Source organism: Oncorhynchus nerka, linkage group LG1 (assembly GCF_034236695.1).
Source record: "Oncorhynchus nerka isolate Pitt River linkage group LG1, Oner_Uvic_2.0, whole genome shotgun sequence".
Lineage (NCBI taxonomy): Eukaryota > Metazoa > Chordata > Actinopteri > Salmoniformes > Salmonidae > Oncorhynchus > Oncorhynchus nerka.
The window spans coordinates 47,721,298-47,793,386 of NC_088396.1; the positions used below are offsets into that span (position 1 = coordinate 47,721,298).

General features: G+C 42.7%; 1 protein-coding gene across 1 annotated transcript; it reads right to left on the reverse strand.

The window, feature by feature from the left end:
• Positions 1 to 25,167: 25,167 nt before the first annotated feature.
• Positions 25,168 to 26,711, reverse strand: LOC135573010 (trace amine-associated receptor 13c-like). Its single transcript, XM_065022093.1, has one exon. It carries the CDS (start codon positions 26,641 to 26,643, stop codon positions 25,681 to 25,683), a length of 963 nt encoding a protein of 320 aa, XP_064878165.1. The 5' UTR covers positions 26,644 to 26,711; the 3' UTR covers positions 25,168 to 25,680.
• Between the last annotated feature and the right edge of the window lie 45,378 nt (positions 26,712 to 72,089).

A 72,089-nucleotide genomic window follows, 5' to 3' on the forward strand; every position in this document is an offset into this window, starting at 1 on the left:
TGAACGCACCAATTTGTAAGTCGCTCTGGATAAGAGCGTCTGCTAAATGACTTAAATGTAATGTTAAATGTTTAACCTTCCCCAAGGTTTCCTCAGGTAATTGTTCATTCTATCACTCATTCTATCACTTAACATTATTTGTGGCTTTATACTTATTGAATACATTCAACTTAGCACTGTTAGCCAACATTTCAGTTTCAAGCACCAATTCCTCCGCTTGTCAATGCTTGTCATATTTTCAATGTCTCAGCTTTGAGCAGTATTGTTGCCTTTTCATCCTCCATCTTGAGCCTGGAAGAACATGTGGTGCATTGCCCTGAGTGACTCTGGAAGAACATGTGGTGCATTGCCCTGAGTGACTCTGGAAGAACATGTGGTGCATTGCCCTGAGTGACTCTGGAAGAACATGTGGTGCATTGCCCTGAGTGACTCTGGAAGAACATGTGGTGCATTGCCCTGAGTGACTCTGGAAGAACATGTGGTGCATTGCCCTGAGTGACTCTGGAAGAACATGTGGTGCATTGCCCTGAGTGACTCTGGAAGAACATGTGGTGCATTGCCCTGAGTGACTCTGGAAGAACATGTGGTGCATTGCCCTGAGTGACTCTGGAAGAACATGTGGTGCATTGCCCTGAGTGACTCTGAAAGAACATGTGGTTCATTGCCCTGAGTGACTCTGGAAGAACATGTGGTGCATTGCCCTGAGTGACTCTGGAAGAACATGTGGTTCATTACCCTGAGTGACTCTGGAAGAACATGTGGTTCATTACCCTGAGTGACTCTGGAAGAACATGTGGTTCATTGCCCTGAGTGACTCTGGAAGAACATGTGGTTCATTGCCCTGAGTGACTCTGGAAGAACATGTGGTTCATTGCCCTGAGTGACTCTGGAAGAACATGTGGTGCATTGCCCTGAGTGACTCTGGAAGAACATGTGGTTCATTACCCAGAGTGACTCTGGAAGAACATGTGGTTCATTACCCTGAGTGACTCTGGAAGAACATGTGGTTCATTGCCCTGAGTGACTTCTGTGTTGTGATGCGTTTCCATGTTTTGATGAGGCATTGGAGATTTGTTTTTCTTTTTAATATTTTTTATTTAAACTTGATTTAACTAGGCAAATCAATTCATAACAAATGACGGCCTACCAAATGACAAAAGGCCTCCTGCGGAGACGGATGCTGTGATGAAAAAATACAAAATAAAATTTAAAAAATAAACGTCCTCTCACTGTCAACTGTATTTATTGTCAGCAAACTTAACATGTGTAAATATTTGTATGGACATAAAGTGATCAAGATCCACAGACATGTGACCAACAGGAATGCAATAATGTGTCCCTGAACAAAAGGGGGGTGTCAAAATCAAAAGTCAGTCAGTATCTGGTGTGGCCAGTACTGTAGTGCTTCTCCTCCTCATGGACTCCACCAGATTTGCCAGTTCTTTGCTGTGAGATGTTACCCCACTCTTCCACCAAGGCACCTGCAAGTTCGCGGACATTTCTGGGGGGGAATGGCCCGAGCCCTCACCCTCTGATCCAACAGGTCCCAGACGTGCTCAATGGGATTGAGATCCGGGCTCTTCGCTGGCCATGGCAGAACACTGACATTCCTGTCTTGCAGGAAATCACGCAAAGAACGAGCAGTATGGCTGATGGCATTGTCATGCTGGAGGGTCATGTCAGGATGAGCCTGCAGGAAGGGTACCACATGAGGGAGGAGGATGTCTTCCCTGTAATACACAGCATTGAGATTGCCTTCAATGACAACAAGCTCAGTCCGATGAAGCTGTGACACACCGCCCCCAGACCATGACGGGCCCTCCACCTCCATATCGTTCCTGCTCCAGAGTACAGGCCTCAGTGTAAAGCTCATTTCTTTGACGATAAGCGCAAATCCTAACCATTTAACCATTAAAATATTTATAATTGATAATTGATCATTCATAAAACAGGTTTAAATAAACAAATGTTTCAAAGAAACACTACACACGCTCACACACACCAACAAACCAATTTCTCTTGTGTAGAGAGATAGAGTGGGACATAAACAGATCGGCAGACAGAGACAGAGATTTCATTAAAGGTAAATTACATTTTCTTTTCAAATCGTTTGCTTTTTCTTTTACATTTTTAGTACAGAAATGCATACATATTACTATTATTAACATTTACTATACCACAAATGTTTAATTTACCATTAAACAATACTACATTTGAATTCCCAATAAATATTTAAATGTTAAAACAAATTTGTAGGAAAGGCTGTTTATTATTCTTTTATTCTGCCCCTTGATCACAGTTCTCTCTCTCTGCTTGTAACACCCATAGCTTGTAACCTGACTCCAACCGTACAGATTGGCCTCAGACACACACGACACACACACCCCAAACAATGAATTCCTCTTGAGGAGGGAGAGAGAGAGAGAGAGAGAGATCATTCAATGAAGGTAAATACAATTTTCTTTCAAACCTTTTATTTTCTTCTAAATCTTTGGTACAGAAATGCATACATATTACAATTATTAAAGGTTTACTATGCAATATTAAAAAAACATGTTTACTTTTCTTATATATAAGTTATACATATTGTTATTAAACAAATTCTACACTTTAAAACCCAATAAATGCTTATATGTATAAGAAATGAAATGCATATATATTACAATCATTAAAAAGTTAACTACAATTTTAAACAATAACACTTATGTCTTTTTTTACTAAACCTTTATATAAATCATACACATTATTATTATACAATACTACACACTACTACACAATATATGTTTATATGTCAAATCATTTGTCCTCATTGTCCTCATTTTCAGTGGCCTATTGTAACCCGACACCACCAAATCCCCGTGTCAAGCTGTGAGGACCTCAGACATTGCCTCTTCCACGCTGGCTTTCCATGGCCTTCCAGGTTTCGTATGTTTTCTTTTTCATAGATCTAGCTTCTTGCCATTAAGCTCAAGATTAGTCTTTAGGACAGAAGTGACCATCTTAGTAAATGTTCATGATTGTGGAAAATCTGTTGGACTTGATAAATCATGAAGCTAAAGACAGGCACAAAATAGTTGACCTCTGTGCAAGTGTTTGAAAATACATACGAAATAACAGATATAGTGGCATTTGCGCTATTGAATTTAGAACAACCTAAAATTATCACATTGCAGTCTGGACTGTATGTTACTGCAGAGATTCGAATGGCTTTCAAATCATCTCACCCGCAGACATCCTTTGCCAATACATACCCAGGCTGGGCTGTTCCACCTGATACAGAACAAGTCTTATCTTAAGCCAATCTCTATTGCGAAACGTAGGAGAAAAACTCAAAGTTTTTCAATCAATCAATCAATAAAATGGTATTTGTCGTGTGCACCAAAAAAAAACAGGTGTGGTAGACCTTACAGTGAAATGCTTTCTTACAAGCCCATAACCAACAAGGCAGTTTTAAGAAAAAAAATTGTTAAGTAAAAAATAGAAATAACAAATAATTATTAAAGAGCAGCAGTAAAATAACAATAGCGAGGCTATATACAGGGGGTTCCGGTACAAATTCAATGTGCGGGGGCACAGGTTTGTTGAGGTAATTTGTACAGTGGGGCAAAAAAGTGTTTAGTCAGCCACCGATTGTGCAAGTTCTCCCACTTAACAAGACGAGAGAGGCCTGTAATTTTCATCATAGGTACACTTCAACTATGACAGACTGTAAGGGTTTTCCTGAGGTGAAGGAGAGGCAGACCAAAATGATTCATGTTTAATAAAGAAAGATAAACACGAACACTACAAAACAATAAACGTGGAAAACCAAAAACAGCCCTATCTGGTGCAAAATACAGAGACAGGAACAATCACCCACAAACACACAGTGAAACCCAGGCTACCTAAATATGTTTCCCAATCAGAGACAATGACTAACACCTGCCTCTGATTGAGAACCATATCAGAAAATAAGTATTTGGTCAATAACAAAAGTTTATCTCAATACTTTGTTATATACCCTTTGTTGGCAATGACAGAGGTCAAATGTTTTCTGTGAGTCTTCACAAGGTTTTCACACACTGTTACTGGTATTTTGGCCCATTCCTCCATGCAGATCTCCTCAAGAGCAACTATGCATAGATAATAAACAGAGAATAGCAGCAGCGTAAAAGAGGTGAGGGGACAATGCAAATAGTCTGGGTACCCATTTGAATAGCTATTCAAGAGTCTTATGGCTTGGGGTAGAAGCTGTTGAGAAGCCTTTTGGACCTAGACTTGGCGATCCGGTACACCGCTTGCCGTGCGCTTGCAAAGAGAACAGTCTATGACTAGGGTGGCTGGAGTCTTTGACAAGTTTAGGGCCTTTCTCTGACACCTTCCTAATATAGAAGTCTTGGATGGTAGGAAGATTGGCCCCAGTGATGTACTGGGCCGTATGCACTACCCTATGTAGTGTCTTCAGTCAGACGCAGAGCAGTTGCCATACCAGGCAATGGTGCAACCAGTCAGGATGCTCTCGATGGTGCAGCTGTAGAACCTTTTGATCATCTGTGGACCCATGCAATAAATGTTCAGTCTCCTGAGGGGGAAAAAGCTTTGTGGTGCCCTCTTCATGATTGTCTTGGAGTGTTTGGATCTTTATAGTTTGTTGGTGACGTGGACACTAAGGAACATCAAGCTCTTAACCTGCTCCACTACAGCCCCATCAATGAGAATGGGGCGTGCTCAGTCCTTCTATTCCTGTAGTCCACAATAATCTCCTTTGTCTTGATCATGTTGACGGAGAGGTTATTATCCAGGCAACACACGGCCAGGTCTCATCGTTGTCGGTTATCAGGCCTACCACTGTTGTGTCATCAGGCAAATGTAATGATGGTGTTGGAGTCGTGCCTGGCCATGCAGTCATGAGTGAACAGGAAGTACAAGAGGGGACTGAGCACTCACCCCTGAGGGCCCACCTGTGTTTATTTTATTTATTTATTTCACCTTTATTTAACCAGGTAGGCAAGTTGAGAACAAGTTCTCATTTACAACTGCGACCTGGCCAAGATAAAGCAAAGCAGTTCGACAGATACAACGACACAGAGTTACACATGGAGTAAAACAAACGTACAGTCAATAATACAGTAGAAAAATATGTTTACCGGTATATACAATGTGAGCAAATGAGGTGAGATATAAGAGGTAAAAGCAAAAAAGGCCATGGTGGCGACGTAAATACAATATAGCATGTAAAAAAAACAGTTTTTTAAATAAACACTGGAATGGTAGATTTGCAGTGGAAGAATGTGCAAAGTAGAAATAGAAATAATGGGGGTGCAAAGGAGCAAAATAATTAAATAAATACAGTAGTCGGGAGAGATAGTTGTTTGGGCTAAATTATAGATGGGCTATGTACAGGGGTGCAGTAATCTGTGAGCTGCTCTGACAGCTGGTGCTTAAAGCTAGTGGGGGGATAAGTGTTTCCAGTTTCAGAGATTTTTGCAGTTCGTTCCAGTCATTGGCAGCAGAGAGCTGGAAGGAGACCAAAGTAAAAATTCGTTTTGGGGGAGACCAGAGAGATATACCTGCTGGAGCGCGTGCTACGGGTGGGTGCTGCTATGGTGACCAGCGAGGTGAGATAAGGGGGACTTTACCTAGCAGGGTCTTGTAGATGACCTGGAGCCAGTGGGTTTGGCGGCGAGTATGAAGCGAGGGCCAGCCAACGGAGCGTACAGGTCGCAGTGGTGGGAAGTATATGGGGCTTTGGTGACAAAACGTATGGCACTGTGATAGACTGCATCAATTTACTGAGTAGGGTATTGGAGGCTATTTTGTAAATGACGTCGCCGAAGTCGAGGATCGAGAGGATGGTCAGTTTTACGAGGGTATGTTTGGCTGCATGAGTGAAGGAGGCTTGTTTTGCGAAATAGGAAGCCAATTCTAGATTTAACTTTGGATTGGAGATGTTTGATGTGAGTCTGGAAGGAGAGTTTACAGTCTAACCAGACACCTAGGTATTTGTAATTGTCCACATATTCTAAGTAAGAACCGTCCAGAGTAGTGATGCTGGACGGGCGGGCAGGTGCAGGCAACGATCGGTTGAAGAGCATGCATTTAGTTTTACTTGTATATAAGAGCAAAATGGAGGCCACGGAAGGAGAGTTGTATGGCTTGTCTGGAGGATTGTTAACATCTTGAAGCTAGGGGGCACTATTTTTACGTTTGGAAAAATAACGTTCCCAAAGTAAATGGCCTATTTCTCAGGACCAGATGCTAGAATATGCATATAATTGACATATTAGGATAGAAAACACTGCAAAGTTTCCAAAACTGTAAAAATGTTGTCTGTGAGTAAAACAGAACTGATATTGCAGGCGAAAGCCTGAGAAAAATCCAATCAGGAAGTGACTCTTATTTTGAAACCCCTGTGATCCTATGCATCCCTATTGCCCAGTTAAAGGGATATCAACCAGATTCCCTTTTCTATGGCTTCCCTAAGGTGTCAAAAGCATTTAGACATAGTTTCAGGCTTTTATTTTGAAGAATGAGCGTGAACGACCACATTGTGGGGACTCTCAGAGTGAGCTGTGTGCAATTGAGTGAAGCGGCCATTGTTCCTCCCGCTGTTATGGAAAAAGCTACAGACTCGGTTGATATATTATCAAATATATATTTAAAAAACTACCTGAGGAATGATTATAAAAAACGTTTGACATGTTTCTGTGGACATTATGAAGACTATTTGGAATTTCCGTCTGCGTTGTCGTGAACGCTTTTTCCGGTGGATTTCTGAGCATAACGCGACAAACAAACGGAGGTATTTTGGGTATAAAAATAATCTTTATGGAACAAAAGGAACATTTGCTGTTTAACTGGTAGTCTCGTGAGTGAAAACATCCGAAGATCATCAAAGGTAAGCGGTTAATTTGATTGCTTTTCTGATTTTCGTGACCAAGCTTCCTGATGCTAAGTGTACATAATGCTATGGATAAGGATAAGGCTATAGATAAACTTACACAAACGCTTGTATTGCTTTTGCTATAAAGCATAATTTCAAAATCTGAGATGACAGGGTGATTAACAAAGGCTAAGCTGTGTTTTGGTATATTGCACTTGTGATTTCATGAATATGAATATTTTCTAGTAATATTATTTGACTGTTGCGCTATGCTATTCAGCATTGCTGATGAGAAATATACCGGATCTGGGGTGGGTGGATCTAATTAACACAGTCCAAAGAAGGGCCAGAAGTATACAGAATGGTGTCGTCTGCGTAGAGGTGGATCAGAGACTCACCAGCAGCAAGAGCGACATCATTGATCTATACAGAGAAGAGAATAGGTCCAAGAATTGAACCCTGTGGCACCCCCATAGAGACTGCCAGAGCCTCGGACAACAGGCCCTCCGATTTAACACACTGAACACTATCAGAGAAATAGTCGGTGAACCAGGCGAGGCAATCATTTGAGAAACCAAGGCTATCGAGTCTGCCGATGAGGAAGTGGTGATTGACAGAGTCGAAGGCCTTGGCCAGGTCAATGAATACGGCTGCACAGTATTCTTTCTTATCGATGGCGGTTAAGATATTGTTTAGGACCTTGAGTGTGGCTGAGGTGCACCCATGAGCAGCTCTGAAACCAGACTGCAAAGCGAGGAAGGTATGGTGGGATTCGAAATGGTCGCTAATCTGTTTGTTGACTTGGCTTTCGAAGACCTTCGAAAGGCAGGGTAGGATAGATATAGGTTTGTAGCAGTTTGGGTCAAGAATGTTCACCCCTTTGAAGAGGGGGATGACCGCAGCTGCTTTCCAATCTTTGGAATCTCAGACGACACGAAAGAGAGGTTGAACAGACTAGTAATCGGGGTTGCAACAATTTCGGAAGATAATTTTAGAAAGAAGGGTCCAGATTGTCTAGCCCGGCTGATTTGTAGTGGTCCAGATTTTGCAGCTCTGTCAGAACATCAGCTGACTGGATTTGGGAGAAGGAGAAATGGGGAAGGCTTGGGCGAGTTGCTGTGGAGGGTGCAGTGCTGTTGACCGGGGTAGGGCTAGCCAGGTGGAAAGTATTGCCAGCCGTAGAAAAATGCTTATTGAAATTCTCAATTATAGTGGATTTATCGGTGGTGACAGTGTTTCCTATCCTCAGTGCAGTGGTTAGCTGGGAGGAGGTGTTCTTATTCTCCATGGACTTTACGGTGTCCCAGAACTTTTTGGAGTTTGTGTTGCAGGAAGCAAATTTCTGCTTGAAAAAGCTAGCCTTGGCTTTTCTAACTGCCTGTGTGTATTGGTTTCTAGCTTCCCTGAAAAGTTGCATGTCACGGGGGCTGTTCGGTGCTAATGTAGAATGCCATAGGATGTTTTGTGTTGGTTAAGGGCAGTCAGGTCTGGAGAGAACAAGGGGCTATATCTGTTCCTGGTTCTAAATTTCTTGAATGGGGCATGCTTATTTAAGATGGTGAGAAATGCATTTAAAATAATAACCAGGCATCCTCTACTGACGGGATGAGGTCAAGGTCCTTCCAGGATACCCCAGCCAGGTCGATTAGAAAGGCCTGCTCACTGAAGTGTTTCAGGGAGCGTTTGACAGTGATGAGTGGAGGTCGTTTGACCTCTGACCCATTACGGATGCAGGCAATGAGGCAGTGATTGCTGAGATCTTGGTTGAAAAGAGCAGAGGTGTATTTAGAGGGCAAATTGGTAAGGATGATATCTATGAGGGTGCCCGTGTTTACGGCTTTGGGGTGGTACCTGGTAGGTTCATTGATAATTTGTGTGAGATTGAGGGCATCAAGTTTAGATTGTAGGATGGATGGGGTGTTAAAACAAGTCAAACTATTTTTCAATTTAATCCTCAGGTACCCTAAAATGTAATTAAACATCTTGTAAATCTACCCATCGTGTCCGATTTTTAAAATGTTTTACAGCGAAAAGACAACACACAGCCATTTTTCCCAGCCAAAGTTAGAGACACAAAAGCAGAATTAGAGATAAAATTAATCACTTCCCTTTGATAAGCCTCATCAGATGACACTCATATGACATCATTTTACACAATACGTTAATGTTTTGTTCGATAACATTGGCATTTATGTTTTGTTCGTTTACATTGGCGCCATGTTCAGAAATACCTCCAAAATATCCGGAGTAATTACAGAGAGCCACGTCATATAACAGAAATACTCATCATAAACTTTGACGAAAGATACATGTTTTACATATAATTAAAGATACACTGGTTCTTAACCTGTTGCTTCTACTCGGGACGCTTGCGTCCCAACTAAACTCTGGAAATGCAAATGCGCTACGCTAAATGCTAATAGTATTAGTTAAAACTCAAAAGTTCATTAAAATACACATGCAGGGTATCGAATTAAAGCTATACTCGTTGTGAATCCAGGCAACAAGTCAGATTTTTAAAATGCTTTTCGGCGAAAGCATGAGAAGCTATTATCTGATAGCATGCAACACCCCAAAAGACCCACAGGGACGTAAACAAAATAATTAGCATTTAGGGGCGTTACACAAACCGCACAATAAAATAGAAAACATTCATTACCTTTCACCATCTTCTTTGTTGGCACTCCTAGATGTCCCATAAACACTATTTGGGTCTTTATTTCGATTAAATCGGTCCATATAAAGCCTAGATATCGTTATATGTAGACTGTGTGATAAACGAAAAAAACATTGTTTCAAAACGTAACGTCATTTTTTAAAATTCAAAAAGTCGACGATAAACTTTCACAAAACACTTTCGAAATACGTTTGTAATGCAACTTTAGGTATTAGTAAACGTTAATAAGCGATAAAATTCATCAGGAGGCGATGTAAAGATTATTAGCTGTCCGTCTGGAAAAATGTCCGGCTAGAAACTCAACGAAAATATCCGGTCCTAGACCGGATTAGATCTGTGTCCTGCATGTGTTTGACCAAGAAAAAAAACTTGAAGGGAAATGACAAGACTCTAGACACCGTGTGGAAGCTGTAGGTACTGCAACCTCAGTCAATTAATTGTGGTTCACCTTTATCAATGGGATCAAGTAGCGCATGGATATATTTTCCCATTTTCAGTGATCAGTTTTTCCTGTGCTTTTCGATGTAAATGCCGTTCTGGTAAAGCCACAGCAGTGATTTAACCAGTTTTTAAACGTCTGAGTGTTTTCTATCCACACAGACTAAGCAAATGCATATACTATATTCCTGGCATGAGTAGCAGGCGCTGAAATGTTGCGCGATTTTTAACAGAATGTTCAAAAAGTAGAGGGTCGACTGAAGAGGTTAATGCAACCGCTGTGTCAGATTTTTTTTTTAAACGTTACGAAAAAGCATACAATGCAATAATCTGAGACGGCGCTCAGAAGTAAATATACTTCTCCGCCATGTTGGAGTCAACAGAAATACGAAATTACATCATAAATATTCCCTTACCTTTGATGATCTTTCATCAGAATGCAGTGCAAGGAATCCTAGTTCCGCAATAAATCGTTGTTTTGTTCGATAATGTCCATTACTAGTGTCCAATTAGCTACTTTTGCTAGCACGTTTAGTTCACATGTCCAAAAGCTGGCGCTGGTCCAGGCGAACTCGGATTCCAGGTCGAATAAACTGGTCAACCTAAGTAGAGAATAAATCTTCAGGATGTTATTATCATATATATCCAATAACGTTCCAACCGGAGCATTCATTTTTGTCTACAGAGTAATGGAACGCAAGAGATATCATGAGTACTGCGAGTAACCAGGAACTGGCATTCTGCCAGACCAGTGACTCAAATAGCTGCCTTCCGGTCCCACATCACACTAGAGGTTTCATTCCACGTTCTACTGACTGTTGACATCTAGTGGAAGGCGTAGGAAGTGCGAACAGATCCATATCTTATTTGGATGTGAATAGGCGATGAGTTGAAAATCAACCAGCCCCAGAATTTCCACTTCTTGTTTGGAAGTTGCCTGCCCTATGAATTCTGTTATACTCACAGACATAATTCAAACAGTTTTAGAAACTTCACAGTGTTTTCTATCCAATAGTAATAATAATATGCATATATTAGCATCTGGGACAGAGTAGGAGGCAGTTCACTATGGGCACGCTATTCATCAAAAAGTGAAAATGCTGCCCCCTATCCCAAAAAGGTAATGCATGGCCAACACACAAGTTCGACATACAAGTTCCTTACTTTTTCCCCTTCTACTTGCCTGTTCCATTTTTGTGGTAAAACTTTCTGAGATCTAGCCATTATTTACTATTTTACACCTAGGGTTACTATGCATAACTTTAACCCATATTCTAGGCATTTATCAAATCAAATCAAATTGTATTTGTCACATACACATGGTTAGCAGATGTTAATGCGAGTGTAGCGAAATGCTTGTGCTTCTAGTTCCGACAATGCATTAATAACCAACGAGTAATCTAACCTAACAATTCCAAAACTACTACCTTATACACACAAGTGTAAAGGAATAAAGAATATGGCTGGCTGCCGAGATGGCATAGCAGTTCAGACGTCTTTTGTCCTCGTCTTGTCGTGTCGTGTATATATATATATTTACAACTTTTTTTTTTTCACATACATTTTATTTTTATTTTCCATCAACTCATCTTCAATACACTCTCCTGCAACCTGCCTCACCAATTGATATGTATAAATACGTATTATTTACCTCAAATCTGCAATCAAATCTGCAATCCTCCAAGAAGCTAGCCAGAAGCTAGCCAGAAACTCAAGAAGCTAGCCAGAAGCTAGCCAGGAGCTAACCAGAAGCTAATTAGAAGCTAGTTAGCTTCTTTACTGGCAACTCGTTCGTATTCAGCTAACCACGGTTTGTGGTCATCAGCTATCCTTTAACTCGAAAATCTATCGCCAGTTTTGTACGGCGCAGCGCTCGGGCGGAACATACCGGACCGATTTTTTTCTCTCCATGTCCCTGGATTTCAACTGCTCTCTGGACATTCACTCCCGGATCTCACAGCTAGCTGGCTGCTATCCGTGTGTCTATCTGCTTTCGTCGATTCCGGAGCAAACATCAATTACTCCGGAGCTAGCCAGCTCCGTCAACCACTCCTGAGCTCCGTCAATCACTCCTGGGCTGCAGTCACCTATCCGGACCCGTTTTACTGCCTACACAACTGGACTGCCGACGTTATCTACCCGAAGGAGATCCGGCTGGCTCCTCCGTCGCGACGTTACCTGAATGCCCATCTGCGGCCTGCTAACCGTTAGCTGTCTTACCGGATGCTCTCAGAATAGACAATCGGACAATTTATTTATTTTTATTATTACTATGTTTCTTCTTGGGCCTCTATAACTATATCTATTGTTTTTATTTTTGTTGTTGTGTGATTTGGACTAATCCCCTCTACAACACGGAACTCCACTAATCTACTGATGGAACGCAAGACGTGGCTAACAACAGACCTCCATCCTATGCTAGCTTGCTACCGATGTCCTGGCTAGCTGTCTAAATCGCCGTGACCCCAAACCAACCTCTCCACTCCCTGGACCCTTTTGATCACTCGACTAAGGATGCCTCTCCTTAATGTCAATATGTCTTGTCCATTGCTGTTCTGGTTAGTGTTTATTGGCTTATTTCACTGTAGAGCCTCTAGTCCTGCTCACTATACCTTATCCAACTTATTAGTTCCACCACCCACACATGCAATGACATCTCCTGGTTTCAATGATGTTTCTAGAGACAATATCTCTCTCTTCATCACTCAATACCTAGGTTTACCTCCACTGTATTCACATCCTACCATACCTTTGTCTGTACATTATACCTTGATGCTATTTTATCGCCCCCAGAAACCTCCTTTTACTCTCCAGTAAAACAGACGTTCCAGACGTTCTAGACGACCAATTCTTATTGCTTTTAGCCGTACCCTTATTCTTCTCCTCCTATGTTCCTCTGGCGATGTAGAGGTGAATCCAGGCCCTGCAGTGCCTAGCTCCACTCCTATTCCCCAGGCGCTCTCTTTTGATGACTTCTGTAACCGTAATAGCCTTGGTTTCATGCATGTTAACATTAGAAGCCTCCTCCCTAAGTTTGTTCTTTTCACTGCTTTAGCACACTCTGCCAACCCGGATGTTCTAGCTGTGTCTGAATCCTGGCTTAGGAAGACCACCAATAATTCAGAAATTTTAATTCCAAACTACAACATTTTCAGACAAGATAGAACTGCCAAAGGGGGCGGTGTTGCAATCTACTGCAAAGATAGCCTGCAGAGTTCTGTCCTACTATCCAGGTCTGTACCCAAACAATTTGAACTTCTACTTTTAAAAATCCACCTCTCTAAAAACAAGTCTCTCACCGTTGCCGCCTGCTATAGACCACCCTCTGCTCCCAGCTGTGCTCTGGACACCATATGTGAACTGATTGCCCCCCATCTATCTTCAGAGCTCGTGCTGCTAGGCGACCTAAACTGGAACATGCTTAACACCCCAGCCATCCTACAATCTAAACTTGATGCCCTCAATCTCACACAAATGATCAATGAACCTACCAGGTACCCCCCCAAAGCCTTAAACACGGGCACCCTCATAGATATCATCCTAACCAACTTCCTCTCTAAATACACCTCTGCTGTCTTCAACCAAGATCTCAGCGATCACTGCCTCATTGCCTGCATCCGTAATGGGTCAGCGGTCAAACGACCTCCACTCATCACTGTAAAACGCTCCCTGAAACACTTCAGCGAGCAGGCCTTTCTAATCGACCTGGCCGGGGTGTCCTGGAAGGATATTGATCTCATCCCGTCAGTAGAGGATGCCTGGATATTTTTTAAAAATGCCTTCCTAACAATCTTAAATAAACATGCCCCATTCAAGAAAATTAGAACCAGGAACAGATATAGCCCTTGGTTCTCCCCAGACCTGACTGCCCTTAACCAACACAAAAACATCCTATGGCGTTCTGCATTAGCATCGAACAGCCCCCGTGATATGCAAGCTGTTCAGGGAAGCTAGAAACCGTTATACACAGGCAGTTAGAAAAGCCAAGGCTAGCTTTTTCAAGCAGAAATTTGCTTCCTGCAACACTAACTCTAAAAAGTTCTGGGACACTGTAAAGTCCATGGAGAATAAGAACACCTCCTCCCAGCTGCCCACTGCACTGAAGATAGGAAACACTGTCACCACTGATAAATCGGCTGGCCATGCTTTCCACCTGGCAACTCCTACCCCGGTCAACAGCACTGCACCCCCAACAGCAACTCGCCCAAGCCTTCCCCATTTCTCCTTCTCCCAAATCCAGTCAGCTGAGGTTCTAAAAGAGCTGAAAAATCTGGACCCCTACAAATCAGCCGGGTTAGACAATCTGGACCCTTTCTTTCTAAAATTATCTGCCGAAATTGTTGCCACCCCTATTACTAGCCTGTTCAACCTCTCTTTCGTGTCATCTGAGATTCCCAAAGATTGGAAAGCAGCTGCGGTCATCCCCCTCTTCAAAGGGGGGGGGACACTCTTGACCCAAACTGCTACAGACCTATATCTATCCTACCATGCCTTTCTAAGGTCTTCGAAAGCCAAGTCAACAAACAGATTACCGACCATTTCGAATCTCACCATACCTTCTCTGCTATGCAATCTGGTTTCAGAGCTGGTCATGGGTGCACCTCAGCCACGCTCAAGGTCCTAAACGATATCTTAACCGCCATCGATAAGAAACATTACTGTGCAGCCGTATTCATTGATCTGGCCAAGGCTTTCGACTCTGTCAACCACCACATCCTCATCGGCAGACTCGACAGCCTTGGTTTCTCAAATGATTGCCTCGCCTGGTTCACCAACTACTTCTCTGATAGAGTTCAGTGTGTCAAATCGGAGTGTCTGCTGTCCGGACCTCTGGCAGTCTCTATGGGGGTGCCACAGGGTTCAATTCTTGGACCGACTCTCTTCTCTGTATACATCAATGAGGTCGCTCTTGCTGCTGGTGAGTCTCTGATCCACCTCTACGCAGACGACACCATTCTGTATACTTCCGGCCCTTCTTTGGACACTGTGTTAACAACCCTCCAGGCAAGCTTCAATGCCATACAACTCTCCTTCCGTGGCCTCCAATTGCTCTTAAATACAAGTAAAACTAAATGCATGCTCTTCAACCGATCGCTACCTGCACCTACCCGCCTGTCCAACATCACTACTACTAACATCACTGACTTAGAATACGTGGACAACTACAAATACTTAGGTGTCTGGTTAGACTGTAAACTCTCCTTCCAGACCCATATCAAACATCTCCAATCCAAAGTTAAATCTAGAATTGGCTTCCTATTTCGCAACAAAGCATCCTTCACTCATGCTGCCAAACATACCCTTGTAAAATTGACCATCCTACCAATCCTCGACTTTGGCGATGTCATTTACAAAATAGCCTCCAATACCCTACTCAACAAATTGGATGCAGTCTATCACAGTGCAATCCGTTTTGTCACCAAAGCCCCATATACTACCCACCATTGCGACCTGTACGCTCTCGTTGGCTGGCCCTCGCTTCATACTCGTCGCCAAACCCACTGGCTCCATGTCATCTACAAGACCCTGCTAGGTAAAGTCCCCCTTATCTCAGCTCGCTGGTCACCATAGCATCTCCCACCTGTAGCACACGCTCCAGCAGGTATATCTCTCTAGTCACCCCCAAAACCAATTCTTTCTTTGGCCGCCTCTCCTTCCAGTTCTCTGCTGCCAATGACTGGAACGAACTACAAAAATCTCTTAAATTGGAAACACTTATCTCCCTCACTAGCTTTAAGCACCAACTGTCAGAGCATCTTACAGATTACTGCACCTGTACATAGCCCACCTATAATTTAGCCCAAACAACTACCTCTTTCCCAACTGTATTTAATTTATTTATTTATTTTGCTCCTTTGCACCCCATTATTTTTATTTCTACTTTGAACATTCTTCCATTGCAAAACTACCATTCCAGTGTTTTACTTGCTATATTGTATTTACTTTGCCACCATGGCCTTTTTTGCCTTTACCTCCCTTCTCACCTAATTTGCTCACATTGTATATAGACTTGTTTTTTTTACTGTATTATTGACTGTATGTTTGTTTTACTCCATGTGTAACTCTGTGTCGTTGTATGTGTCGAACTGCTTTGCTTTATCTTGGCCAGGTCGCAATTGTAAATGAGAACTTGTTCTCAACTTGCTTACCTGGTTAAATAAAGGTGAAATAAATAAATAAAATAAAAAATATGTACATAAAGATATATAAGTGAGTGAATGTACAGAACGGCATAGGCAAGATGCAGTAGATGGTATCGAGTACAGTTTATATATTTGTATATATGAGATGAGTAATGTAGGGTATGTAAACAAAGTGGCATAGTTTAAAGTGGCTAGTGATACCTGGATTACATAAAGATGCAGTAGATGATATAGGGTACAGTATATACATATACATATGAGATGAGTAATGTAGGGTATATAAACAATATATTAAGTAGCATTGTTTAAAGTGGCTAATGATATATTTTACATCAATTTCCATCCATTCCCATTATTAAAGTGGCTGGAGTTGAGTCAGTGTGTTGGCAGCAGCCACTCAATGTTAGTGGTGGCTGTTTAACAGTCTGATGGCCTTGAGATAGAAGCTGTTTTTCAGTCTTTCGGTCCCTGCTTTGATGAACCTGTACTGACCTCGCCTTCTGGATGATAGCGGGGTGAACAGGCAGTGGCTCGGGTGGTTGTTGTCCTTGATGATCTTTATGGCCATACTGTGACATCGGGTGGGGTAGGTGTCCTGGAGGGCAGGTAGTTTGCCCCTGGTGATCCTTTGTGCAGACCTCACTACCTCTGGAGAGCCTTACGGTTGTGGGCGGAGCAGTTGTCGTACCAGGCGGTGATACAGCCCGACAGGATGCTCTCGATTGTGCATCTGTAGAAGTTTGTGAGTGCTTTTGGTGACAAGCCAAATTTCTTCAGCCTTCTTCACGACGCTGTCTGTGTGGGTGGACCAATTCAGTTTATCCGTGATGTGTATGCCGAGGAACTTACTACCCTCTCCACTACTGTCCCATCGATGTGGATAGGGGGGTGCTCCCTCTGCTGTTTCCTGAAGTCCACAATAATCTCCTTATTTTTGTTGACGTTGAGTGTGAGGTTATTTTCCTGACACCACACTCCGAGGGCCCTCACATCCTCCCTGTAGGCCGTCTCTTCGTTGTTGGTAATCAAGCCTACCACTGTAGTGTCGTCCGCAAACTTGATGATTGAGTTGGAGGCGTGCATGGCCACGCAGTCATGGGTGAACAGGGAGTACAGGAGAGGGCTCAGAACGCACCCTTGTGGGGCCCCAGTGTTGAGGATCAGCGGAATGGAGATGTTGTTACCTACCCTCACCACCTGGGGGCGGCCGTCAGGAAGTCCAGTACCCAGTTGCACAGGGCGGGGTCGAGACCCAGGGTCTCGAGCTTGATGACGAGTTTGGAGGGTACTATGGTGTTAAATGCTGAGCTGTAGTCGATGAACAGCATTCTCACATAGGTATTCCTCTTGTCCAGATGGGTTAGGGCAGTGTGCAGTGTGGTTGAGATTGCATTGTCTGTGGACCTATTTGGGCGGTAAGCAAATTGGAGTGGGTCTAGGGTGTCAGGTAGGGTGGAGTGGGTCTAGGGTGGAGGTGATATGGTCCTTGACTAGTCTCTCAAAGCACTTCATGATGACGGAAGTGAGGGGCGGTAGTCATTTAGCTTAGTTACCTTAGCTTTCCTGGGAACAGGGACAATGGTGGCCCTCTTGAAGCATGTGGGAACAGCAGACTGGGATAAGGATTGATTGAATATATCCGTAAACACACCAGCCAGCTGGTCTGCGCTCCAATCGTACTTTATCCAGTCGTACTTTATCAAAAGCCTTTTCAAAATCTGCTATGAAAATCATGCCTGGTTCCCAGATATTTCATAGTATTCTATTGTTTCCATTACTTGTTTTATATTATCTCCAATGTATCATCCATGTAAAAAAAACCTGTCTGATTAGGATGAATAATATCTGACAATACTTTTTTAAATTCAATGCGCCAAGCATTTTGCTATGATTTTTGCATCACAAAACTGAAGTGTAGGAGGCCTCTAATTTTTTTAATGAACTGGATCTTTATATACAGTGGGGCAAAAAAGTATTTAGTCAGCCACCAATTGTGCAAGTTCTCCCACTTAAAAAGATGAGAGAGGCCTGTAATTTTCATCATAGGTACACTTCAACTATGACAGTCGAAATGAGAAAAAAAAATAATGAAAATCATTTTTTAATGAATTTATTTGCCAATTATGGTGGAAAATAAAATGTTCCTCCATTTCTTTTGTTTTTTTTCTAACTTATTCTGTGCCTACTATTTGTCATTAAATTTCCTTTGTTAATATGGACTCTTCTGATCTAAATTGATTTTGTTTTATAGATGAGTACTGAATTGCATGGCCTCTAAATGCACATTTAAAGGTGTCCCATACAATAAGGGAATCCGCTGCACCTATGTTATGTCTGAAAAAGTCTGTTATAAATTCTTCTGTCCTAGTTCTAAACAATTTATCATCTAGAAGGGTTTGATTAAATTTCCAATATCCTAAGAGTAATATATATGCCAATTATGTGATGATCCTACCGCATTCTGTCCCCTATCAACACTTTATTATCTTTTTGGGCCAGAGAGAATGGCATAAGAAAGTAGTCAAGATGACTAGCTTGATTAAGCCTCCACCATGTATATCCCACTAAGTCAGGGAATTTAAGCCTCCATATATATATCCACTAATTCAAATATATCCATGACATTCATGATTTCCTTAAGTGCCTGAGGAAGATAGTTTGTAGTGTGATTTCCTTTCCGGATCATAGAGGTATTTAAGACCAAATTAAAATGTCCCACCTTAATAATAGAGTCTAGTGTTGCTTGTAGAGTTAGTCAATTCTTATATATATTTTCAAAGAAGCTTGGATCATCTTTATCTGTTTATTGTCCAATAACATATTTAAAATAATCCATCTACCTTGATGATCTGTTTGAACAATTTGCATCAAAATTACTGTTAATTAATAGCATCACCCCTTTTGAATTTCTTTGCCCTTGGGAGAAATACATCCTCCTCCACCCCCAGTCCTTTTTCCACAAAACTTCATCTAAAATTGTTGAATGAGTTTCCTGTAAACAATAGATATTATATTCCTTCTCTTTTAGCCAGGTAAATACTGATCGTCTTTTCTTATCTGCTAAGCCATTACAATTGTAACTGGCTATACTTATTTCACCACTTACCATAATGAGACACACATTTAAATTCTATTTATCAAAATATATGTTTGTAAACGTACCATTAAAAATTAACATGATGATTGAGTGTCGATATAGCTGTACCATGATATTTGCATTGCTACTAAGTAAACCTCCCCACTATTCCACCCACTAAAAGCCCTCATCATCCCGAGTTGGGTTGTCATCCCATTGCCCGGCAGATCACCCCCGAAAACGGGTCAGATCACCCCCGAAAACGAAGTCAACAAACCAAGCTACTTTTCAAGTCTTGCGTAACTCTCAACAGTGTTACGCAGTTCCTAGATGGCCGTACTTCTTCATTGCACAATGGAATAACCTCAACCAAATTCCAAAGACTGGTGACATCCAGTTGAAGCGGTAGGAACTGAAAACAAGTTCCTAAGAAATATTGTTTCCCAATGAGAACTCACCGAACAGACAGAGACCTCAAAAAAAAATCTGAACGGTTAGTCCTCTGGGTTTTGCCTGCTACATAAGTTATGTTATACTCACAGACATGATTCAAACAGTTTCAAAAACGTCAGAGTGTTTCCCATCCAAATCTACAAATAATATGCATATCTTATATTCTTGGCATGAGTAGCAGGAAGTTGAAATTGGGCACCCGATTTATCCAAAAGTGAAGATGCTGCCCCCTATACCTTAAGAAGTTAATAGAAAATGACTCAAGTAAAATAAATGGTTACTCAGTAAAATACTACTTCAGTAAATGTAAATGTCTAAAAGTATTTGGTTTTAAATATACTTAAGTATCAAAAGTATATGCAATTCCTAAAAGTATCTAAATTAAAAGTATAAATCATTTCAAATTCCTTATATTAAACATAAGGACATTTTTTTAATTGTTATTTATGGATAGCCAGGGGCAGATTCCAACACTCAGACATCCTTTACAAATGAACCATGTGTGTTTAGTCAGTCTGTCAGATCAGAGACGGTAGGGATGACCAGGGATGTTCTCCTGATAAGTGCATGAATTGGACCATGTTCCTGTCCTGCTACGAGTGTCAGGGGAAATGTATGGAGTAAAAAGTATATTCTTTTCTTTTGAAATGTAGGGAAGTAAAAGCAAAAGTTGTCCAAAATATAAAAAGTAACTTAAAGTACAGATAGCCCAAAAAATGACTTATGTAGTATTTTTACAAAAGTACTTTACACAACTGCTCCAGCAATATCATAATTTCAACATAATTATTGTATGAAATGGTAGGCTACAGTAGCCTACAATGGCATAGAAACGAATAGCCTAGGTTATGACAGATGCAATTACACAACGGGTGGGTCTAATCCTGGATGCTGATTGGTTAAAACCCCATTCCAGTCTTTATTTTCCACAAGTTATCACCGGCTAATGCTATGCCATTGAATTCCATATTTGCTCTGTTTCATCTCAGTGTGAAATGAACTGTCTCATCAGCCCAGCAAGGCAATTTATAAACTGGATTACCACTATGAAAATCATGTAGAGCAAGCAGAGATTTGTAGCCTTGCTGGCTATCTTTGCGACATTTCCAACATTGTTTCAATATTGAAATTCTATATCCAGTTGTCCCATAGTGATGAACATGTTGGGAGTCGGGAAAAGGCAGGGAACTTTTCTCAGCCAGTCGAAATCATGAATCTGCATGCCACATTTTTATGGATAAGAAATTTCAAAAGAATACAAGTAAATCCAAACTAAATGCAGCTATTTTGAGGTGTTTCCAGCTTTTTACATTTTTATTTTATTTTAACTTTATTTAACTAGGCAAGTCAGTTTAGAACAAATTCTTATTTTCAATGACAGCCTAGGAACAGGCTGTTCAGGGGCAGAATGACAGATATGTACCTTGTCAGCACGGAGATTTGAACTTGCAACCTTTCGGTTATTAGTCCAACGCTCTAACCACTAGACTACCCTGCCACCCCAGCTTCAATTTGAAGTGATTGTGTTAGATGTGTTGTTGGCTAGCTCCTCTGAACAACAATGTCCTGACAAGAGAGCACATTTTCTATTGCAGGCGAAATTGTGCATCATTAGCCCATTGTTATGAATGTGTCCAAATAAATGTCACTAGAAAACAGTTTAAACAAATGCAAATGTAGCTACTGTCATTATTCTTGCTGCACTGTTTGACGTGACTGTAAGTTAGCTGTAGTTGGCTAGATAGCAAGCAAGCGATAAGAACATTGAAAACCAGTATGGCTATGGAACATTTAGAATTAATGACTGAGTCGTGTCCACAGATACAGAACAAAAATACTTAACTGGGTCTCGTCTCTGGCAACCAAACCGATAGAACGAACGACCAGCCTGCTTGGGCAGCAACCTTAGATTTGTGTCGGGACTATAGTTAGTGGAAGGACGAAATGGTATGAATAAAATTATAAAAATGTTATTTATGAAAATATATCAAACATTATTTTGGTAGCCTATTGTATATATGTGATAAAGCCCTCAAAACCATTTAATGCCAGTTTCATTGTGGACTTTTTCCCATAACACAAGCAGGCAAGGGAGTTTCATCACTTCCATTTCAAATGTCAACTCATGCAAAGCTCGAGACCCAAGAACTGAGCACGTGTAAGACCCTTAGATTGATATGATTTTTCCATTAGAAAAGTCGACATTAGAAAACAGTTTACTTTAAACCATCTCTGAGTGAATTACTCTAAAGGCTCGAGAGCGCCTAAGGTAATTTTCAGTGCTTTGTTGCTGTTTTATCAGTTCTAGCGTGTTAAATGTTTTATGGAAAAAGGACTGAAAATAGGTGTCTCCATAATGACAATCTAAATTGCCTACCTACCACTGGAAAAAAGTTGACACCACGTATGTGAATGATGCTCTGTCTCCATGACTCAACAGCTGCGTGCTCTCAACACACTCGGCCCTCCCCCTCCCCACCACCACTCACTCAGTAACAGCCTGCACACTGCCTGATAGTCAGCAGCATCAGGTCACAGTGAAATATATTAAACAATATATACAAAAATATATTTAAAGACAAATGCCATGGCGGCCGCAACAGTTCTTTCAATTGACAATTCTCAAAATGATCTAGAACATATCAATTGTTAAAGTATAAACAGAGGATGTTTAACATCACAGAGGATGTTTAACATCACAGAGGATGTTTAAGGAATCATTTTATTCTGAAACAGTCTGTGCTGAAGGAAGTCATGTGTTTATGGTCTGCAAAAGGACTTTACTGATGATTAGTAAATGGTTGATAATGACGTTTATTAAACATTTCATGAATTTTTAAATCATTATTACATACTATAAAAGTTGTTTATAAATGTGTGAATAACTAGCTTCCTAAAACTAATTTGGGAGTATTGATAAATGACTTATTAATAAATGATTTACTCATCCATTATAAAATAGTTTTTACACGGTGTTACTATAAAGTGTTACCTCTAAAACGGCTTCTGAGAGTTGCTCTGGTGTGACCCCTGACCTGGCAGCAGTGATGTAGTGAGAGTAGTGGTAGAGTTCATACCCAGTATGTTGAGGTTAAAGTGTCTGCTACAGTCTCCTGCACTGTTGTGTTTATCACTAATGCATATAGTAGTTATTTATACAAGTGAGAATACCTAGCTGACTAACATGGGAGTAATGACTAAAAGATGGTGTGCAAACTGTAAATGCCTTACAAATTGTTTATTACTGAACACAGTTATAAAGTATTACCCATAATTGCATATCCATATTCTTAAATTTTACCATCAACTACTTACATAATACATCATTGAGTTAGACTTGGACGTTATCTAATATCATGCAGTGTTGTTCATTTCGACTTTACACTTGTTGAAGCCGTTGTGTCTCAATTGAGCCACTAGAGGGCGATGTTAAACAACATACACCGAGTTTACGGAACAATTGAAAGGTTTGAAAAGTTTAAGCCTTTATTGATGTCACCTGTTAAATCCACTTAAATCAGTGTAGATGAAGGTGAGGAGACAGGTTAAAGAATGATTGTTAAGCCTTAAGACAATTGAGACATGGATTGTGCATGTGTGCCATTCAATCAATCAAATGTATTTATAAAGCCCTTCTTACATCAGCTGATGTCACAAAGTGCTGTACAGAAACCCAGCCTAAAACCCTAAACAGCAAGCAATGCAGGTGTAGAAGCACTGGGTGAAATTGCAATACAGAATATGTATATGCCCTTGAAAGGGGTATGGTACTATGTGCCAGGGGAATTGGTTTTGAGTGTGTCAAGGCAACAGTGTTAGGTTTTTTACGCTCAACAATTTCCGGCGTGTATCAAAATTGTCCACCAACCACAGAACATCCAGCCAATTTGAAACTACTGTGGAAAGCATTGGAGTCAATATGGGCCAGCATCCCTGTGGAACACTTTGGACACCTTTGAGAGTCCATGTCCTGATGAATTCAAGCTGTTCTAGGGGAAAAAGGGTGCAATTAAATATTAGAAAGTGTTCTTAATGTTTTGTGCACTCAGCGTTAAATGACTTATGACATCCTCAAAATCTGCTTTTAGAAAACGTACATACTTTTTATCATTAAATAAGATGAAACAACCACAGACGTTGGTATTTGGAATATACAACTCAAAATGACTACAATGTATTTTATAAAACAAGCTTATGCCTTCTAATGCCTTCTCCAAGTCATTCCAATCCATCCAAATAATTCTATATCAACATCACATGTATATATGATGACAACACAGAGATAAGTAATGAAAGAGTTGTGTTACATGAAAGAGGCAATTACAACATAACAGTATAACAAAACGATATCTAACTTGTTTGTCAAACTAGGGAATAAAAACATAGGGACTATGAACACCTTAACTTCAGAGTTAAAATAAGTTTAGCTGTCACTTTGAACCATGGATAAAATAAAATAAAGCATACATTATTGGATTAATTAAGGAATTAACAAGTGGCAAAAAAACAACAATAGACAGAGTTTTTTGCCTCTTTTCTCTCAGACTTATTTGTCTGTACAGTTTGAACACCAGACACATTGGCAGCCTCTTTTGAAAACACCTTTCTGGCCTGTGATGTGGCCACCACAAATAAAGTGTTATAATAATAGAGCACGGGACAACCATTGTAATTACAAGGTCAATGATATTACCCCACATAAACCCTTCAACAATAAAACATTCTTTCAAACACCTACTCGATACCTGTACATTTACAATGTTGTTTTAAATATAATAGCAGCATCGTATATGATACAACAACACCAGGTAATGGAAAAACAGCACATCATTCTTGCTATTGTTATTTTAGTGGTACAACAAGGGATCACACACATGCAACATAGCGCTCAATAGATATCAAGACCAAATTGCCCAGAGATAAAGAAGTACACAAACAAGTATTGTAGAATTGAAAAACACAGAAATATTCCCCAAAACTCCATCATGATTCCAATATGTGTCCACCTTTTTGTGAGAAAACATTTATAAAGTATAAAGTATTAAGACCATTTGATTAGTCCTCACTTTAGATTAGGGACTGAAAACGACTTTACTAATGATTATTAAATGGTTTATAAGGACATGTATTAAACATCTTATGAATGAACTTATAAATCATTATTAAATACTATGAAAGTTGTTTATAAATGTGTGAAGAACTAGCTTTCTAAAACACATGCAGGAGTCATGATACATAAGTTATGAATAAACTATATACTTATCCATTATTCATTATTTAGTGTGTTACTCAATCACTATATTCATTTACACTAAACAGCTTCTGACAGAGCTGCTCTGGCGTGACCCCTGACCTGGCAGCAGTGATGTAGTGAGAGTAGTGGTAGTGTTCATAACCAGTATGTTGAGGTTGAAGTGTCTGCTACAGTGTCCTGCACTGTTGAGTTGATTCAATAATGCATTTTGTAGTCATTAATACATGTCATAATACCCAGGTGAGTAACATTTAACAAATGTAATAATAAATGGTGAGCAAACTGTAAATGCCTTTCAAATGGTTTATTACTGAACATTGTAGTGGTACACAATTGCATATTTGTGCATTTTACCCTCAACAACTTACATACCCCATTGAGATAGACTTGGACGTTATCTGATATCATGCAGTATTGAACATTTAAAATTCAGTACACTTGTTAAAGGTGTTGTGTAACAATCGAGCCACCTAGAGGGGGATGTTAAACAATATACATAATGACTCGTTCTCAGAATGTACTTTTAGAATACTTACATACTATTTATTATTAAATTACATGGAACAACCACAGACGTTGGTTTTTGGAATATACAACCCAAAATGACTACAATGTATTTTATAAAACAAGCTGATGGCTTCTCATACGTTTTCCAAGTCATTCCAGTCCAATCTAGACAAATCATTATGTATCAACACCACATTCATCTCTGTATTGTCAGAGAACAATTGTGTAACATAACTATGTTTTTCAAACTGGGAAATAAAAATATAGGTACTATGAACGCCTTAACTTCAGAGATAAAATATGTTTAGCCGTCACTTTGAACCATGGATAAAATAAAGCATAAATTATTGGATTAATTAAGGAATTAGCAAGTGGCAGAAAGCTGATGATGAATGATAATAAATTGTTACTTAAGAAAGAAAAAAACAAAAAAGAAAATATAAATGGAATCCAACAACTTAGATAGGTGAAAACAACAATGGATAGAGTTTTTGCTGCTTTTCTCTCAGACTTATTTGCCTGTACAGTTTTAACACCAGACACACTGGCAGCCTGTTTTGAATATAACTTTCTGGCCTGTGATCTGGCCACCACAAAGATTTTCATATAAAGTGTTATAATAATAGAGCACGGGACAACCATTGTAATTACGAAGTCAATTATATTGCCCCACATATATCCTTCACCAGTAAAACATTCACTCAAGCACCTACTCGGTACCTGTACATTTACAATGTCTTTTATAATAGCAGCATCGTATATGATACAACAACACCAGGTAATGGATATGCAACATATAATTCTTGTTATTGTTATTTTAGAGTAGTACAATAAGGGATCACACACAGCAACATAGCGGTCAATAGATATCAAGACCAAACTGCCCAGAGATAAAGAAGTACACAAACAATTAATGTAGAGAAGAAACACACAGAAATATTCCCCAAAGACCCAGCATGGTTCAATTATTGCTACAGTCATTACTGGTATCACAATCAGTCCCACCAGGAGATCTGACACAGCCAGAGAGAGGATGAGCAGGTTGGTTGTAGTGTGGAGCTGCTTGAAGTGAGAGATGGAGATGATCACCAGTAGGTTCAAAAATACTGTAACTGCTGAAATCAATGAGAAGAAGATGTACAGTGTTATGTAGATAGATATCGATAGCAAAGCCTTTCTGCAAGAAGAGTTTCTGTCTTGAAAACAATATTGATCATCTTTGTGTTCCTCCATTTGTAATAAAAAATCTAAATGCTGATGTCCTCCTGCTCCTGCTTGGTCCTGTGCTTGATCCTGTCAGGTCTGCCTTCTGTCAAACTCTGAGCTCTGCCTCTCTATTTATCCCTGAGTTACTGACAGCCACTCCCCTCCCCGAAGTCTCTCTGCACACAAAAGCACGAAAACATACACAAGTGAGCACAAATTGATGTAATTTATGACATAATTGTATGTTGCTGTGGCCTGTCCTTTAGCCTTCCTGATAGTTAGATATGAGAGAAAGGGACATTTTCTCAAATTCTATGAATTTTATTGGGAAAATATATTATGTGTGATGTTTTGGTCACCCAAAGGCTTAGTTTGGACCATAACCCACAACCTCAGGAGACATGAAGGCACGTCACATGTCACCTGGCCAGTGTGTAGGAAAGCTGACAGTAGGGAAGTTGATGAGGGCTGTCGTGTCTTTGGCTATGCCTGATTAAGTGATATGACATGCTATTCTATAAAATAATTTCTCTGTAATTAATATCAACTGATTGAGCAAATCATGTAAATGTAATTAACTAGAGAGTCGGGCAATATGAAAGAATATTTATAGAGCTGTTATCTTCCAAATAAACTCTTAAAGACCTAGTAATATTTTACATCAATAGCAGTCAACATTAATCGTCACCCTAATTCAGTCTCATCTGAAAGTTCTGCACGAACCCTGGCTAACAAGTTGAACCAGCAATACAAAATTGGGTTTAATGATTTATTTCATAAATAACTAACTAATCGCACAGAATTACACCTACACATAATTCAATCATAACTTGATTACAAATGACATCATAAAGGAAAACATCCCTGGCGGGCGGAACAGATATGACAGCTTGTTACACAAAAGAAAATTGGCTGGGTTTGAGTGAAAGAGACTGAGGGACAAAAGGAAGAAGCTGTGCTATAAATACAGTATTTTATGCATTCTAAATTACCGCCCATTTGGAAAAGGAAAATACAATAACTATTTACTCTGAGTTGCACTTCGGTAGGTTGGTGGTAGATGGGAGGCCGTGTTGCCCAACCGAGTCCTTTGAAGAATGTCTCTGGTTGTCAATTGGATACGTTGTAGTAACGTCTTTGGGTGATAGATGGGATACTCTGTCTGTTCCTTCCTAACCCTCGTTTGCATCTGATGTTGCTAACTCAACGGCTAGGAGCTACCACTTCTGTAGTGACTAAGAGTTCAAAGTTCATACCATTCGCAACCAAAGCTCACGCTGATGTTGGCTTCGTTCTGTAGTTATTATCTGACCCATTCTGACATAGGACCGTCGTCCTCACGTCCTCGGAACAGGAGGTTATATTGTCAAGGGCTTATATAGGAAAGGAGAGGAGGGCGTGTTTGAATTTTTATATAGCCCATGTCCCTTCACAGGGGCGGGCCACTGATTGAGCAGAGCCCTATCTTATGAAAACCCAAATCTCACCTTTTAGAAGCTAAAATCATATTTCATCCCTTCACGAATAATTTTAAATTCAAACATTTAAATTGAACAACAATTCCATGTGAATCCGATAACTCTGATGTGTAGACTTTCCACTGTAGAGTATGTCATCTTATCATTGATGAGAATGTCTCAGATGACAACCGAACTGACATCATATTCATTAAGTAACACCGCATATGCTCAATTGATCAGATTACCAGAATATAGTACATTTCCCCCCACCTTCTGGTGTTCCTAGAATCTCTATGTTAACCATGGGTTCTGCAAATGTAACCTCAGTAGGGTAGAGAGAGGAAAAAGGGGGTAAGAGGTATTTATGACTGTCATAAACCTACCCCCCAGGCCAACGTCATGACAGGGCATATTTGTATGTTGTACGAGCTTATTGTAAATGAAATCAACATTTGTGGCATTCCATTGAAACATTCCATAGACTTGTTAAAATAACCATAAGAACTGAATTATGCATCATACTTCTTCAAGTTGAGGGAGACTTTGGCTCAGTTACATCATGGGGACAATATTTTTTATTTCTTTAATTGTATTTTTATTTGATATTTTATAAACAATACAAAACAAACACATGCACATACAAATAACTACATAATGTAAACATCAACTACACCTGCCCACGAGCACACACCCCATCCTCAGCACCCACATCACTTTCCGCCACATGGCCTCAAACGACACTATTCTCTTTTTCTCCATCACCCACGTACTTTCAATATTTAGAAGAGAATGAATTTGACCTTTCCATTGCGTTAATGGCAGAAGATTGGTTGATTTCCAGTTTTAAAGTTTTGTTTAAAGATGATTGACGAGAAAAGTATCGTCCAACCCATCGGGTATCTCGCTGCACCCTCCGATGCCATGTCTGGAAATATGAAGACAGACGGTTTAAAAGTAAATTCACGTTGTGATACTTCTGACAGCCAACTTTCTAACTCTGCATATTACTTTTGGACTTCATAACATACTCAGACGGCATGGATTATTGAGTCATTGTTAGTTTCCAGTTCAGACATGACTCTGCCATTGTTTATATTTTTTTCTAAGAGATTGTCAGTTGGATAGGCTCTCTGCAAGGTTTTGTATGGCTTACCTATCATATTAATATCATTTTCTGACTCAAATAGGATTCCCTCAAGATTGCTCTGACTTTAAAACAAAATGTTGTGATATAAAACTTTTAAATCGCATGTATTTTGAAAATATCTGAATTGGTCAATCCAAAATTATTTCCTGAGATTTTAGAGTATTATTGAGTTTTCAATATTGTTCTGGAATATCAGGGAATCATCTGCAAATAAGTTTAGTTTGTATTAATGTTTTTCAATACTGACACCTGTTTTGCTTGTGTCCTGTCTAATTTTGTCTGCAAGCGGTTCATTTGCCAGCGAAACTGGAAAGAGGGGGGACCTCACTGTCTTGTGCCCCTTTCTAAAGTAATTTCATCAGATCATGTATTATTGGTGAACTTGTGTGCTGTAGGACACTTGTTTTTCAACAGGACAATGTCTCAACACACCTCCAGGTGTGGCTACTTTGAAGAATCTAAAATCTAAAAAGCTAAAATATATTTTGATTTGTTTAACCTCTTGCTTCTACTTGGGACGCTTGCGTCCCAACTAGAGCTCTGGAAATGCAAATGCGCTACGCTAAATGCTAATAGTATTAGTTAAAACTCAAAAGTTCATTAAAATACACATGCAGGGTATCAAATTAAAGCTACACTCGTTGTGAATCCAGGCAACAAGTCAGATTTTTAAAATGCTTTTCGGCGACAGCATGAGAAGCTATTATCTGATAGCATGCACCAATACACTACAACACAAAAGCACAGCAGGGGACGTAAACAAAATAATTAGCATTTCGGCGTTACACAAACCGCACAATAAAATAGAAAACAGTCATTACCTTTCACCATCTTCTTTGTTGGCACTCCTAGATGTCCCATAAACACTATTGGGTCTTTATTTCGATTAAATCGGGCCATATAAAGCCAAGATATCGTTATATGTAGACTGTGTGATAAACGAAAAAAACAGCGATTTCACAACGTAACGTAATTTTTTTAAATTCAAAAAGTAGACGATAAACTTTCACAAAACACTTCGAAATACGTTTGTAATGCTACTTTAGGTATTAGTAAACGTTAATAAGCGATAAAAATCATCCGTAGGCGATGTAAAAATCATTAGCTGTCGTCTTGGAAAAAATTTCACGAGAGAGCTCTTCCAGAATGATCTGGGCGGAGACTGGAGGTAAGTGGTGCCCCTGTTTCGGTTCAACCAAGAATCAAAGATGATTCAATTCACAAGACTCTAGACAACATGGGGATGCTGTGGGAGTTGAATACTCGGTCTTATCTAATTCGGCTCACTGTTAACAATTGCTGGAAGTGGCGCAAGGATATTTATTTCCATTTTCTGTGATCAGGTTTTCCTGCGCTTTCCGATGTAACGCACGTTATGTTATAGCCACAGTCATGATTTAACCAGTTTTAAAAACGTCCGAGGGTTTCCTATCCACACATTCTAACCATATGAACGTACTATATTCCTGGCATGAGTAGCAGGGCGCTGAAATGTTGCGCGATTTTTAACAAAATGTTCAAAAAAGTAGAGGGTACGTGATCCCATGTGTTATTTCATAGTTTTGATGTCTTCAAAATGATTGTACAATGTAGAAAATACTTTTAAAAAACTGGAATCTGTAGGTGTGTCCAAACTTTTGATGGGTATATTTACAGTTGAAGTCGGAAGTTTACATACACCTTAGCCAAATACAGTTAACTCAGTTTTTCACAGTTCCTGACATTTAATCCCAGAAAAGATTCCCTATTTCAGTAAAGTTAGGATCACCACTTTATTTTAAGAATGTGAAATGTCAGAATAATAATAGAGAGAATGTCACGTCCACATCTTTGTTTTATTTATAATTTTGGTTAGGTCAGGGTGTGACAAGGGTGGTTTGTTTAGTTTTTGTATTGTCTATGGGTTTTTGTATTGTCTATAGGTTTTCTAGTCTAGGAGTTTGTCTATGGATGACTCGATTGGTTCTAAATCGGAAGCAGCTATTTATCATTGTCTCTGATTGGGGGTCATATTTATGTAGCCATATTCCTGGGGTATATTGTGGGTTGTTATTCTATGTTTAGTTGCCTGTTCTGCACTTGCCATATACTGTGGGGAGAACAAGTATTTGATACACTGCCAATTTAGCAGGTTTTCCTACTTACAAAGCATGTAGAGGTCTGTCATTTTTATCATAGGTACACTTCAACTGTGAGAGACGGAATCTAAAACAAAAATCCAGAAAATCACATTGTATGATTTTAAGTCATTAATTTGCATTTTATTGCATGACATAAGTGTTTGATCACCTACCAACCAGTAAGAATTCGGGTTTTCACAGACCTGTTAGTTTTTCTTTAAGAAACCCTCCTGTTCTCCACTCATTACCTGTATTAACTGCACCTGTTTGAACTCGTTACCTGTATAAAAGACACCTGTCCACACACTCAAACAGACTCCAACTCTCCACAATGGCCAAGACTAGAGATGTGTAAGAACATCAGGGATAAAATTGTAGACCTGCACAAGGCTGGGATGGGCTACAGGACAATAGGCAAGCAGCTTGGTGAGAAGGCAACAACTGTTGGCGCAATTATTAGAAAATGGAAGAAGTTCAAGATGACGGTCGGTCACCCTCAGTCTGGGGCTCCATGCAAGATCTCACCTTGTGGGGCATCAATGATCATGAGGAAGGTGACGGATCATCCCAGAACTTCACGGCAGGACCTGGTAAATGACCTGAAGGGAGCTGGGACCACAGTCTCAAAGAAAACCATTAGTAACACACTACGCCGTCATGGATTAAAATCCTACAGCGCACGCAAGGTCCCCCTGCTCAAGCCAGCGCATGTCCAGGCCCGTCTGAAGTTTGCCAATGACCATCTGGATGATCCAGAAGAGGAATGGGAGAAGGTCATGTGGTCTGATGAGACAAAAATAGAGCTTTTGGTCTAAACTCCACTCGCCGTGTTTGGAGGAAGAAGAAGAATGTGTTCAACCCCAAGAACACCATCCCAACCGTGAAGCATGGGGTGGAAACATCATTCTTTGGGGATGCTTTTCTGCAAAGGGGACAGGACGACTGCACCGTATTGAGGGGAGGATGGATGGGGCCATGTATCGCGAGATCTTGGCCAACAACCTCCTTTCCTCAGTAAGAGCATTGAAGATGGGGCGTGGCTGGCTCTTCCAGCATGACAACGACCCGAAACACACAGCCAGGGCAACTAAGGAGTGGCTCAGTAAGAAGCATCTCAAGGTCCTGGAGTGGCCTAGGCAGTCTCCAGACCTGAACCCAATAGAAAATCTTTGGAGGGAGCTGAAAGTCCGTATTGCCAGGTGACAGCCCCGAAACCTGAAGGATCTGGAGAAGGTCTGTATGGAGGAGTGGGTCAAAATCCCTGCTGCAATGTGTGCAAGCCTGGTCAAGAACTACAGGAAATGTATGATCTCTGTAATTGGTTTCTGTACCAAATATTAAGTTCTGCTTTTCTGATGTATCAAATACTTATGTCATGCAATAACATGCAAATGAATTACGTAAATCATACAATGTGATTTTCTGGACTTTTGTTTTAGATTCCGTCCCTCACAGTTGAAGTGTACCTATGATAAAAAAATTGTAGACCTCTACATGCTTTGTAGTAGGAAAACCTGCTAAATTGGCAGTGTATCAAATACTTGTTCTCCCCACTGTATCAGTGTTGCTCCTGTATCATTGTTTATCTGTGTCGATCTTGGACCATGCCCCATGAAATCAGAATGTTCCAACTGAGAAAGGCCTTGTAAAAAAAATGCAAGTTCAGTTCTGTATTTGTGGAAATTACTTGTTATCTGTCTTAAACACCATAGAGAGGGGTGGCAGGTAGCCTAGTGGTTAGAGCGTTGGACCAGTAACCGAAAGGTTATTAGATCGAATCCCCGAGCTGACAAGGTAAAAACCTGTCATTTTGTCCCTGAACAAGGCAGTGAACCCACTGTTCCTAGGCCATCATTGTAAATAGAATTGCTTCTTCAAATCAAATTTTATTTGTCACATACACATGGTTAGCAGATGTTAATGCGAGTGTAGCGAAATGCTTGTGCTTCTAGTTCCGACAATGCAGTAATAACCAACAAGTAATCTAACTAACAATTCTAAAACTACTGTCTTATACACAGTGTAAGGGGATAAAGAATATGTACATAAAGATATATGAATGAGTGATGGTACAGAGCAGCATAGGCAAGATACAGTAGATGGTATCGAGTACAGTATATACATATGAGATGAGTATGTAAACAAAGTGGCATAGTTAAAGTGGCTAGTGATACATGTATTACATAAGGATGCAGTAGATGATATAGAGTACAGTATATACGTATGCATATGAGATGAATAATGTAGGGTATGTAACATTATATTAGGTATTATTGTTTAAAGTGGCTAGTGATATATTTTACATCATTTCCCATCAATTCCCATTATTACAGTGGCTGGAGTTGAGTCAGTGTCAGTGTCAGTGTCAGTGTGTTGGCAGCAGCCACTCAATGTTAGTGGTGGCTGTTTAACAGTCTGATGGCCTTGAGATAGAAGCTGTTTTTCAGTCTGTAACATCGGGTGGTGTAGGTGTCCTGGAGGGCAGGAAGTTTGCCCCGGTGATGCGTTGTGCAGACCTCACTACCCTCTGGAGAGCCTTACGGTTGTGGGCGGAGCAGTTGCCGTACCAGGCGGTGATGCAGCCCGCCAGGATGCTCTCGATTGTGCATCTGTAGAAGTTTGTGAGTGCTTTTGGTGACAAGCCGAATTTCTTCAGCCTCCTGAGGTTGAAGAGGCGCTGCTGCGCGTTCTTCACGATGCTGTCTGTGTGAGTGGACCAATTCAGTTTGTCTGTGATGTGTATGCCGAGGAACTTAAAACTTGCTACCCTCTCCACTACTGTTCCATCGATGTGGATAGGGGGGTGTTCCCTCTGCTGTTTCCTGAAGTCCACAATCATCTCCTTAGTTTTGTTGACGTTGAGTGTGAGGTTATTTTCCTGACACCAGGCTCAGAACGCACCCTTGTGGGGCCCCAGTGTTGAGGATCAGCGGGGTGGAGATGTTGTTGCCTACCCTCACCACCTGGGGGCGGCCCGTCAGGAAGTCCAGTACCCAGTTGCACAGGGCGGAGTCGAGACCCAGGGTCTCGAGCTTGATGACGAGTTTAGAGGGTACTATGGGTTTAAATGCTGAGTTATAGTCAATGAACAGCATTCTCGCACTGTATTGTCCTCAAAGCGGGCAAAAAAGTTGTTTAGTCTGCCTGGGAGCAAGACATCCTGGTCCGTGACTGGGCTGGTTTTCTTCTTGTAGTCCGTCATTGACTGTAGACCCTGCCACATACCTCTTGTGTCTGAGCCGTTGAATTGAGATTCTACTTTGTCTCTGTACTGACGCTTAGTTTGTTTGATTGCCTTGCGGAGGGAATAGCTGCACTGTTTGTATTCGGTCATGTTACCAGTCACCTTGCCCTGATTAAAAGCAGTGGTTCGCGCTTTCAGTTTCACGCGAATGCTGCCATCAATCCACGGTTTCTGGTTAGGGAATGTTTTAATCGTTGCTATGGGAACGACATCTTCAACGCACGATCTAATGAACTCGCACACCGAATCAGCATATTCGTCAATGTTGTTATCTGACGCAATACGAAACATATCCCAGTCCGCGTGATGGAAGCAGTCTTGGCGACCTCAGCGTGGGAGCTTCTTTTTTTAGTTTCTGTCTGTAGGCAGGGATCAACAAAATGGAGTCGTGGTCAGCTTTTCCGAAAGGAGGGCGGGGCAGGGCCTTATATGCGTCGCGGAAGTTAGAGTAACAATGATCCGAGGTTTTTCCACCCCTGGTTGCGCAATCGATATGCTGATAAAATTTAGGGAGTCTTGTTTTCAGATTAGCCTTGTTAAAATCTCCAGCTACAATGAATGCAGCCTCCGGATAAATGGATTCCAGTTTGCAAAGAGTCAAATAAAGTTCGTTCAGAGCCATCGATGTGTCTGTTTGGGGGGGGATATATACGGCTGTGATTATAATCGAAGAGAATTCTCTTGGTAGATAATGTGGTCGACATTTGATTGTGAGGAATTCTAAATCAGGTGAACAGAAGGATTTGAGTTCCTGTATGTTTCTTTCATCACACCATCATTTGTTTGTTCTGGAGCTCAATCTCTAGCTCAATCTCTCTGTAAATGCCATGTCTGTAGGTCTCTGTGTTTCATTCTCACTTTGTGTCTTAACCTCGCTTTTGTTTGAGCACCTCATAGCACTTTGTCATCACCTGTGAGTATTGTTTTTGGTTATGGTGTTTGTTTATTGCTGGTGGGAAAAGGGGGAAACCAAGACAAGTCGCCCATGGGCATACACTACCCGTAGGTGAACTTTGTTAAATACACTAGTTAGAACTGGGCGGACCACCCACTGTATTTTTGGTTAGTTAGTTAGCTGTTGTTAAAGTAGGCTAGTCTAGCTTAGGGGTGTTTTTGAATACTTATTGTTTCCTTCCTTGGGTCCAGCTCAGCCCCTTTTCCTGCTCCCCCCATTACCGTGTGTTTATAAATAAACCTGGAGTTTGACGGTAGATTTCTGTTGTCGTGGTTATTTCGTTCACACTTTTACTTTGTCACAATAATACTTTGCATGAGTTATGTTACGGGTCTCATTAAAATCAAATCAAATCAAATGTATTTGTCACATACACATGGTTAGCAGATGTTAATGCGAGTGTAGCGAAATGCTTGTGCTTCTAGTTCCGACAATGCAGTGATAACCAACAAGTAATCTAACTAACAATTCCAAAACTACTGTCTTATACACAGTGTAAGGGGATAAGGAATATGTACATAAGGATATATGAATGAGTGATGGTACAGAGCAGCATACAGTAGATGGTATCGAGTACAGTATATACATATGAGATGAGTATGTAGACAAAGTAAACAAAGTGGCATAGTTAAAGTGGTTAGTGACATAAGAATGCAGTCGATGATCTAGAGTACAGTATATACATATGCATATGAGATGAATAGTGTAGGGTAAGTAACATTATATAAGGTAGCATTGTTTAAAGTGGCTAGTGATATATTTACATCATTTCCCATCAATTCCCATTTTTAAAGTGGCTGGAGTTGGGTCAGTGTCAATGACAGTGTGTTGGCAGCAGCCACTCAATGTTAGTGATTGCTGTTTAACAGTCTGATGGCCTTGAGATAGAAGCTGTTTTTCAGTCTCTCGGTCCCAGCTTTGATGCACCTGTACTGACCTCGCCTTCTGGATGATAGCGGGGTGAACAGGCAGTGGTTTGGGTGGTTGATGTCCTTGATGATCTTTATGGCCTTCCTGTAACATCGGGTGGTGTAGGTGTCCTGGAGGGCAGGTAGTTTGCCCCGGTGATGCGTTGTGCAGACCTCACTACCCTCTGGAGAGCCTTACGGTTGAGGGCGGAGCAGTTGCCGTACCAGGCGGTGATACAGCCCGACAGGATGCTCTCGATTGTGCATCTGTAGAAGTTTGTGAGTGCTTTTGGTGACAAGCCGAATTTCTTCAGCCTCCTGAGGTTGAAGAGGCGCTGCTGCGCCTTCTTCACGACGCTGTCAGTGTGAGTGGACCAATTCAGTTTGTCTGTGATGTGTATGCCGAGGAACTTAAAACTTGCTACCCTCTCCACTACTGATCCATCGATGTGGATAGGGGGTGTTCCTCTGCTGTTTCCTGAAGTCCACAATCATCTCCTTAGTTTTGTTGACGTTGAGTGTGAGGTTATTTTCCTGACACCACACCCGAGGGCCCTCACCTCCTCCCTGTAGGCCGTCTCGTCGTTGTTGGTAATCAAGCCTACCACTGTTGTGTCGTCCGCAAACTTGATGATTGAGTTGGAGGCGTGCATGGCCACGCAGTCGTGGGTGAACAGGGAGTACAGGAGAGGGCTCAGAACGCACCCTTGTGGGGCCCCGTGTTGAGGATCAGCGGGGAGGAGATGTTGTTGCCTACCCTCACCACCTGTGGGCGGCCCGTCAGGAAGTCCAGTACCCAGTTGCACAGGGCGGGGTCGAGACCCAGGGTCTCGAGCTTGATGACGAGCTTGGAGGGTACTATGGTATTGAATGCCGAGCTGTAGTCGATGAACAGCATTCTCACATAGGTATTCCTCTTGTCCAGGTGGGTTAGGGCAGTGTGCAGTGTGGTTGAGATTGCATCGTCTGTGGACCTATTTGGGCGGTAAGCAAATTGGAGTGGGTCTAGGGTGTCAGGTAGGGTGGAGGTGATATGGTCCTTGACTAGTCTCTCAAAGCACTTCATGATGACGGAAGTGAGTGCTACGGGGCGGTAGTCGTTTAGCTCAGTTACCTTAGCTTTCTTGGGAACAGGAACAATGGTGGCCCTCTTGAAGCATGTGGGAACAGCAGACTGGTATAGCGATTGATTGAATATGTCCGTAAAACACACCGGCCAGCTGGTCTGCGCATGCTCTGAGGGCGCGGCTGGGGATGCCGTCTGGGCCTGCAGCCTTGCGAGGTTAACACGTTTAAATGTCTTACTCACCTCGGCTGCAGTGAAGGAGAGACTGCATGTTTTCGTTGCAGGCCGTGTCAGTGGCACTGTATTGTCCTCAAAGCGGGCAAAAAAGTGATTTAGTCTGCCTGGGAGCAAGACATCCTGGTCCGTGACTGGGCTGGGTTTCTTCTTGTAGTCCGTGATTGACTGTAGACCCTGCCACATGCCTCTTGTGTCTGAGCCATTGAATTGAGATTCCACTTTGTCTCTGTACTGACGCTTAGCTTGTTTAATAGCCTTGCGGAGGGAATAGCTGCATTGTTTATATTCGGACATATTACCAGACACCTTGCCTGATTAAAAGCAGTGGTTCGCGCTTTCAGTTTCACGCGAATGCTGCCATCAATCCACGGTTTCTGGTTTGGGAATGTTTTTATCGTTGCTATGGGAACGACATCTTCGACGCACGTTCTAATGAACTCGCACACCGAATCAGCGTATTCGTCAATATTTCCATCTGACGCAATACGAAACATGTCCCAGTCCACGTGATGGAAGCAGTCTTGGAGTGTGGAGTCAGCTTGGTCTGACCAGCGTTGGACAGACCTCAGCGTGGGAGCCTCTTGTTTAAGTTTCTGCCTGTAGGCAGGGATCAGCAAAATGGAGTCGTGGTCAGCTTTTCCGAAAGGGGGCGGGGCAGGGCCTTATATGCGTCGCGGAAGTTAGAGTAACAATGATCCAAGGTTTTACCACCCCTGGTTGCGCAATCGATATGCTGGTAAAATTTAGGAGTCTTGTTTTCAGATTAGCTTTGTTAAAATCCCCAGCTACAATGAATGCAGCCTCCGGATAAATGGTTTCCAGTTTGCAAAGAGTTAAATAAAGTTTGTTCAGAGCCATCGATGTGTCTGCTTGGGGGGGATATATACGGCTGTGATTATAATCGAGGAGAATTCTCTTGGAAGATAATGCGGTCTACATTTGATTGTGAGGAATTCTAAATCAGGTGAACAGAAGGATTTGAGTTCCTGTATGTTTCCTTCATCACACCATGTCTCGTTAGTCATGAGGCATACGCCCCCGCCACTCTTCTTACCAGAAAGATGTTTGTTTCTGTCGGCGCGATGCGTGGAGAAACCCGTTGGCTGCACCGCCTCGGATTGCGTCTTCCCAGTTAGCCATGTTTCTGTGAAGCAGAGAACGTTGCAGTCTCTGATGTCCCTCTGGAATGCTACTCTTGCTCGGATTTCGTCAACCTTGTTGTCAAGAGACTGGACATTGGCAAGAAGAATGCTGGGAGTGCTGCGCGATGTGCCCTTTTTCGGAGTCTGACCAGAACACCGCCTCGTTTCCCTCTTTTTCGGAGTCGTTTCCTTGGGTCGCTGCATGCGATCCATTCCGTTGTCCTGTTTGTAAGGCAGAACACCGGATCCGCGTCGCGGAAAACATATTCTTGGTCGTACTGATGGTGAGTTGGCGCTGATCTTATATTCAGTAGTTCTTCTCGACTGTATGTAATGAAACCTAAGATGACCTGGGGTACTAATGTAAGAAATAACACGTAAAAAAACAAAAAACTGCATAGTTTCCTAGGAACGCGAAGCGAGGCGGCCATCTCAGTCGGCGCCGGAAGTACTCAGCCCCCCTAGACTGTCGGGCCAAAAGGGATTCGTAACATAAGTGGGGACTCGTCCGGGATCTGTCATAACTGACACCCATGCCGCTCATGTAGATTGTTGTAGTGGTATAGTTCAGTGTTGAGCGTCATAGCTGAAGTAGCATTAGTGTTTGCTATTTTCTTTGGCACTTGTGAAGTAGTGTAAAATGACTACTTTTGATTTGAGATCCTTTTTGGATAACCCTTCGTGGGAGGTTTTTGACAAATGTCGTAGAGTTGATTTAATGACCTTGGCTGACCATTATTCAGTATCGATTCCGCAGAGTTTAGTTAAGGCGGAGGTTAAACAACTAGTATTAAATGTATTGTTGGAAGAGCAGGTGCTTGTGTTACCGCTGCCTGAGTCTACTACCCCTGTAGGGGATGTTGCTGTTCCTGTAAGCCCATTGGTGTCTGATAATGAGGGAGAGGCTAAAACACCAGCCACATTGTCCCGTTTTGATCCACTCTCCCCACTGTCAAATGGTGATGCCAGGAGGGATGTCCGTTTAGCACAGTTCCAACTGGAGGTGGAAGAGCGAGCCCAAATTAGGCGAGAGACTCTCCAGTTGGAGATGTGCAAAATAGAGGCTGTAAAAGAACGAGAACAACGGCATTTGGAGATGTGTAAAATTGAGGCAGACAGAGAACAAAGGCAGTTGGAGTTCAAAATGCGCCAGATGGAACTGGAGGCAGAGACAGCGAGGCTAGCCTCCGGTCCTACTATGCCTGTTTGTGAGCCGTCCTCACCTGCTGTGTCCTCAAACACGTTTGACATTAGTAGGCAGATTGCCTTAGTACCTTTGTTCAGAGAGTCAGAGGTTGACTCCTATTTTTGTGTATTTGAGCGTATAGCCGTAGCATTGAAATGGCCTGAAGAGGTATGGTGCCTATTACTTCAGTGTAAATTAACTGGTAAAGCCCAAGAGGTTTTGTCAGCGCTACCTCTGGAGGACAGTTTGAATTATGAAGTGGTCAAAGCTACTGTTCTTCGTGCCTATGATCTTGTGCCTGAGGCATACCGACAGAGATTTAGGTCTCATAGAAAGTCTTCTAGTAAGACTTATGTGGAATTTGCTAGAGACAAGGGAAATCTGTTTGATAAATGGCATGCTGCTAGTAAGGTAACTGATTTCAACTCTCTCCGGGAGTTAATCTTGTTGGAAGAGTTTAAAAATTGCTTACCCGAACGCATTGTAGTTTACCTAAACGAACAGAAAGTATCCTTCCTGGCAGAAGCGTCTGTGTTGGCAGACGAGTTTGTGTTGACGCACAAGAGTGTGTTTTCGGCTCAAACTGAGAGTAGAGCCACTGAGTTTCCTACCTTTAGCCCTAGTCGGCCAGCAGTAGTATATCAAGCACGCCAAAAGAATGAGCGTCCTTGTTTCTATTGTCATAAAGTAGGACATATGATTAATGATTGCTTCCTGCTTAAACGCAAACAAGGGATGCCTCTTCGTGCCAAGCCACCAACAGGTGTTGCTCTAATTCGTACGGTTGTGAGGTCTGCAACAAAACAGGTGCCTCAGGGTAACTGTAGTTTGAAAGTCTCAGTCCCCAACCGCAGTTATGAACCATTCATTTTCGAGGGGTTTGTGTCCCTAAAGAATGACGAAGCGTCTCAACGACCGGTTAAAATCCTTAGAGATACTGGTGCGGCGCAGTCGTTTATATTGTCTGATGTGTTGCCCTTATCTGACGATACATACTGTGGTTCCAGTGTGTTAGTGCAGGGTATTGAAATGAGTTTCGTCCCAGTGCCATTGCACTTTGTGAAAGTACACTCTGAGTTAATCAGTGGAATATTCAGAGTGGGGGTACGTCCTATGTTGCCAGTGAAAGGTGTGACCTTTATAATGGGTAACGATATTGCCGGAGGAAAGGTAGTACCCGTATTGGAAGTATTGGATAAAAGTGACCACTCTCTCTCTAATGAGCTGGCACAGAGTTATCCACATGTGTTCCCCGCTTGTGCTGTCACTCGTGCTCAGGCACTACAAGAGGGGGACGTGATAGATTTGTCGAACACTGTTCTGTTCAAAGAGGTTGGTCATGGACAGGTGCGCCCTGTTGATGCCAAGGTCTTGGCTATAACTGCATTCCCTGCACCTACCACCAGACGAGAGCTACGCCGCTTTTTAGGGATGGTTGGCTACTACCGTAGCTTCTGTAAAAATTTCTCTGCGGTAGTTGCTCCATTGACCGATTTGCTTAGTCCAGCTAGATCATTTGTGTGGTCCCCTGATTGTAAGAGAGCTTTTGAATCAGCGAAAGCACTCTTATGTAGTACACCTGTACTTGCTGCTCCAGATTTTGAACAACCGTTCAAACTTGAGGTAGATGCTAGTGCCAGAGGTGCTGGTGCTGTTCTACTGCAGCAGGACAAGAGTGGAGTGGATCATCCTGTTTGTTATTTTTCACGTAAATTTAATAAATGTCAAACAAACTATGCGACAATAGAACAAGAAGCTCTTGCTTTGTTGTTGGCTCTGCAATACTTTGAAGTATATATTGGTTCCAGTGCCCTACCCGTGATTGTATATACTGACCATAACCCCTTAGTTTTTCTCCACCGAATGTACAACCAGAACCAGCGCCTTATGCGTTGGGCGCTGATTGTACAAAATTATAATTTGGAGATCCGCCACAAAAAGGGTTCTGATAATGTGTTGGCAGATGCTTTGTCTCGTGTGTGAAAATGATTTCTGTATGTTTTGCAAGGTTGTTGTTTTGTTGTGAGTATTCATTGAAATACTGTAGTCGCAACCCCTAGGGTTGCTCTTTTAAGGGTGGGAGTGTTACGGATACAGTTATCCTGTGTGTGTGTGTATCCTGTGTGTGTTTCTTTTCTCTCCTTCTCCCCTCACAGGTGAAAATCATCACTCTCCAATCAGTCAACAATCAATCATCAATCAGAAGACACACCTCCTCCTATTTCCTACCCTATCACAGTTCCTTCCCCATGGTTTAAAAACCCCATCATTTGTTTGTTCTGGAGCTCAATCTCTAGCTCAATCTCTCTGTAAATGCCATGTCTGTAGGTCTCTGTGTTTCACTCTCGCTTTGTGTCTTAACCTCGCTTTTGTTTGAGCACCTCATAGCACTTTGTCATCACCTGTGAGTATTGTTTTTGGTTATGGTGTTTGTTTATTGCTGGTGGGAAAAGGGGGAAACCAAGACAAGTCGCCCATGGGCATACACTACCCGTAGGTGAACTTTGTTAAATACACTAGTTAGAACTGGGCGGACCACCCACTGTATTTTTGGTTAGTTAGTTAGCTGTTGTTAAAGTAGGCTAGTCTAGCTTAGGGGTGTTTTTGAATACTTATTGTTTCTTTCCTTGGGTCCAGCTCAGCCCCTTTTCCTGCTCCCCCCATTACCGTGTGTTTATAAATAAACCTGGAGTTTGACGGTAGATTTCTGTTGTCGTGGTTATTTCGTTCACACTTTTACTTTGTCACAATAATAATTTTCATGAGTTATGTTACGGGTCTCATTACCATCCCCCCTAGACTGTCGGGCCAAAAGGGATTCGTAACACCCCCCATGGCGGTCTTCAACAGCTGCGGTGGAAGGTGGCCGATCTACAGCAATGTTTGGCAGACCATGAGACATCACAAAAAACATTATCACAAAAGAATCTGTACCATCCGGACGGTTTGGCCTTCAAATTAATATGAAAACTCTATGTCCTTTTTGCTCTATGACCCCCACAAGCCCCACGGGACTCGTCTGAAGTTGGTACCGTCGATGTGCCAACTTCTGTTTAAAATAATATCAAATTTTATTTGTCACATACACATGGTTAGTAGATGTTAATGCGAGTGTAGCAAAATGCTTGTGCTTCTAGTTCCGACCATGCAGTAATATCTAACAAGTAATCTAACCTAACAATTTCACAACAACTACCTTATTATACACACAGGTGTAAAGGAATGAAAAAGAATATGTACATATAAATATATGAATGAGTGATGGCCGAACGGCATAGGCAAGATGCAGTAGATGGTATAGAGTACCGTTCATACATATGAGATGTAGGATATGTAAACATGATATAAAGTGCCATTGTTTAAAGTGGCTAGTGATATATTTATTACATACATTTTTCCATTATTAAAGTGGCTAGAGTTGAGTCAGTATGTTAGCAGCAGCCACTCAATATTAGTGGTGGCTTTTTAACAGTCTGATGGCCTTGAGATAGAAGCTGTTTTTCAGTCTCTCGGTCTCCGCTTCGATGCACCTGTACGGACCTATCCTTCTGGATGATAGCAGGATGAATAGGCAGTGGCTCGGGTGGTTGTTGTCCTTGATTGTTGTCCTTTTTGGCCTTCCTGTGACATCGGGTGCTGTAGCTGTCCTGGAGGGAAGGTAGTTTGCCCCCAGTGATGCGTTGTGCAGACCTCACTACCCTCTGGAGAGCCTTACGGTTGTGGGCGGAGCAGTTGCCTTACCAGGCTGTGATACATTCCGACAGGATGTTCTCGGTTTTTGGTGACAACCCGAATTTCTTCAGCCTCCTGAGGTTGAAGAGGCGCTGCTGCGCCTTCTTCACTACGCTGTCTGTGAGGTTGGACCATTTCAGTTTGTCCGTGATTTGTACGCCGAGGAACTTAACATTTTCCACCCTCTCCACTACTGTCCCGTCAATGTGGATGGGGGCTGCTCCCTCTGTTGTTTCCTGAAGTCCACGATCATCTTATTTGTTTTGTTGACATTGAGTGTGAGGTTATTTACCCGACACCACACTCCGAGGGCCCTCACCTCCTCCCTGTAGGCCGTCTCGTTGTTGTTGGTAATCAAGCCTACCACTGTAGTGTCGTCTGCAAGTTTGATGAATCAGTTGGTGTGCATGGCCACGCAGTTATGGGTGAACAGGGAGTACAGGAGAGGGTTGAGAACGCACCCTTGTGGGGCCCCAGTGTTGAGGATCAGCGGGGTGGAGATGTTGTTACCTACCCTCACCACCTGGGGGCGGCACGACAGGAAATCCAGGACCCAGTTGCGCAGGGCGGGGTCGGGACACAGGTTCTCGAGCTTAATGACGAGTTTGGAGGGTACTATGGTGTTAAATGCTGAGCTGTAATCGATGAACAGCATTCTTACATAGGTATTCTTCTTGTCCAGATGGGTTAGGGCCGTGTGCTGTGTGATTGCGATTGTAGCGTCCAAACCATTTGGGATACAAGCTAATGTGAAAACGGACGATTCTCATGAACCTCATGGTGTTCTCCATTTTTCTCTACTATCCCCACAAGTGTCATGGGACTCATCTGAAGGCAACTGGTACCGGTTGAAAAAATGAATGGAAGTATGGAGGTAGTTTTGTGACAATGCATAAAAGGGTTAAGAATGTGTAAATAAATCCCTTCCCTTTTGCCAGATTTTGTTACGGTACAAGCTTATTCAAAAATGTTTTAAATGTATGTTTTTCCTCATCAATCTACACACTATACCCCATCATGACCAAGTAAAAACCGTTTTTTAGAAATGTTTGCTAAAAATGAATGTCCTAATTTACTGTGCATGTCAGAGCAAAACCCAAGCCATGAGGTCGAAGGAATTTTCCATAGAGCGCTGAGACAGGATTGTGTCAAGGCACCGATCTGCGGAAAGGTACCAAAACATTTCTGCAGCATTAGAAGGTCCCCAAGAACACAGATGCCTCTATCATGCTTAAATGGAAGAAGTTTGGAACCACCAAGAGCCTAGAGCTGGCCGCCCAGCCAAACTGAGCAATCAGGGGAGAAGGGCCTTGGTCGGGGAGGTGACCAGGAACCCAAAAGTAAGTCTGACATAGCTGCAGAGTTTCTCTGTGGAGATGGGAGAACCTTCCAAAATGACTGAAATGTCAAATGTGTAGCAGAGGTGAGTCAGACTCATGCTCTCACAATGACGTAGCCCTGCCTGGTACTTCAAAGTCAGTGTCACCCTCGGTCGAAGAGGAACTTTCCTCTTGGAATGTTGATTAAGATGTTTATTTTCCACGCAGGATACCGAGTTTCAGTTCTGGTTCACTTTGAATGTTTATGCTCTATTGCTGCCTTATTGGGTCCCTGGACTAATGCGTTTGTGTGTCTCCAACACCTTTAATTGGTAGAATTCCTTAGAGTTTTGAACCTCATTATTCCAGAGCCTTGCATATACAGGTAATAACAGGACCCTCTGATGTGAGAAACTTAAAGTCAAACTAATATCATTAAAGAGGTGTTCACTTACAGTATTGTGCCAGTGACATCAGTCACAGAGCACAGGTTGAGTTTTGCTGATGCAATATGCTCTTTGAGAATCGTGAAGGTTCGAGAGATGAAATTACAGTGTACTAGATGTGTTTGTGTGTGTCTGTCTCACTGTGTGTGTGTGTTTTAGTTTGACACCTTTAATTGGTAGAGTGATGTAAGTGTCATTATTACAGAGCCTTGCATGTTAGTGCTAACAGGTCCCTCTTGAAACTGAGACCACAACATCTAATTAGACAAAAATATGATTGGTTATAATATTGCAGAGTGATCTCTGGCAAATATTATGTGTCCCAATGATGTAACTGTCTCCCTCAACTTGAATAATTGTTTCATAATTCAGTTCAGATGGACATTTGTACAAGTCTATGGAATGTTCCTATGAAATGCCATTAGAACATACACCATAAAGATGTACCGTCTTATCAACTGCCTGACTATCATTTTCTTATGCACTGGCCAAATGACATATGCCATTATGTGTCCTGTAGTTTTGCAAGGCCATCCTTCCAAATCTTATTTTGTTGTCTTGAATATTCTATGTCTAAAGAATTTCATTTTTCACATTTTGCATTTGAATGGCAGGGCTGGATTCTAACACTCACTGTTAGTTTTGTGTCTATTGATAGCTAGCTTGTTGCTGAACATTTTTCAGAGCCTCCGTCAGGAGCTAGCCAGCTAACCAGCTACTAGTGTCTGTTAGCCACGGCTAGCGGTCTTCACCTTTAGCTTGGACTCCGCCAGCTTTAGCTCAGACAATACATTCCAGTCTGCACAGCATATCAACCCACATATCGACTGCTTCTCTCTACCACATCACCGGATTCCTGCCGCTCTGGATCATTACACCGGATCATCGCAGTTAAGCTTGCTGCTACCGAGTGGCTACTGTTAGCTAATGCCTCCGTACCGAAGCAAGCACCAGTTAGCCTTGAGCTAGCCTTGAGCTAGGCCCATATACCAGCTAATTACAGGGCTACAATACCTCTTTTGCCAATTGGCCTGGACACTTTATTGTCGAAACAGAGCCCCGCCGATAAATCACGACTGGTCTGCCGACTTAATCACCCAATGTGGTCTCAACAGGCTTTTTCCGTTGCGATGACCGATCTTCTTGCCCCGGTACACTCTCTTTCTAAACACCGTGTCTCCCGCTCGCCTAGCATAGTACTCACTACTCAACGGCTCCCTGACTCACCTATTGCTGTGCTTTGGACCCTATGATCACCCCAGCTTCGAACTCAGGTCCTGTATGTACCTAACTGACCCGCTCTGCCCATTCATCTACATTTCCCGTTGTTGTCTTAGCTCTCCCGATCAACACCTGTGACTGCTTTATGCCTCTCTCTACTTTCAATACGCCTCTCTCTAAAGTCAATATGCCTTGTCTATTGCTGTTTCAGCTAGTTCTTATTGTTTTATTTCACTGTAGAGCCCTCAGTCCCGCTCACCTTGCCTTAGATAGCTCTTTTGTCCCACCCCCCACACATGTGGAGACCTCACCTGGCTTAACTGGTGCCACCAGAGACGAAACCTCTCTCATCGTCACTCAACGCCTAGGTTTTCCTCCACTGTACTCACATCATACCATACCCTTGTCTGTACATTATGCCCTGAATCAATTCTACCACTACCAGAAATATGCTCCTTTTATTCTCTGTTCCCAACGCACTAGACGGCCAGTTCTTATATCCTTTAGCTGTACCCTTATCCTACTCCTCCTCTGTTCCTCTGGTGATGTAGAGGTTAACCCAGGCCCTGTGGCCCCCAGTTCCAACCCTAGTCCCCAGGAGCTATCATTTGTTGACTTCTGTAACTGTTAAAGCCTTGGTTTCATGCATGTTAACATCAGAAGCCTCCTCCCTAACTGTGTTTTATTCACTGCTTTAGCACACTTCGCCAACCCTGATGTCCTAGCCATGTCTGAATCCTGGCTTAGAAAGAAATGTCCACCCCCAACTACAACATTTTCCGCCAAGATAGAACTGCCAAAGGGGGCGGAGTTGCATCTATTGCAGAGATAGTCTGCAGAGATCTGTCTTGCTATCCAGGTCTGTGCCCAAACAGTTTGAGCTTCTACTTTCAAAAATCCACCTTTCCAGATTTAGGTGACCTAAACTTGGATATGCTTAACACCCAGCCGTCCTACAATCCAAGCTAGATGCCCTCAATCTCACACAAATTATTAAGGACCCTACCAGGTACAACCCCAAACCCAAATCCATAAACATGGGCACCCTCATAGATATCATCCTGACCAACCTGCTCTCTAAATACACCTCTACTGTCTTCAACCAGGATCTCAGTGATCACTGCCTCATTGCCTGCATGAGTAATGGGTCCGCGGTCAAACAACCACCCCTCATCACTGTTAAATGCTCCCTAAAACACTTCAGTGAGCAGGCCTTTCTAATCGACCTGGCCCGGGTGTCCTGGGAGGATATTGACCTCGTCCCAGTCTTTGGACTTCTCAATACTTTTCTATGGGAAAGTTTAAAAATTCGTACCCAGATTGCAGTTCTCTTCGCTTCCACTAGATGCCAACAGTCTTTAGAAATTGTTTCATGCTTGTTTTTTGAAAAATGAAGAATTAGTCGTATTCTTTCGAGTATACCTCAGAATGACTCTAGTCTTTTGATGCGTGTGAATGAGTGCGTGCTCCTCTTTCTTTTTCTCGCTATTTCTGGCTTTCGTTATGCTTGGTTGGAAAATGTTTGTGGCGTGCTCCGGTGAGGGCGCGCACTTGGTTATTTATCTCTGGGAATGAACATACTATTTTCCGTCTTAAATGTTATAGTTTATATACATATTAGGGTACCTGAGGATTGATTGGGAATGTTGTTTGGATGAAGTGTATTGGTAACGTTTGGGATTCATTTTGTATGCATTTTGAACGAGGGGAAACCGGGGGATTATTGAATGAAGTGCGCCTGCTAAACTGACTTTTTGGGGATATAAAGAAGGATTTTATCCAACAAAACGACCATTCATTGTGTTACTGGGACCCTTTGGATTTCAAAAAGATGAAGATCTTTAAAGGTAAGTGATTTATTTTATCGCTATTTTTGAGTTTTGTGATACCTGTGCAGGTTATGAATTCATGATAATGCAGGAAGTGGGTGAGGCTCTGTCCTCAGACGATCAAATGCTATTCTTTCGTCATAAAGCCTATTGTAAATCGGACAAAGCGATTTCATTACCAATATTCTAAGCTAAAGAATGGTGTATAACATTTGTATTTTTATGAATGTTTAATATTGCTACAACAGGATGTTGTCGAGGTGGGACTCTAACTTCCCAATGATCCGAAAGAAGTTAAATAAGCCCCATTCAAAAAATGTAGAACTAAGAATAGATATAGTCCTTGGTTCACTCCAGACTTGATTGCCCTTGACCAGCACAAAACATCCTGTGGCGTACTGCATTAGCATTGACAAGCCCCCGCAATATGCAACTTTTCAGCGAAGTGAAGAACCAATATCCCTAGTCAGTTAGGAAAGCAAAGGCTAGCTTTTTCAAACATAAATGTTCATCCTGTAGCACAAATTCCCAAAAGTTTTGGGACACTGTAAAGTCTATGGAGAATAAGAGCACCTCCTGCCCACTGCACTGAGGCTAGCAAACACTGTCACTACCGATTAAATCCATTATAATCAAACATTTCAATAACCATTTTTCTGGACCCTCTCTTTCTAAAAATATCTGCCGCAATTGTTGCAACCCCTATTACTAGCCTGTTCAACCTCTCTGTCGTACCGTGTGAGATCCCTAAAGATTGGAAAGCTGCTGCGGTCATCCCCCTTTTCTAAGGGGGAGACATTCAAGACCCAAACTGTTATAGACCTAAATCCTACATAAGGGTCTCCGATGGCATTACCCGTATGGATGATGGGGATCTCCGTATTGCAAATGTACGGTCCCTTACTAGACATCTGTGAATGTTATTAAAATGGGCCCCAGGGCCGGATCTTCCGGGAAGTCATCAAATAAAGTCTCTCGGACATTCGGTTTCCATTTTATAACTTTTATTTTTTGGTAATTTTTCCTCTGTTGTGAAAACAGATGGTGACTGGCTGCTTATTGCAAATGGGCAAAACATCACCAAAGTGACATGGCCATTTCTCCTAAATGGAAAAGACTTTGAAGATGAAACTCGGTGAGCACAGGTTTGGCCAAATGGACTTTTAGCCCAGAAACAAGATGGCGTCGAGGCCTAAACCCTTATTGATTTTATCTGGGAATAAAGGTCAAAAATGGTAATAAAGCACTCATTTGACTGCTTCACGTCAAAGTACATGAACCTACGGTGTATGGAAAAAAAGAACCAGCCATTTATCTATGGTAATTTACGGGAAATATTTCAATGTCTGTTTCAATGTCTGTTCGTTGAGGGTTAAAGACATTTTTTGTTTTCCAAAAAAGTTATAGATCCAGTTGCAGCGTGTTCAGACAAACCCGTTAAGGCAGGTTTAGAAACTTTACGTGATTTCTGTGATTTTCTGAAATCACACACACACACAGTCAATGGGGAGGAGTGACACGGCCAGCCAACGAGAGCGAACAGGTCACAGTGGTGGGTAGTACATGGGGCTTTGGTAACAAAACGGATGGCACTGTGATAGACTGCATCCAATTTATTGAGTAGGGTATTGGAGGCTATTTTGTAAATGACATCGTCGAGGATCGAGAGGATGGTCAGTTTTACAAGGGCATGTTTGGCAGCATTAGTGAAGGATGCTTTGTTGCGGAATAGGAAGCCAATTCTAGATTTAACTTTGGATTGGAGATGTTTGATGTGAGTCTGGAAGGAGAGTTTAGTCTAATTCAGAACTGTCCAGAGTAGTGATGCTGGACGGGCAGGCAGGTGCAGGCAGCAATCAGTTGAAGAGCATGGATTTAAATGTACTTGTATTTAGGAGAAGTTGGAGGCCACGGAAGGAGAGTTGTATGGCATTGAAGCTCGTCTGGAGGGTTGTTAAAAAATGAGTGAGCTACATGACATTGAGCATGAAGGTGTCTCACACAAATGTACCCAAATGTACCCAAGTGGCCGAATTGGTACAGTGATACATTATGAAGGAAATAACTATATACAAAATACATAAATACTAGTCTAACATACCCCCCCAAAATATATATAAAATATAATAATAATAATAATTAAAACATAAACAAATAACAAGGGTAACTATTTACACATTTTCTATTTACAATATTGTGAAGACCCTCAGTCCTCTACACAATATTGAGCTGCTGGTCCCATGGCCCATAGCAGTCTCTTTCTGTTGTAAAGCAGAGGGGTACTGAACAGGTGGTGCAGGTGATGGGGCATTTCCTGTGACAAAGGGCACAATGACGTCTCCCTACTATACCCTTTTTGCACTGAGGCACATTCATGCCTGCACGTGAACACCATTGGTTGGAGCGCAGCCCAGTGCGGGCTATTCCACCTCGCCGCACTGGCAGGGCGACCGGGAGCATTCAACCAGGTAAGGTTGGGCAGGCTCGGTGCTCAAGAGCTCCAGTCCGCCTGCACGGTCCGGTCTATCCAGTGCCACCTCCAAGCACCAGCCCTCCGGTGGCAGCCCCCCGCACCAGGCTTCCTGTGCGTGTCCAGAGCCCAGTACTCCCTGTTCCTCCTCCCCGCACTCGCCCTGAGGTGCGTGTCCTCGGCCCAGTACCACCAGCGCCGGCACCACGCACCAGGCCTACAGTGTGCCTCGTCTGTCCAGAGCTGCAAGAGTCTCCCGTCTGTCCAGTGCTGCTAAAGTCTCCCGTCTGTCCAGAGCTGCTAGAGTCTCCCGTTGCTAGAGTCTCCCGTCTGTCCAGAGCTGCTAGAGTCTCCCGTCTGTCCAGAGCCGCTAGAGTCTCCCGTCTGTCCAGAGCTGCTAGAGTCTCCCGTCTGTCCAGAGCTGCTAGAGTCTCCCGTCTGTCCAGGCCCGCTAGAGTCTCCCGTCTGTCCAGAGCCGCTAGAGTCTCCCGTCTGTCCAGAGCCGCTAGAGTCTCCCGTCTGTCCAGAGCCGCTAGAGTCTCCCGTCTGTCCAGAGCCGCTAGAGTCTCCCGTCTGTCCAGAGCCGCTAGAATCTCCCGTCTGTCCAGAGCCGCTAGAATCTCCCGTCTGTCCAGAGCCGCTAGAGTCTCCCATCTGTCCAGAGCCTGGCCAGTCAGCCAAGATCCTCCAGAGCCGCCAGTCAGCCAGGATCCTCCAGAGCCACCAGTCAGCCATGATCCTCCAGAGCCGCCAGTCAGCCAGGATCCTCCAGAGCCGCCAGTCAGCCAGGATCTTCCAGAGCTGCCAGTCAGCCAGGATCTTCCAGAGCCGCCAGTCAGCCAGGATCTGCCAGAGCCGCTAGTCAGCCAGGATCTGCCAGAGCCGCCAGTCAGCCAGGATCTGCCAGAGCCGCCAGTCAGCCAGGATCTGCCAGAGCCGCCGTTCAGCCAGGATCCGCCAGAGCCGTCAACCTGCCTGAGCTACCTCTTAGTCCTGAGCTTCCTCAGTAATGAGGCACCCCTCAGTCCAGGTGGGCCCTTTGTTAGGGCTACTAGGCCAAGGTCGGTGGCGAGGGTCGCCACTCAAAGGACGCTAAAAAGCGGACTAAGACTATGGTGGAGTGGGGTCCACGTCCCGCGCCAGAGAGACGCCCACCAAAACCCTCCCCTATGGGTTAGGTGTGCGGCCGGGAGTCCGCACCTTTGGGGGGGGGGGGTACTGTCACGCCCTGGCCTTAGTTATCTTTGTTTTCTTTATTATTTTGGTTAGGCCAGGGTGTGACATGGGTGATTTATTGTGTTTCGTCTTGTCTAGGGGTTTATTAGAATAATGGGGTTGTGTTCAGTTTAGTTGTCTAGGAACGTCTATGGTTGCCTAGAGTGGTTCTCAATCAAAGGCAGGTGTTTATCGTTGTCTCTGATTGGGAACCATATTTAGGCAGCCATATTCTTTGGGTATTTTGTGGGTGATTGTTTCCTGTCTTTGTGTTTTATGCACCAGTTAGGACTGTTACGGTTTTCACATTTATTGTTTTGTAGTTTGTTCATGTTTTGAGTTTTCTTATTAAAGAACATCTTATATCATCTTATAAATAATTATTACATACCATAAAAGTTGTTTATAAATGTGTGAATAACTAGTTTACGAAAACAAATGTGGGAGTAATGATAAATAAATGATGAATAAACTATTTACTAATCCATAATAAATTATTTTATGCGATACCCAATCTCTATATATATTCACACTAAACAGCTTCTGAGAGAGCTGCTCTGCTGTGACCCCTGACAAGGGAGCGGTGATGTAATGAGAGTAGTGGAGGTGGTGTTCATAACCAGTATGTTGAGGTTGAAGTGTCTACTGTGGTCTTCTGCACTGTTGTGTTTAATCATTAATTAATTTTGTAGTTATTTATAAATGTGAGAATGGCTAGATGAGTAACATTTAGCAGATATGAGCGTGATTATAAATGGTGAACAAACTGTAAATGGTTTATTACTGAATATTATAAAGTGTTATACATAATTTTATATTCTTGCGTTTTACCCTCAAGTACACAATACACCATTGGCATAGACTTGGATGTATCTGATATCATGCAGTATTGAACATTTCAACTTCAATACACTTGTTGAAGGCATTGTGTCCCAATTGAGCCACTGGAGGGTAATGTTAAACAAGATTTATAATGACTCATGACATCCTCAAAATGTACATTTACAACACCTACATACTATTTATCATTATATACCATGGAATTTGGCATATACAACCAAAAATGACTGCAATGTCTGTATTTTATCAAACAAGCTTAGCCTTCTTATGCCTTTTCCAAGTCATGCCAATCCAATCAGGCCAAGTCATTGGGTATCACCAGATGTATCTATGATGACAACACTGATAAAAGTCATGCCAGTGTATTGTTACATGAAAGAAGCAATTACAACAATTGTATTACAAAACAATACCAAACCTATATTTGTCAAACTAGGGAGTAAAAACATAGGAACTATGCCTTTTAATTTTACCTTTATTTAACTAGGCAAGTCAGTTAAGAACAAATTCGTATTTTCAATGACGGCCTAGGAACAGTGGGTTAACTGCTTGTTCAGGGGCAGAACAACAGATTTGTACCTTGTCAGCTCGGGGGTTTGAACTTGCAACCTTGCGGTTACTAGTCCAACGCTCTAACCGCTAGGCTACCCTGCCACCTTGAGCTCAGAGTTAAAATAAGTTTAGCTGTCACTTTGAACCATGGATAAAAGAAAGCATAAAATATTGGATTCATTAAGGAATTAACAAGTGGTAGAAAGCTGATGATAAATGATAATACATTGTCAATAAAAAAGGAAATAAAGGGACAAAACTAATGAAATAGTTGAAAACTTTACCTATTGTTGTTTTTTCTGCTCAGACTTATTTGACTTTATTTAATTAGGCAAGTCAGTTAAGAACAAATTCTTATTTTCAATGACAGCCTAGGAACAGTGGGTTAACTGCCTTGTTCAGGAGCAGAATGACAGATTTTTACCATGTCAGCACGAGATTCAATCTTGCAACCATCCGGTTACTAGTGCAACGCTCAAATCACAAGGCTACCTGCAGTTTTAACACCAGACACACTGGCAGCCTCTTTTGAAAATATCTTTCGGGCCTGTGATCTGGCCACCACAAAGATTTTCAAATAAAGTGTTATAATTATAGAGCACGGGACAGCAATTGTAATTACAATCTCTATTGTATTTCCTCATGTTATTCCTTCAACAGTAAAACATTCTTTCAAACACTTACTGGGTACCTGTGCATTTACAACATATTTAATAATATCAGCACAGTATATGATACAACAACATCAGGCAATGGATATACAGTGGGGCAAAAAAGTATTTAGTCAGCTACCAATTGTGCAAGTCCTCCCACTTAAAAAGATGGGAGAGGCCTGTAATTTTCATCATAGGTACACTTCAACTATGACAGACAAAATGAGAAAAAAAATCCAGAAAATCACATTGTAGGATTTTTTATGAATTTATTTGGAAATTATGGTGGAAAATAAGTATTTGGTCAATAACAAAATTTTATCTCAATACTTTGTTATATACCCTTTGTTGGCAATGACAGAGGTCAAACGTTTCTGTAAGTCTTTCACAAGGTTTTCACACACTGTTGCTGGTATTTTGGTCCATTCCTCCATGCAGATCTCCTCTAGAGCAGTGATGTTTTGGGGCTGTTGCTGGGTAACACGGACTTTCAACTCCCTCCAAAGATTTTCTATGGGGTTGAGATCTGGAGACTGGCTAGGCCACTCCAGGACCTTGAAATGCTTCTTACGAAGCCACTCCTTCGTTGCCCGGGCGGTGTGTTTGGGATCATTGTCATGCTGAAAGACCCAGCCACGTTTAATCTTCAATGCCCTTGCTGATGGAAGGAGGTTTTCACTCAAAATCTCACGATACATGGACCCATTCATTCTTTCCTTTACACGGATCAGTCGTCCTGGTCCCTTTGCTGAAAAACAGCCCCAAAGCATGATGTTTCCACCCCCATGCTTCACAGTAGGTATGGTGTTCTTTGGATGCAACTCAGCATTCTTTGTCCTCCAAACACGACAAGTTGAGTTTTTACCAAAAAGTTCTATTTTGGTTTCATCTGACCATGTGGCATTCTCTCAATCTTCTTCTGGATCATCCAAAAGCTCTCTAGCAAACTTCAGACGGGCCGGGACATGTACTGGCTTAAGCAGGGGGACACATCTGGCACTGCAGGATTTGAGTCCCTGGCGGCGTAGTGTGTTACTGATGGTAGGCTTTGTTACTTTGGTCCCAGCTCTCTGCAGGTCATTGACTAGGTCCCCCCGTGTGGTTCTGGGATTTTTGCTCACTGTTCTTGTGATCATTTTGACCCCACGGGGTGAGATCTTGCGTGAAGCCCCAGATCGAGGGAGATTATCAGTGGTTTTGTATGTCTTCCATTTCCTAATAATTGCTCCCACAGTGGATTTCTTCAAACCAAGCTGCTTACCTATTGTAGATTCAGTCTTCCCAGCCTGGTGTAGGGCTACAATTTTGATCCTGGTGTCCCTTGGCAGCTCTTTGGTCTTGGCCATAGTGGAGTTTGGATTGTGACTGTTTGAGGTTGTGGACAGGTGTCTTTTGTACTGATAACAAGTTCAAACAGGTGCCATTAGTACAGGTAATGAGTGGAGGACAGAGGAGCATCTTAAAGAAGAAGTTACAGTTCTGTGAGAGCCAGAAATCTTGCTTGTTTGTAGGTGACCAAATACTTATTTTCCACCATAATTTGCAAATAAATTCATTAAAAATCCTACAATGTGATTTTCTGGAGAAAAAATATCTAATTTTGCGAAAGTATTCGGCCCCCTTGAACTTTGCAACCTTTTGCCACATTTCAGGCTTCAAACATAAAGATATAAAACTGTATTATTTTGTGAAGAATCAACAACAAGTGGGACACAATCATGAAGTGGAACGACATTTATTGGATATTTCAAACTTTTTTAACAAATCAAAAACTGAAAAATTGGGCGTGCAAAATTATTCAGCCCCCTTAAGTTAATACTTTGTAGCGCCACCTTTTGCTGCGATTGCAGCTGTATGTCGCTTGGGGTATGTCTCTATCAGTTTTGCACATCGAGAGACTGACTTTTTTTCCCATTCCTCCTTGCAAAACAGCTCGAGCTCAGTGAGGTTGGATGGAGAGCATTTGTGAACAGCAGTTTTCAGTTCTTTCCACAGATTCTCGATTGGATTCAGGTCTGGACTTTGACATGGCCATTCTAACACCTGGATATGTTTATTTTTTAACCATTCCATTGTAGATTTTGCTTTATGTTTTGGATCATTGTCTTGTTGGAAGACAAATCTCCATCCAGGTCTCAGGTCTTTTGCAGACTCCATCAGGTTTTCTTCCAGAATGGTCCTGTATTTGGCTCCATCCATCTTCCCATCAATTTTAACCATCTTCCCTGTCCCTGCTGAAGAAAAGCAGGCCCAAACCATGATGCTGCCACCACCATGTTTGACAGTGGGGATGGTGTGTTCAGGGTGATGAGCTGTGTTGCTTTTACGCCAAACATAACGTTTTGCATTGTTGCCAAAATGTTAAATTTTGGTTTCATCTGACCAGAGCACCTTCTTCCACATGTTTGGTGTGTCTCCCAGGTGGCTTGTGGCAAACTTTAAACAACACTTTTTATGGATATCTTTAAGAAATGGCTTTCTTCTTGCCACTCTTCCATAAAGGCCAGATTTGTGCAATATACGACTGATTGTTGTCCTATGGACAGAGTCTCCCACCTCAGCTGTAGATATCTGCAGTTCATCCAGAGTGATCATGGGCCTCTTGGCTGCATCTCTGATCAGTCTTCTCCTTGTATGAGCTGAAAGTTTCGAGGGACGGCCAGGTCTTGGTAGATTTGCAGTGGTCTGATACTCCTTCCATTTCAATATTATCGCTTGCACAGTGCTCCTTGGGATGTTTAAAGCTTGGGAAATCTTTTTGTATCCAAATCCGGCTTTAAACTTCTTCACAACCGTATCTCGGACCTGCCTGGTGTGTTCCTTGTTCTTCATGATGCTCTCTGCGCTTTTAACGGACCTCTGAGACTATCACAGTGCAGGTGCATTTATACGGAGACCTGATTACACACAGGTGGATTGTATTTATCATCATTAGTCATTTAGGTCAACATTGGATCATTCAGAGATCCTCACTGAACTTCTGGAGAGAGTTTGCTGCACTGAAAGTAAAGGGGCTGAATAATTTTGCACGCCCAATTTTTCAGTTTTTGATTTGTTAAAAAAGTTTGAAATATCCAATAAATGTCGTTCCACTTCATGATTGTGTCCCACTTGTTGTTGATTCTTCACAAAAAAATACAGTTTTATATCTTTATGTTTGAAGCCTGAAATGTGGCAAAAGGTCGCAAAGTTCATGGGGGCCGAATACTTTCGCAAGGCACTGTACATAAACAAGCGATATGGATTTGAAACATACATCAATATCTCCCAAAACCCCAGCATGGTTCTGTTATTGCTACAGTCGTTACTGGTATCAAAATCAGTCCCACCAGGAGATCTGACACAGCCAGAGAAAGGATGAGCAGGTTGGTTGGAGTGTGGAGCGGCTTGAAGTGAGAGTTGGAGATGATCACCAGTACGCTCAAAAGTACTGTAACTACTGAAATCAATGAGAAGAATATGTAGAGTGTTATGTAGATTGATTTCGATAGCAAAGCCTTTCTGCATGAAGAGTTTGTCTTAAACACTATTGATAATCTTTGTTTTCCTCCATTTTTAATAAAAGGTCAAAATGCTGAGGTCCTGCTCCTGCTTGGTCCTGTGTGTGACCCTGTCAGGTCCGCCTTCTGACCAGCTCTGAGCTCTGTCTCTCTCGGGTATTTCGGACTTCCACCGAACTAACCATGGAGATTCCCATAATAATGGTTGATGGCTGTTGTTCATTTCGAGCCAGAGCCCTCAGCCCAACCCTAGCCACACCAAGGGCTCCTCTAACTTGCCCCCCACAAATGGTAGGAATATCAGAACCCACCTTAGTCCCTGGCGATGCCATTCCAATGTTGGCCGAAACCGTAGGAACCAAAGGAAATTGCCACTCTCCGTGAGAAGATGGAGCCGGGACATCAGGCTCCAGAACACAAAGTTATTCGATGCCGGCAGCCCATTCATGAATCCCGTCACCGCAGAGGGCTCAGAAAGTAGAGGACGCCGCCCTCGACTTCTGCAATAAACGGCGAAGTGTCTCCCTGTCTGGCCAGCCAGGTCCAGGAGAGGATCATCCCGCGATTCAGCAACAAAGGTCCCTGCGTCTCCATTCTCCGTCGGTGAGCAATCACTTCCGAGCAGCAGCCAGTCCACCGAAGATAACCTGCCCGATGGCGAGACTCCCATCAGCCCAGCTCGATCCACAGTCCTCGGAGTGGAGGAATGCAAAAAAATCGCAGGTCTTGGCTTTCCCAGTAGCCTGTGCAAATCAGCTATTTGTATCCAATACAAATAGTGGCAGGGTAGCCTAGTGGTTAGAGAGTTGGACTAGTAACCGGAAGGTTGCAAGTTCAAATCCCTGAGCTGACGAGTTACAAATCTGTCGTTCTGCCCTTGAACAGGCAGTTAATCCACTGTTCCTAGGCCGTCATTGAAAATAAGAATTTGTTCTTAACTGACTTGTTAGGTAAAAAAAAAAATTCTACAGCGTTGCAACTTCTTCTCTGTAGCCCTCTGTGAGCAGGCAATTGTTGCACTGAAAGTCAGGGTGTTTGACTGCATCCCAGAACAGGGTGAAAAATATACAACTCCTGCAGCATTGATAGCACAACGAGTACTTCATTGCTATCAATGAAGCATGATTTGGGCCACGCAAATGATGGAGGTCACTGTCTTCTTGGTTAATTTTTCAATGCCGCAGACATTTTTGTTACTCTTCCCCAGATCTGTGCCTCGACACAATCCTTTCTTGGAGCTCTACGGACAATTCCTTCGTCCTCATGGCTTGGTTTCTGCTCCGTCTTGCACTGTCAACTGTGTGGGGCAAAAAAGTATTTAGTCAGCCACCAATTGTGCAAGTTCTCCCACTTAAAAAGATGAGAGAGGCCTGTAATTTTCTTCATATGTACACTTCAACTATGACAGACAAAATGAGAAAAAACAAATCCAGAAAATCACATTGTAGGATTTTTTATGAATTTATTTGCAAATTATGGTGGAAAATAAGTATTTGGTCACCTACAAACAAGCAAGAATTCTGGCTCTCACAGACCTGATTTCTGTCTCTCTTTAACAAACTATAGTTTTGGCAAGTCGGTTAGGACATCTACTTTGTGCATGACAAGTAATTTTTCAAACAATAGTTTACAGACAGTTTATTTCACTTATAATTCACTGTATCACAATTCCAGTGGGTCAGAAGAATACATACACTATGTTGACCGTGCCCTTAAACAGCGTGGAAAAGTTCCAGAAAATGATGTCATGGCATTAGAAGCTTCTGATAGGCTAATTGACATAATTTGAGGCAATTGGAGGTGTACATGTGTATATATTTCAAGGCCTACCATCAAACTAAGTGCCTCTTTGCTTGACATCATGGGAAAATCAAAAGAAATCAGCCAAGACCTCTGAAAATAAATGTAGACCTCCACAAGTCTGGTTCATCCTTGGGAGCAATTTCCAAATGCCTGATGGTACCATGTTCATCTGTACAAACAATAGTACACAAGTATAAACACCATGGGACCAAGCAGCCGTCATACCACTTAGGAAGGAGACACGATCTGTCTCCTTGAGGTGAACGTACTTTGGTGCTCAGCAAGGAAGAAGCCAAGGAAGAAGCCACTGCTCCAAAACCGCCATCAAAAAGCCAGATTACGGTCTTCAACTGCACATGGGGCCAAATATTGTACTTTTTGGAGAAATGTCCTCTGGTCTGATGAAAGAAAAATAGAACTGTTTGGCCATAATTAACATTGTTATGTTTGGAGAAAATGGGGGAGGGGGGGGACTGCAAGCTGAAGAACACCATCGCAACCGTGAAGCACGGGGGTGGTAGCATCATGTTGTGGGGGTGCTTTGCTGCAGGAGGGACTGGTGCGCTTCACAAAATAGATGGTTTCATGAGGAAGGAAAATTATGTGGATATATTGAAGCAACATCAAGACATCAGTCAGAAAGTTAAAGCTTGTTTCCAAATGGAGGATGACCACAAGCATACTTCCAAAGTTGTGGCAAAGGCAAACTGGCTTAAGGACAACAAAGTCAAGGTATTGGCGTGGCCATCACAAAGCCCTGACCTCAATCCTACACAAGATTTGTGGGCAGAACTGAAAAAGTGTGTGCGAGCAAGGAGACCTACAAACCTGACTCAGTTACACCAGCTCTGTCAGGAGGAATGGGCCAAAATTCACCAAACTTATTGTGGGAAGCTTGTGGAAGGCTACCCAAAACTTTTGACCAGAGTTAAACTATTTAAAGGCAATGCTACCAAATACTAATTGAGTGTATGTAAACTTCTGACCCACTGGGAATGTGATGAAAGAAATAAAAGCTGAAATAAATCATTCTCTGTCACGGTCGTCATAATGAGGAGACCAAGGCGCAGCGTGGTAAGCATAAATAACGCTTTAATGAAAGTGAAAACACCGTGAAGCTATATGGCTAGTGCAGAACAGGCAACTAAACATAGAATAACAAGCCACAAAATACCCCAGGAATATGGCTACCTAAATATGGTCCCCAATCAGAGACAACGATAAACAGCTGCCTCCGATTGAGAACCAATTGAGGCAACCATAGACATATAAACACATAGAATAGAAAAACCCCTAGACATACAAAAACCCTAGACAATACAAAAACTTAACAAACCACCCTTGTCACACCATGACCTAACCAAAATAATAAAGAAAACAAAGATATCTCCTCCATCTACTATTATTCTGACATTTCACATTCTTAAAATAAAATGGTGATCCTAACTGAACTAAAATAGGGAATTTCTTCTGGGAATAAAAGTCAGGAATTGTGAAAAACTGAATTTAACTATTTTTTTATTTTATTTTTTTATTTCACCTTTATTTAACCAGGTAGGCTAGTTGAGAACAAGTTCTCATTTGCAACTGCGACCTGGCCAAGATAAAGCATAGCAGTGTGAACAGACAACACAGAGTTACACATGTAGTAAACAATTAACAAGTCAATAACACAGTAGAAAAAAACTAAAGGGGAGTCTATATACATTGTGTGCAAAAAGGCATGAGGAGGTAGGCGAATAATTACAATTTTGCAGATTAACACTGGAGTGATAAATGATCAGATGGTCATGTACAGGTAGAGATATTGGTGTGCAAAAGAGCAGAAAAGTAAATAAATAAAAACAGTATAGGGATGAGGTAGGTGAAAATGGGTGGGCTATTTACCAATAGACTATGTACAGCTGCAGCGATCGGTTAGCTGCTCAGATAGCAGATGTTTGAAGTTGGTGAGGGAGATAAAAGTCTCCAACTTCAGCGATTTTTGCAATTCGTTCCAGTCACAGGCAGCAGAGTACTGGAACGAAAGGCGGCCAAATGAGGTGTTGGCTTTAGGGATGATCAGTGAGATACACCTGCTGGAGCGCGTGCTACGGATGGGTGTTGCCATCGTGCCAGTGAACTGAGATAAGGCGGAGCTTTACCTAGCATGGACTTGTAGATGACCTGGAGCCAGTGGGTCTGGCGACGAATATGTAGCGAGGGCCAGCCGACTAGAGCATACAAGTCACAGTGGTGGGTGGTATAAGGTGCTTTAGTGACAAAACGGATGGCACTGTGATAAACTGTTTTCAGTTTTACTAGGGTAAGTTTGGCGGCGTGAGTGAAGGAGGCTTTGATGCGGAATAGAAAGCCGACTTGATTTGATTTTCGATTGGAGATGTTTGATATGAGTCTGGAAGGAGAGTTTACAGTCTAGCCAGACACCTAGGTACTTATAGATGTCCACATATTCAAGGTCGGAACAATCCAGGGTGGTGATGCTGGTCGGGCATGCGGGTGCAGGCAGCGATCGGTTGAAAAGCATGCATTTGGTTTTACTAGCGTTTAAGAGCAGTTGGAGGCCACGGAAGGAGTGTTGTATGGCATTGAAGCTCGTTTGGAGGTTAGATAGCACAGTGTCCAAGGACGGGCCATGAGTATATAGAATGGTATCGTCTGCGTAGAGGTGGATCAGGGAATCGCCCGCAGCAAGAGCAACATCATTGATATATACAGAGAAAAGAGTCGGCCCGAGAATTGAACCCTGTGGCACCCCCATAGAGACTGCCAGAGGACCGGACAGCATGCCCTCCGATTTGACACACTGAACTCTGTCTGCAAAGTAATTGGTGAACCAGGCAAGGCAGTCATCCGAAAAACCGAGGCTACTGAGTCTGCCGATAAGAATATGGTGATTGACAGAGTCGAAAGCCTTGGCAAGGTCGATGAAGACGGCTGCACAGTACTGTCTTTTATCGATGGCGGTTATGATATCGTTTAGTACCTTGAGTGTGGCTGAGGTGCACCCGTGACCGGCTCGGAAACCAGATTGCACAGCGGAGAAGGTACGGTGGGATTCGAGATGGTCAGTGACCTGTTTGTTGACTTGGCTTTCGAAGACCTTAGACAGGCAGGGCAGGATGGATATAGGTCTGTAACAGTTTGGGTCCAGGGTGTCTCCCCCCTTTGAAGAGGGGGATGACTGCGGCAGCTTTCCAATCCTTGGGGATCTCAGACGATATGAAAGAGAGGTTGAACAGGCTGGTAATAGGGGTTGCGACAATGGCGGCGGATAGTTTCAGAAATAGAGGGTCCAGATTGTCAAGCCCAGCTGATTTGTACGGGTCCAGGTTTTGCAGCTCTTTCAGAACATCTGCTATCTGGATTTGGGTAAAGGAGAACCTGGAGAGGCTTGGGCGAGTAGCTGCGGGGGGGGCGGAGCTGTTGGCCGAGGTTGGAGTAGCCAGGCGGAAGGCATGGCCAGCCGTTGAGAAATGCTTGTTGAAGTTTTCGATAATCATGGATTTATCGGTGGTGACCGTGTTACCTAGCCTCAGTGCAGTGGGCAGCTGGGAGGAGGTGCTCTTGTTCTCCATGTACTTCACAGTGTCCCAGAACTTTTTGGAGTTGGAGCTACAGGATGCAAACTTCTGCCTGAAGAAGCTGGCCTTAGCTGCGTGTATTGGTTCCTGACTTCCCTGAACAGTTGCATATCGCGGGGACTATTCGATGCTATTGCAGTCCGCCACAGGATGTTTTTGTGCTGGTCGAGGGCAGTCAGGTCTGGAGTGAACCAAGGGCTGTATCTGTTCTTAGTTCTGCATTTTTTGAACGGAGCATGCTTATGGTGAGGAAGTTACTTTTAAAGAATGACCAGGCATCCTCAACTGACGGGATGAGGTCAATGTCCTTCCAGGATACCCGGGCCAGGTCGATTAGAAAGGCCTGCTCACAGAAGTGTTTTAGGGAGCGTTTGACAGTGATGAGGGGTGGTCGTTTGACTGCGGCTCCGTAGCGGATACAGGCAATGAGGCAGTGATCGCTGAGATCCTGGTTGAAGACAGCGGAGGTGTATTTGGAGGGCCAGTTGGTCAGGTTGACGTCTATGAGGGTGCCTAACAGAACAAACAGAACAAACTCTGAAGCTAGATGGGGGGCGATCAATTCACAAATGGTGTCCAGGGCACAGCTGGGAGCTGAGGGGGGTCGGTAGCAGGCGGCAACAGTGAGAGACTTATTTCTGGAGAGAGTAATTTTCAAAATTAGTAGTTTGAACTGTTTGGGTATGGACCTGGAAAGTATGACATTACTTTGCAGGCTATCTCTGCAGTAGACTGCAACTCCTCCCCTTTGGCAGTTCTATCTTGACGGAAGATGTTATAGTTGGGTATGGAAATCTCCAAATTTTTGGTGACCTTCCTGAGCCAGGATTCAGACACGGCAAGGACATCAGGGTTAGCAGAGTGTGCTAAAGCAGTGAGTAAAACAAACTTAGGGAGGAGGCTTCTGATGTTGACATGCATGAAACCAAGGCTTTTCGATCACAGAAGTCAACAAATGAGGGTGCCTGGGGACATGCAGGGCCTGGGTTTACCTCCACATCACCCGCGGAACAGAGAAGGAGTAGTATGAGGGTGCGGCTAAAGGCTATCAAAACTGGTCGCCTAGAGCGTTGGGGACAGAGAATAAGAGGAGCAGGTTTCTGGGCATGGTAGAATATATTCAGGGCATAATGCGCAGACAGGGGTATGGTGGGGTGCGGGTACAGCGGAGGTAAGCCCAGGCACTGGGTGATGATGAGAGAGGTTGTATCTCTGGACATGCTGGTTGTAATGGGTGAGGTCACCGCATGTGTGGGAGGTGGGACAAAGGAGGTATCAGGGGTATGAAGAGTGGAACTAGGGGCTCCATTGTAAACTAAAACAATGATAACTAACCTGAACAACAGTATACAAGGCATATTGACATTTGAGAGAGACATACAGCGATGCATACAGTAATCACAGGTGTTGAATTGGGAGAGCTAGCTAAAACAGTAGGTGAGACAACAACAGCTAATCAGCTAGCACAACAACAGCGGGTAAAATGGCGTTGACTAGGCAACGGGGCCGACAGATAAAACATAAACAAGCAGAATGGAGTACCGTGATTAATGGACAGTCCAGCGTGCATCAGCTATGTAGCCAAGTGATCAGTGTCCAGGGGGCAGCGGTGGATGGGGCAGGGAAGATGGACTGGCGAGTGTTATCCAGGTTAAAAAACTAACAATGACTAAATAGCTTGTAGCTAGTTAGCTGGTTAGCTTCTGGAGGTTCTTGAGTGTGTTCTAAAAATTAAAAATAATAGCGATTCCGTATCACATTGGGTGAGGCAGGTTACCGGAAGGTATAAACAAATTAAAAATCGAAAAGAGATAGAAAGTAAATATGGGTCCAGTGAGTGTTTGGGACGCGGCGATTCAGACGGTTAGCAGGCCTGTGCTAACAAGCTAACAGTTAGTAGGCTGGGGCTAAACAAGGTAGCAGTTAGCGGACCGGGGCTAAACAAGCTAGCAGTTAGCAGGCCGAGTTAGCAAGCAAGGAGATAGCAAGGGCTAGAGAGTTAGCCTTTGGGGGACGTCGCGATGGGGTGAGTCTGTTTATTCCTCTTCATGCGGTGACATCGATAGACAGGTCGTGGGTCCGGGTATTGTAGCCCAGGAGTATGCTACGGTGGCTAAGGTGTATGTAAACTTCCGACTTCAACTGTAAATATACAGTACCCGTCAAAAGTTTGGACACACCTACTCATTCCAGTTTTTTAAAACTATTTTCTACATTGTACAATAATAGTGAAGACATCAAAACTATGAAATAACACATATGGAATCACGTAGTAACCAAAAAACTGTTAAACAAATCAAAATGTATTTTATATTTTTATATTTTAGATTCTTCAAAGTAGCCACACCTGGAGGTGTGATGGGACATTATCCTGTTGAAAAACAAGTGTCCTACAACAAACATACATTATCTGATGAAATTGCTTTAGAAAGGGGCACAAGGCAGGGAGGTCCCTTCTCTTTCGAATCAAATCAAATCAAAATCAAATCAAATGTTATTTGTCACATACACATGGTTAGCAGATGTTAATCCGAGTGTAGCGAAATGCTTGTGCTTCTAGTTCTGACAATGCAGTAATAACCAACGAGTAATCTAACCTAACAATTCCACAACTACTACCTGATACACACAAGTGTAAAGGGATAAAGAATATGTACATAAAGATATATGAATGAGTGATGGTACAGAACGGTATAGGCAAGATGCAGTAGATGGTATAGAGTACAGTATATCCATATGAGATGAGTAATGTAGGGTATGTAAATATAATGTGGCATTAGTTTCCTGTTTGCACTGGCAGTTGAACCGCTTGCAGACAAAATTGGACAGTACCCAAGCAAAACAGGTGTCAGTATTGAAAAACATTAATACAAACTAAACTTATTTGCAGATGATTCCCTGATATTCCAGACCAATATTGAAAACTCAATAATACTCTAAAATCTCTGGAAATAAGTTTGGAATGACCAATTCAGATATTTTCAAAATACTTGCGATTTAGAATTTTATATCACAACTGACAATCTCTTAGAAAAAAATATTAACTATTGGAACCAAGACATAAAAAGGACTGATTTTGTGAGATTACAGTTGACAAAAATGTACGCAAAATCCAGTAAAAATGTATGTATATAATTTATTGTACAAGAGACAATATTCACAAATTCTACATCACAATGGCAGAGTCACGTCTGAAGTGTAAACTAACAATGACTCAATAATCCATGCCATCTGAGTATGTTATGAAGTCCAAAAGTAATATGCGGAGATAGAAAGTTGGCTGTCAGAAGTATCACAACGTGAATTTACTTTTAAACCGTCTGTCTTCATATTTCCAGACATGGCATCGGAGGGTGCAGCGAGATACCCGATGGGTTGGACGATACTTTTCTCGTCAATCATCTTTAAACAAAACTTTACAACTGGAAATCAACCAATCTTCTGCCATTAACGCAATGGAAAGGTCAAATTCGTTCTCTTCTAAATATTGAAAGTAAGTCGGTGATGGAGAGAAAGAGAATAGTGTCGTTTGAGGCCATGTGGCGGAAAGTGATGTGGGTGCTGAGGATGGGGTGTGTGCTAGTGGGCAGGTGTAGTTGATGTTTACATTATGTAGTTATTTGTATGTGCATGTGTTTGTTTTGTATTGTTTATAAAAGATCAAATAAAAATACAATTAAAGAAATAAAAAATATTGTCCACATGATGTAACAAAGTCTCCCTCAACTTGAAGAAGTATGATGCATAATTCAGTTCTTATGGTCATTTTAACAAGTCTATGGAATGTTTCAATGGAATGCCACAAATGTTGATTTCATTTGCTATAAGTGCGTTCAACATAAACATATGCCGTCATCAACTTCCCTACTGTCAGCTTTCATACACACTGGCCAGGTGACATGTGCCGTGCCGTCATGTCTCCTGAGGTTGTGGGTTATGGCCTAAACAGAGCATGGACATCACCAAAACAGTTACTCCTATTTCCCATTTAAAAAGCCTTTGGGTGACCAAAACATCACACATAATATATTTTCCCAATAAAATTCATAGAATTTGAGAAAATGTCCCTTTCTCTCATATCTAACTATCAGGAAGGCTAAAGGACAGGCCACAGCAACATACAGCAACATACATTACATCATACATTACATCATTTTGTGCTCACTTGTGTATGTTTTCGTGCTTTTGTGTGCAGAGAAACTCCGGGGAGGGGAGTGGCTGTCAGTAACTCAGGGATAAATAGAGAGGCAGAGCTCAGAGTTTGACAGAAGGCAGACCTGACAGGGTCACACACAGGACCAAGCAGGAGCAGAACCTCAGCATTTTGACCCTTTATTACAAATGGAGGAACACAAAGATGATCAATATTGTTTTCAAGACAGAAACTCTTCTTGCAGAAAGGCAAGGTAGGCTAGTTGAGAACAAGTTCTCATTTGCAACTGCGACCTGGCCAAGATAAAGCATAGCAGTGTGAACAGACAACACAGAGTTACACATGGAGTAAACAATTAACAAGTCAATAACACAGTAGAAAAAAACTAAAGGGGAGTCTATATACATTGTGTGCAAAAAGGCATGAGGAGGTAGGCGAATAATTACAATTTTGCAGATTAACACTGGAGTGATAAATGATCAGATGGTCATGTACAGGTAGAGATATTGGTGTGCAAAAGAGCAGAAAAGTAAATAAATAAAAACAGTATAGGGATGAGGTAGGTGAAAATGGGTGGGCTATTTACCAATAGACTATGTACAGCTGCAGCGATCGGTTAGCTGCTCAGATAGCAGATGTTTGAAGTTGGTGAGGAGATAAAAGTCTCCAACTTCAGCGATTTTTGCAATTCGTTCCAGTCACAGGCAGCAGAGTACTGGAACGAAAGGCGGCCAAATGAGGTGTTGGCTTTAGGGATGATCAGTGAGATACACCTGCTGGAGCGCGTGCTACGGATGGGTGTTGCCATCGTGCCAGTGAACTGAGATAAGGCGGAGCTTTACCTAGCATGGACTTGTAGATGACCTGGAGCCAGTGGGTCTGGCGACGAATATGTAGCGAGGGCCAGCCGACTAGAGCATACAAGTCACAGTGGTGGGTGGTATAAGGTGCTTTAGTGACAAAACGGATGGCACTGTGATAAACTGTTTTCAGTTTTACTAGGGTAAGTTTGGCGGCGTGAGTGAAGGAGGCTTTGATGCGGAATAGAAAGCCGACTTGATTTGATTTTCGATTGGAGATGTTTGATATGAGTCTGGAAGGAGAGTTTACAGTCTAGCCAGACACCTAGGTACTTATAGATGTCCACATATTCAAGGTCGGAACAATCCAGGGTGGTGATGCTGGTCGGGCATGCGGGTGCAGGCAGCGATCGGTTGAAAAGCATGCATTTGGTTTTACTAGCGTTTAAGAGCAGTTGGAGGCCACGGAAGGAGTGTTGTATGGCATTGAAGCTCGTTTGAGGTTAGATAGCACAGTGTCCAAGGACGGGCCATGAGTATATAGAATGGTATCGTCTGCGTAGAGGTGGATCAGGGAATCGCCCGCAGCAAGAGCAACATCATTGATATATACAGAGAAAAGAGTCGGCCCGAGAATTGAACCCTGTGGCACCCCCATAGAGACTGCCAGAGGACCGGACAGCATGCCCTCCGATTTGACACACTGAACTCTGTCTGCAAAGTAATTGGTGAACCAGGCAAGGCAGTCATCCGAAAAACCGAGGCTACTGAGTCTGCCGATAAGAATATGGTGATTGACAGAGTCGAAAGCCTTGGCAAGGTCGATGAAGACGGCTGCACAGTACTGTCTTTTATCGATGGCGGTTATGATATCGTTTAGTACCTTGAGTGTGGCTGAGGTGCACCCGTGACCGGCTCGGAAACCAGATTGCACAGCGGAGAAGGTACGGTGGGATTCGAGATGGTCAGTGACCTGTTTGTTGACTTGGCTTTCAAGACCTTAGACAGGCAGGGCAGGATGGATATAGGTCTGTAACAGTTTGGGTCCAGGGTGTCTCCCTTTGAAGAGGGGGATGACTGCGGCAGCTTTCCAATCCTTGGGGATCTCAGACGATATGAAAGAGAGGTTGAACAGGCTGGTAATAGGGGTTGCGACAATGGCGGCGGATAGTTTCAGAAATAGAGGGTCCAGATTGTCAAGCCCAGCTGATTTGTACGGGTCCAGGTTTTGCAGCTCTTTCAGAACATCTGCTATCTGGATTTGGGTAAAGGAGAACCTGGAGAGGCTTGGGCGAGTAGCTGCGGGGGGGGGGGGGGCGGAGCTGTTGGTCGAGGTTGGAGTAGCCAGGCGGAAGGCATGGCCAGCCGTTGAGAAATGCTTGTTGAAGTTTTCGATAATCATGGATTTATCGGTGGTGACCGTGTTACCTAGCCTCAGTGCAGTGGGCAGCTGGGAGGAGGTGCTCTTGTTCTCCATGTACTTCACAGTGTCCCAGAACTTTTTGGAGTTGGAGCTACAGGATGCAAACTTCTGCCTGAAGAAGCTGGCCTTAGCTGCGTGTATTGGTTCCTGACTTCCCTGAACAGTTGCATATCGCGGGGACTATTCGATGCTATTGCAGTCCGCCACAGGATGTTTTTGTGCTGGTCGAGGGCAGTCAGGTCTGGAGTGAACCAAGGGCTGTATCTGTTCTTAGTTCTGCATTTTTTGAACGGAGCATGCTTATGGTGAGGAAGTTACTTTTAAAGAATGACCAGGCATCCTCAACTGACGGGATGAGGTCAATGTCCTTCCAGGATACCCGGCCAGGTCGATTAGAAAGGCCTGCTCACAGAAGTGTTTTAGGGAGCGTTTGACAGTGATGAGGGTGGTCGTTTGACTGCGGCTCCGTAGCGGATACAGGCAATGAGGCAGTGATCGCTGAGATCCTGGTTGAAGACAGCGGAGGTGTATTTGGAGGGCCAGTTGGTCAGGTTGACGTCTATGAGGGTGCCTAACAGAACAAACAGAACAAACTCTGAAGCTAGATGGGGGGCGATCAATTCACAAATGGTGTCCAGGGCACAGCTGGGAGCTGAGGGGGGTCGGTAGCAGGCGGCAACAGTGAGAGACTTATTTCTGGAGAGAGTAATTTTCAAAATTAGTAGTTTGAACTGTTTGGGTATGGACCTGGAAAGTATGACATTACTTTGCAGGCTATCTCTGCAGTAGACTGCAACTCCTCCCCCTTTGGCAGTTCTATCTTGACGGAAGATGTTATAGTTGGGTATGGAAATCTCCAAATTTTTGGTGACCTTCCTGAGCCAGGATTCAGACACGGCAAGGACATCAGGGTTAGCAGAGTGTGCTAAAGCAGTGAGTAAAACAAACTTAGGGAGGAGGCTTCTGATGTTGACATGCATGAAACCAAGGCTTTTTCGATCACAGAAGTCAACAAATGAGGGTGCCTGGGGACATGCAGGGCCTGGGTTTACCTCCACATCACCCGCGGAACAGAGAAGGAGTAGTATGAGGGTGCGGCTAAAGGCTATCAAAACTGGTCGCCTAGAGCGTTGGGGACAGAGAATAAGAGGAGCAGGTTTCTGGGCATGGTAGAATATATTCAGGGCATAATGCGCAGACAGGGGTATGGTGGGGTGCGGGTACAGCGGAGGTAAGCCCAGGCACTGGGTGATGATGAGAGAGGTTGTATCTCTGGACATGCTGGTTGTAATGGGTGAGGTCACCGCATGTGTGGGAGGTGGGACAAAGGAGGTATCAGGGGTATGAAGAGTGGAACTAGGGGCTCCATTGTAAACTAAAACAATGATAACTAACCTGAACAACAGTATACAAGGCATATTGACATTTGAGAGAGACATACAGCGATGCATACAGTAATCACAGGTGTTGAATTGGGAGAGCTAGCTAAAACAGTAGGTGAGACAACAACAGCTAATCAGCTAGCACAACAACAGCGGGTAAAATGGCGTTGACTAGGCAACGGGGCCGACAGATAAAACATAAACAAGCAGAATGGAGTACCGTGATTAATGGACAGTCCAGCGTGCATCAGCTATGTAGCCAAGTGATCAGTGTCCAGGGGGCAGCGGTGGATGGGGCAGGGAAGCTGGACTGGCGAGTGTTATCCAGGTTAAAAAACTAACAATGACTAAATAGCTTGTAGCTAGTTAGCTGGTTAGCTTCTGGAGGTTCTTGAGTGTGTTCTAAAAATTAAAAATAATAGCGATTCCGTATCACATTGGGTGAGGCAGGTTACCGGAAGGTATAAACAAATTAAAAATCGAAAAGAGATAGAAAGTAAATATGGGTCCAGTGAGTGTTTGGGACGCGGCGATTCAGACGGTTAGCAGGCCTGTGCTAACAAGCTAACAGTTAGTAGGCTGGGGCTAAACAAGGTAGCAGTTAGCGGACCGGGCTAAAACAAGCTAGCAGTTAGCAGGCCGAGTTAGCAAGCAAGGAGATAGCAAGGGCTAGAGAGTTAGCCTTTGGGGGACGTCGCGATGGGGTGAGTCTGTTTATTCCTCTTCATGCGGTGACATCGATAGACAGGTCGTGGGTCCGGGTATTGTAGCCCAGGAGTATGCTACGGTGGCTAAGGTGTATGTAAACTTCCGACTTCAACTGTAAATATACAGTACCCGTCAAAAGTTTGGACACACCTACTCATTCCAGTTTTTTAAAACTATTTTCTACATTGTACAATAATAGTGAAGACATCAAAACTATGAAATAACACATATGGAATCACGTAGTAACCAAAAAACTGTTAAACAAATCAAAATGTATTTTATATTTTTATATTTTAGATTCTTCAAAGTAGCCACACCTGGAGGTGTGATGGGACATTATCCTGTTGAAAAACAAGTGTCCTACAACAAACATACATT

What these genes read in the sequence shown, in the direction of transcription:
- LOC135573010 (XM_065022093.1), bottom strand. Translation starts at nt 26,643, where the DNA reads ATGGAGGAACACAAAGATGATCAATATTGTTTTCAAGACAGAAACTCT.